Source organism: Nicotiana tomentosiformis, chromosome 2 (assembly GCF_000390325.3).
Source record: "Nicotiana tomentosiformis chromosome 2, ASM39032v3, whole genome shotgun sequence".
NCBI classification, from domain to species: Eukaryota; Viridiplantae; Streptophyta; class Magnoliopsida; order Solanales; family Solanaceae; genus Nicotiana; species Nicotiana tomentosiformis.
The window spans coordinates 28,420,051-28,492,139 of record NC_090813.1 but is presented as its reverse complement, the minus strand read 5'-3'; the positions used below and the strand labels follow the sequence as shown (position 1 = coordinate 28,492,139).

Below are 72,089 nucleotides of genomic sequence, written 5' to 3'. Positions count from 1 at the left end.
AGTTGTCACGGCTCACTGATAGTACGGCTGATAAGGAGTAGCTGGATCTGCACACGAAAAACATATGCAGAAGAGTAGCATGAATACACCACAATCGGTACCCGGTAAGTGACAAGCCTAACCTCGGTCGAGTAGTGACGATGTGAGGTCTGGGCCCTACTGGTATATATATATATATATATATATATATATATATATATATATATATATATATAATAACACAAGATAGAATGAAATACCGCAGTAAAATAAGACTAAAATCATAAAACACAACAGCTCAGTACACAGAGATAACAATAGGGGATTTCCAGAGAAACCGTCTCGTAGTCCCAACGTAAATGTGCAGAACAGGGGGATCTCCCAGAATACCATTTCGTAGTCCCAAGGTAAATATGTAGTACAGGGGGATCTCCTGGAATACTATTTCGTAGTCCCAAAGTAAATATGCAGTACATGGGGATCTCCCGGAATACCGTTCTGTAGTCCCAAAGTAAATATGCAGTACAAGGGGATCTCCTGGAATACCGTTCCATAGTCCCAAAGTAAATATGTAGCCAAACAATAGAATTCAATAGTTACTGCACAAAATTCTACAGTTCAACCTAAGTACTAGTTTAGGAAAGACGGGTAAATTCACTAAACATGCTCCACGTAGTTCAAGTAAACAGTTAAGGCAAGTAGACATGCTATTCTAGTCTAGACGGATACCACACATGCTGATGGAACTCAAATAAGAAGGAAATCATGTTATTACTTAATAGAAAAATCGGGTTTTTACACAATTAGGCCGTGTACGTACTCATCACCTCACATACACGGCACTCATATATAATAAAAAAAATAGTACAAATCCTACGAGGATTTTCCCCACACAAAGATAGACAAGTCACTTACCTCGAACCAAGCTCAATCAATCGGTAAGAATGCCTTTTCCACGAATATCCGAATCTGAATGGCTCGAGTCTAGCCAAAATAATTCGATACAGTCAACAAAAATTATAGGAATCAATTTCATAAGAAAATACTACATTTTTCTATAAAAATTCAAAATTAACTCAAATATTGCTCGGGGCCCACATCTCGGAATCAAGCAAAACTCATAAAATCCGACAACCCATTCAATTACGAGTCCAACCATACCACTTTCACTCAAATCCGACTCTGAATCGACACCGAAATCTCAAAATTTTGTTTCTATGATATTTCTAAAAAATTTCCAAATTTCCATCTCAAAATACTAATTAAATGATAAAAATAATGATATATTCGTATATATTGACCAAATCCGAGTTAGAATCACTTACCCCATTTTCTTGAAAATCTATCAAAAATCACCTCTCATCAAGCTCCAATTTGTCAAAAATGGCAAATGGGATGAAGTTCCCTGTTTTATAATTCTGCCCAAGCAGCCCTCGGTCCTGCCTCGATCCTGGCCCTCAATCATGGTCTCGATCCTGGCCCTCGATCATGGCTTCGATCATGGCCCTCGATCCTGGCCCTCGATCATTGCTTCGATCATGGCCCTCGATCCTGGCCCTCGATTATAGCCCTCGACCCTGGCCTTCAACCCTGGGCTTCGATCCTGGGCTCGATTTCTGCATTTCCAGCATAAGAAAATTCGCAGCAGCTGTTTTAATCCAACTTTTGATCCGTTAACCATCCGAAACTCACCCGAGGTCCTCGGGACTACAACCAAATATACAAACAAGTCCTAAAACATCATATAGACTTAGTCGAAGCCTCAAATCACATCAAATAATGCTAAAACTACGAATCACACCCCAATTCAAGCTTAATGAAACTTAAGAATTTCCAACTTCTACATTCGATGTCGAAACCTATCAAATCAAGTCCGATTGACCTCAAATTTTGCACAGAAGTCATAAATGACATATCGGAGCTATGAAAATTTTTGAAACTGGATTCCGACCCCGATATCAAAAAGTCAACTCCCCAATCAAACTTTCAAACTTAATTTCCTATTTTAGCCATTTCAAGCCTAAATGAGCTACAGACCTCCAAAACATAATCTGGACACGCCCCTAATCCCAAAATCACCTAACGGAGCTAAAGGAACCGACGAAATTTCATTCCGGAGTCATCTTCATACAGTTCTAACTACGGTCCAAATCCTAAGGCTTAAACCTCCATTTAGGGACTAAGTATCCCAAAACATTTCAAAAACCAAAACGAAACCTCCCAGAAAGTCACAATAATAGGAATAGATATGGGAGAAGCAGAAAATAGGGGATCGGGGCTATTACTCTCAAAAAGATCAGCCGGGTCGTTACATCCTCCCTCTTTTAAAACAATCATTCGTCCTCGAACGAGCATGGAGACATGCCTGAAGTGGTGAAAAGATGAGGATAACGGCTGCGCATATCCTGCTCAGTCTCCCAAGTCGCCTCCTCGACCGAATGAACTCTCCACTAAACCTTCACAGAAGCAATGTCCTTTGACCTCAACTTTCGAACCTGCCTGTCCAAAATAGCTATTGGTTCCTCAACATAAGATAGATCCTTGTCGAGCTGAACTGAACTGAAGTCTAACACATAAGACGGATCATCATGATACTTCCGGAGCATGGATACATGGAACACCGGATGAACTGCAGAGAGATTAGGTGGTAGGGCAAGTCTGTAAGCCATCTTTCCAACTCTCTCAAGAATCTCAAAAGGCCCAATATACCAAGGGCTCAACTTGCCCTTCTTCCCGAACCTCATAACACCTTTCATAGGCGAAACCCGGAGCAAGACCCGCTCACCAACCATGAATGCAACATCATGAACCTTCCGGTCCGTATAACTCTTCTGTCTGGACTAGGCTGTGCGAAGTCTATCCAGAATCACTTTAACCTTCTACGAGGCATCCTGAACCAAGTCTGTACCCAATAATCTAGCCTCGCCCGGCTTAAACCATTCCACTGGAGACCGACACCGCCTACCATACAGAGCCTCATACGGTGCCATCTGAATGCTGGACTGATAACTATTGTTGTAAGCCAACTCTGCAGGTGGCAAGAACTGGTCCTCTAATAACTGAATAGTGCGCTCGGGCTGCCCGTCCGTATGAGGGTGAAATATTATGCTCAACGCAACCCGAGTACTCAACTCATATTGTACAGCTCTCCAAACCCGTGATGTAAACTGCGTACCCCGGTCAGATATGATAGATACTGGTATGCCATGAAGCCTGACGATCTCACTGATGTAGATTCGAGCTAGCTACTTGGAAGAATAGGTAGTCATCATAGGAATGAAATGAGCCAACTTGGTCAGACTATCCACAATCATCCAGACTGCATCAAACCTCCACTGAGTCCATGGGAGCCCAACAACGAAATCCATAGTGATTCGCTCCCATTTCCATTCCGGAATCTCCAACTTCTGAAGCAACACGCCCGGCCGCTGATGCTCATACTTCACCTGCTGCTAATTTAGGCACCGAGAAACATACTTCACTATGTCTTTCTTCATTCTCCCCCACCAGTAGTGTTGTCTCAAGTCCTAATACATCTTTGCAGCACCCGGATTAATGGAGTACCACGAGCTATGAGCCTCCGGGAGAATCAACTCACGAAATTATCTACATTGGGCACATATATTTGTCCCTGCATCCTTAACAAGCTGTCATCACCAATAGTCACATCTCTAGCATCATCTCACCGAACCCTGTCCTGAAGGATAAGCGGATGGGGGTCATCATACTGACGCTCCCTGATACGATCATAAAGAGAAGACCGAGAGAACACAGAAGCCAATACTCGACTCGGCTCAGAAATATCCAATCTTACAAACTGGCTGGCTAAGGCCTGAACATCTAACGCCAATGGCCTCTCTGCTGCTGGTAGATATGCTAAACTCCCAAACTCTCTACCCGACGACTCAAAGCATCGGCTACCATATTGGCCTTCCCAGAGTGGTACAAAATAGTGATATCATAATCCTTAAGCAACTCCAACCACCTCCTCTGATGCAAATTAAGATCCTTCTGCTTGAACAGATGCTGCAAACTCCAATGATCGGTGTAAATTTCACAAGGAACACCGTAAAAATAATGCCGCCAAATCTTCAAGGCATGAAAAATAGCTGCTAACTCAAGGTCGTGGACATGATAGTTATTTTCGTGCACCTTCAGTTGTCTGGATGCGTAGGCAATAACCCTACCGTCCTGTATCAACATCACGTCGAGACCAATCCGCGATGCATCATAATATACAGTATAAGACCCCGAACCTATAGGCAATACCAATACTGAGGCTGTAGTCAAAGCTGTCTTGAGCTTCTGAAAGCTCTCCTCACATTCCTTTGTCCACCTCAATGGAGCACCCTTCTGGGTCAGCCTGGTCATAGGAGCTGCAATAGATGGGAAACCCTCTACAAATCGACGGTAATACCCCGTCAAACAAAGAAAACTCCGGATCTCTGTAGCTGAGGATGGTCTGGGCCAACTCTGCACTGATTCAATCTTCTTCGAATCCACCTGGATCCCCTTACTCGATACTATATGACCCAAGAATGCCACTGAGTCTAGCCAAAACTCACACTTTGAAAATTTTGCATATAACTTCTTTTCTCTTAAGGTCTGAAGCGCAGTCCTCAGGTGCTGCTCATGATCCTCCCGACTCCGGGAGTATACCAGAATGTCGTCAATAAACACAATGACGAATGAGTCAAGATAAGGCCGGAACATACTATGCATCAACTGCATAAAAGTTGCCGGGCACTGGTCAGCCTAAAAGACATAACAAGAAACTCATAGTGACCATATCTGGTCCTGAAAGCAGTCTTCGGGATATCTGGCTCCCGAATCTTCAACTGATGATATCCTAAACGTAAGTCAATCTTAGAAAACACTTTGGCATCCAATAACTAATCAAATAAGTCATCAATACGAGGCAATGGATACTTGTTCTTCATTGTGACTTTGTTCAACTGGCGGTAATCAATACACATCCACATAGAACCATCCTTCTTCTTCACAAATAAGACAAGAGCACCCCAAGGTGATACACTGGGCTGAATGAAGCCCTTATCAAGCAACTCATGTAACTGCTCCTTCAACTCAGGAGAAGCCATACGGTATGGAGGAATAGATATGGGCTGAGTGTCTGACAATAAATCAATGCCAAAATCAATATCTCTATCGGGCGGCATGCCCAGAAGATCAGCTGGAAACACATCTGGAAAGTCCCTCACTACTAGAACTGACTCAATTGTAGGGGTATCAATGCCGACATCTCTCACATTAGCTAGATACGTGTCACACCCCTTCTCACCCATTCGTTGAGCTTTAAGAAATGAAATAACTCTGCTGGGACTATACTCTAAGGTATCTCTCCACTCTAATCACAAAAATCCTACCATAGCCAGCGTCACCGTCTTAGAGTGACAATCAAGAATAGCATAATGGGGCGACAACCAGTCCATGCCCAAAATAATATCAAAGTCCACCATGCTGAGCAATAATAGATCAGCTCTGGTCTCAAAACCACTAAGAGCAATCAAACACAACCGATACGTGCGGTCCACAATACTATAATATCCCACAGGAGTAGACACATAAATAGGGGAACTCAAAGAATCCCGAGATACACCAAATACGGGGCAAAATAAGAGGACACATAGGAGTATGTAGAGCCTGGGTCAAATAATAACGACGCATCTCTATGACAGACTAGAACAATACCTGTAATGAGAGAATCTGGGCGACCTCTACCTCCCCAACCTCCACCTTGGGCTGGCTGAGCAGGTGGGGTGGCAGTTGGTCCTGTAATCATAGCCTGAGGACCCGATGAAGCACGCTGTGGCTGAGAAGTATGTGGAGGTGCACCCCTCCTAAATCTGGGGAAATCCCTCACCATATAGCGAGTGTCACCACACTCAAAACAAGCTCTGGGAGGGCGTGGCTGTTGAGGCTGGCTCGGGCCAGATCTGCTGGACTAGCCGCTAGGAACACCCCATGTAGGAGGCATACTAGATATTTGCGGTACATAATAAGGATCCTGGGGCCTGGAGGGGGCTGGGACACCACTGGAGGTTGCAAGAGTTGAATGAACATGGCAACTCACATAACCCCTACCATGGCGAGCGGCTGGGGCAAGAGCACCAAAATAGTAACCAGTCTCTCGAGACCTCTTGGCCTCTCTCTCTTCTCTGTCCCGGACAAGCATGCCCTACAATCTCCTAGAAATACTCACAACCTACTAATAAGAAATATCCATCTCCAACTCCCTGGGCATACTAATCTGAATGCTGGGGTGGAGTCCCTCAATAAACCGTCGAACCCTCTCTAGAACTGTGTCAACCAAGGCCGGTGCATGTCAGGCCAAATCACTAAAATAGACTATATACTCTGACATAATCATAGATCCCTAGCGCAGCTGCTCAAACTCCGCGCGCCATGAGTCCCTGAGTCTCTGAGGGACATACTCTCTCAAAAACATGTCTGAGAACTGAGTCCATGTAAGCGAAACTGCCTCATTCGGACTACTCAGCTCATAAGCATGCCACCACTGATAGGCTGCTCCTCTAAGATGGAATGTAGTAAAAGAAACCCCACTCATCTCTGCTACGCTCATAGTATGGAGAATACGATGACACTCCTTCAGAAAACCCTGAGCATCATCTGTAGCCAATACGTCGAAGGTAGGTGAGTGGTACTTCGTGTACCTCTCAAGTCTGAGCTGCTCCACGTCAGAAGTTGATGCCCTAACCTCGGGCTGAGCTGGAGCTACCGGCTACATTGGTACAATCTCTGGCACTTGGTCAACCTGAACCCGCTGCTCTAGAGTACCAGCGACGGGAGTCTGTGCTCCAGCCTAAGCTAGTGTGTTGAACATGCTCAGAAACTGGGCTAGAGTCTACTGGAGGGCTGGTGCAGAAACAGGTACCTCAGGTGTCTGCCCTCAAGCTGGAGCTACTAGGGGCTCCTTTGTAGCAGCTCGTGCGGGTGCTCTAGTTGCATCACGTGGACGTCCTCGGCCTCTACCCCGACCTTGTCGTCTCGCGCCTCTAGCAGGGGGCGCGGGTCCCTGGTCATCAGATCCTCTTGTACGTGTCCTCACCATCTTTAAGAGAATAGAATACAAAAGTTTAGAATTTTTGAAGTCAACAATTTTCACACGACAAAGAATCAAAGTAGTGAAATTTTCCTAACAGTTCCATAGCCTCCCGAAGATAAGTACAGACGTCTCCGTACCGATTTGTGAGACTCTAATAAACCGGCTTGTGACTCACGACACCTATGAACCTAGAGCTTTGATACCAACTTGTCACAATCCAATTTCCTCTCTGTATGACGTCGTGACGGTACCTTGTCTCTATGACTAGGTAAGCCTAACATTTTGCGGAATAAATGAAATGAAAACATAAATTTAACAACTAACTGTAGCAATAACACTATAATTGAGTACCATGATACTTGGCATGTACAATAACCAACTCCTCAATATACTACACAACATTCCCAAAACCCGAAACATCGTGAATCACAAACTACAGAAGGAAAATCTAGTGTCTCTATATATTAGAGTCTATCAAAAGAAAATACAGAAGATAATGGACATGGGGAAGAGTAGAAGGGGACTCCGAAGTTTGCGGACGCAGAAGATATACCTTGAAATCTCCAAAGCTGTCCCGGCTCACTGATAGTGCGGTTGATAAGGAGTACCTGGATTTGCACATGAAAAACATGTGCAGAAGAGTAGCATGAGTACACCACAAATTGGTACCCAGTAAGTGCCAAGCCTAACCTCGGTCGAGTAGTGACGAGGTCAAGTCAGGGCCCTAGTGGTATATATATAATAAAACAAGATAGAATGAAATACCGCAGTAAAATAAGACTGAAATTTAACAAGAATGATATCATAGAAGACAACAGCTCAATACACAGAGATAACTATGCAGTACAGGGGGATCTCCCGAAATACCGTTTCGTAGTCCCAAAGTAAATATGCAGTACGGGGGGATCTCCCGGAATACCGTTTCGTAGTCCCAAAGTAAATATGCAGTATAGGGGGATCTCCCGGAATACCGTTCTGTAGTCCCAAAGTAAATAGGCAATACAGGGGGATCTCCCGGAATACCATTCCGTAGTCCCAAAGTAAATATGCAGCCAAATAATAGAATTCAATAGTTACGGCACGAAATTCTACAGTTCAACCTAAGTACCAATTAAGGAAAGACAGGTAAATTCACTAAATATGGTGCACGTAGTTCAAGTAAATAGTTAAGACAAGTAGGCATGCTATTCTAGTCTAGACGGATACCACACATGCTTATGGAACTCACACATCCGAGTTAGAATCACTTACCCCAATATTTTTCCTTGAAAATCTATCAAAAATCGCCTCTTCTCAAGCTCTAATTTGTCAAAAATGGCAAATGGGATGAAGTCCCCTGTTTTATAATTCTGCTCAGGCAGCCCTCGGTCCTGCCTCGATCTTGGCCCTCGATTATGGCCTCAATCCTGGCCCTCGATCATGTCTTCGATCATGGCCCTCGATCATAGCTTCGATCATGGCCCTTGATCATGTCCCTCGATCCTGGCCCTCGACCCTGGCCCTCGACCCTAGCCTCGACGGAAGTAATCCTTATTTAGGGCGGGTAATATATAAAATGAAAAGGGCCAAAATGCCTTTAGACTATTAGAAATAGATCAAGCATGCCCTCCGTTTACCTTTTGGCACAAAAAAGCCCTTACCGTTAATCAATTGGAACAAAAATGCCATTGCCACCTAATAGAGCTCAACTTCAGATGAAACCAAAATTTAAAAAATATATATTAGTGCTGATATGGAACTCCAACGTGGACAGACCCTTCATTCTCTTATCATGCATATCATTTTCCGAAATTTAAACCATTGCTAGTGACTGCCATTGCCGCCGCTGAAAGCTTTGAAGGTCCACTAAATAAATTGCTGCAGATTTTTTGTTTCTTATTCAAATATCATATTCATTATCTAAACCTAAAGCAAAATCAACGAAAAATCCACCATGCCTCCACCTCTGTTCACCATGCCTCCACCTCTGTTCATCTTAATCACTCCGTCCAAAATTTACCACATTTAACTTCATCAATCACCGTAAAAAGGAAAACAACCAGCTACCTCCCATTTCTCTCGAGGGACCAAGACTACTCCCAAAAATTTCGCTTCTCCATCATTTGTTAGACCAACTCTCATCATCTCCATCATCTATAATTATTTCAAGGGAGCAGATCCAGATACCACTGCTGCCCGGCAGTATTTCTCTTTCACACTCCCTATCGGAAGTTCTCACCAGAAAAGGATGAAAGTGGAGCGACTTTTTTTGAGGTTTTCAGTTTAGGTATCTTTCATTTGCAGTCATTTTTTTTTTGTTGATTAAGGCTCGGAGTTGTAGATGACCGATGTGCAGGTGAATCGATGGTAGAGGGTTGGCATTGTAGTGGAGTTCCACCGGTGGCTTCTTTTGGATGGTTATTGGAAGATAGGTTACTGCTATATCTAAAAGATTGGTGTTAGAGTTGTTCAAGGAGGAATCAGGTGATTGAAAGGTTCTGGTTTTTGAGGTTGTCTCACGTGGTGCTCCGGAAAGACATTTTTGTTCCAATTGATTAGCGACAAAGGCTTTTTTGTGTGCCAATAGGTAAACGGAGGCATTATTGATCTATTTCTAATAGTTCAAGGTTATTTTTAGCCATTTTTCGTATATAAAATTAGGACAATTTTAATAAATAAGTTTCAAATATTACATATGAAAGAAAAAATCTCAAAAGTGATTTGAGTAATTTTTGTGGGCCTCCAATGTTTCATAGGGCCCAGTAGGCCACAGCCCATCAGGCCATCATCATCACTGGACTTTTATAAGATTTGAAAATGCAATTATGAAACGACACGACACGTGCACAAGATTTTTCAAACAGTATTTTGTCTCTTTGTCCTAACTTCCCAAACTAACAAGTAGCCTCTTCCACTCGTATTCTTGATCATTATAATTATAATAATTTGTATGAGATCCTAATTCCTCAATTACTAAATCATAGATATTTCCAACCTTGATTGATACACAAAAGTATCAGTAATAATGCTACCTAAACTAAAATTATAAATATTAGTATTATTATTATTCTTTCAATGAGGTTTAATTCCAACTCTCAACCTTGATTAAGTTGGAAAGAAATGTTCAACGAAAAGTTTATCGTAACATTTCCAACGGATTCAATTAATTTGCGTTATTTAGTTATGTTAGTAGTAGGTTGTAGCCAAGAGTTGAATCATTTTCTCCCAATATTATGGATCTTCAAAATGTGCACTCTAATAAATTAATCAACAAAGTACTTTTTTAGGAATCTGATATCCCATGTAAAGATCCTATAACAAAATGGAGGACAAATTCAACATTATAGTAAACTTACACTAGAGTATTAGTCCTGCAAAATACCTTTTTAAAAAGGAACCACAATTTAATCGGAAATGGATCAAGTGAAGGAATTTTTTAAAGTAAAAGATAATTACTTTAAGGGTGTGTTTGGTATGAAGGAAAATACTTTCCTAGAATATGTTTTCATGGAAAATGAGTGATTTTATCACTTATTTTTTCTTGTTTGGTTGGTGAGTGAAAAAAAAATTTCGAAAATATTTTATAGTGTTTGGTTAGGGAGTAGAAAATATTTTTTTAGGAAAATATTTTTTTATGTTACTTTCCTCACTCCCCTTCCCCCAAGTCCCCATGTTTCCTTGCTCTCCCCCCTCCCCACCCCCCAAATACCCAAATACCCAACTTCTATTTTCTTCAACAATTTAATTATTTTTCTAAAAATTCACACAAATTCAAAGAAACTAATGTGTTGCTTTACTTTTTTTACGCAAAACAACGTTGAAATTTATGATCCATAACTATAAAGAAAATACTATTTTTTTGGTTGAAAAAGAAAGTACTCATTCTACAACATGAGAATAAAGTAACCAGTTTATTGAAATAAATGAAAATACTTATTCTAAATCATGAAAAAAAAATACTCATTTTGTTGAAATGAAAGAAGAAAATCTTTTTTTCTACGTCACGAAAAGAAAGTACATTTTTTGTTAAAATAAAAAAAATACTTTTTTTATATCATGAAAAGAAAATACTCATTTGTTGAAATAAAAAATAAAAAAATACTATTAATAATATTTTTATTTAAGATGGAGGTGGGGGCGAGGATGGGGTGGGGCGGGGGTGGGGTGGGTAGGTGGGTTAGTGGGAAAAGTTGAAAAAGAGTTTTGAAAAATATTTTCCTTCTCTTGATAGGGAAAATATTTTCTTTCACTTGGAGGAAAATATTTTCCAAACATTTAAGCCAACAAAACATGAGAAAATTAAAAAATATTTTCCGCAAAATATTTTCCTTCGTACCTAACGCACCCTAAATCTTACAATATCAATGACGTCTTGACGTTTCATGGCTGTAAAAATATGTAAAACTACTGAGAAAAAGTCCAAAACCATACATTATCTTTGGCTTTAGACTCAAAGTCATATATATTCTTTCACATGGAGCACTAATAGTCCATTTACTTTAACAAAGTGGTGCACTTTTAGTCATAACACTGAGAAAAAATCCAAAACCATACATTATCTTTGGCTTTAGACTCAAAATCATACATATTCTTCCACATGGAACACTAATAGTCCATTTACTTTAACAAAGTGGTGCACTTTTAGTTATAACACTAAAACACATTATAATTTTTAACAGAAATCTAAGATCTCACAAAATATCTGTTCCATTCATTTTCTTGTTTACCGAAAGAAATAAAGATGACAGATTTATCTAGATAGCAAATAGTAAATATACATAGAATTTATTTATAATTTATATATTTACTATTTATTTACTATACGTAAAATATATATTTTACTAAGAAATGTTAAACACCGTTAATTTTTATTTGCAATGATTTTTATCTAGATAACCTCAAATGTTATCTAGATTTTTTATTATAGACATATATTTACTATACATTGACATAAAATAAATATATATTTATTATATTTTTTTATTTTAAGGAGAGTCAACGTATAGTAAATATACATAAAATAAAAATAAATTTTATGTATATAATAAAAAAATCTAGATAACATTTGAGGTTATCTAGATAACAATCATTGCAAATAAAAATTAACGGTGTTTAATATTTCTTAGTAAATATATATTTTACGTATAGTAAATAAATAATAAATAGATAAATAGTAAGTAAATTTTATGTATATTTATTATTTACTATCTAGATAAATCTATCATCTTTCTTTCTTTCGGTAAACAAGAAAATAAATGGAACATATATTTTGTCAGATCTTAGATTTCTGTTAAAAACTAAAATGTGTTTAGTGTTATGACTAAAAGTGCACCACTTTGTTAAAGTAAATGGACTATTAGTGTTTCATCTGAAAGAATATGTATGACTTTGAGTCTAAATCCAAAGATAATGTATGGTTTTAGGCTTTTTCTCAGTGTTATAACTAAAAGTGCACTACTTTATTAAAGTAAATGGACTATTAGTGATCCATGTGAAAGAATATGTATGATTTTAAGTCTAAAGCCAAAGATAATATATGGTTTTGAGCTTTTTCTCTAAAAATACTTGTATATAATGTTATCCCATTTGTCATGACAAGTGAAGTAAAGTATTCGCTCTTATCTAGTTGTCTGATAAGTGATGATGTAGGATGTTTGTAGATTCTATTCTATTCATTCGATTTTAAGTGTTGCTTTAGCTCAAAAAATTTATCCCAAAGCAAAAGTAATTTTAGGATTTTAAGTAAATTTGTTAGTTGTTTCCAACTATACCCTTAATATAAGGAGTAGTAGTTCTTATTACTTAATTATGAAACTTAATATGCATACAATAGCGGATTTCGTTTTATTAAATTCACTATCCATTATGGTCTTTCTTCGTACCCGTTTCGCAAGTGCTTCACGTGCCGGTCCGAAGAATCTCGATTGTAGTTCCATGAACAATCCTGTATACGATCGAAATTAATTTTGGCATTCGTACGATATCGAGACGGGCTTCGAAGATGGTACGAACGAGCTTCAAATTTCTGGTATAGGTCAAACATCGAGTTCGAAGTCATTATCAAGATCGGGTCTGAATCGAATTATAATGAGACATTGTGGACTCGAGCTTAAGGGGCAGGGTCCAACCGATACCGAGCCCGAATCATCACCTGATCCCGAATCGGCATCGGACTCAAGACCACATCGAGCTCTAAAAACAATACCGATCGACTCCAAGGCCGATTGAGCTCGAGCTCACAGACAAGACACGTTGCGAACGCACTAAGAGAGAGAATCTCGGCAAGAATTAAGGAAAAGCTGATTTATCAAGGGTTCCCCACTATGTATTTTTTTTATATCTAGAGTAGGATCTTCCACTATAAAGAACATGGTTACATTTCTATAAAGGGACAGTTTTTATGCTCACATTGTAACTAAGACACCATACACTCATATATTGAAGAATTATTTCTTTAAGCTTCATACATTGATTCATCTTGCCTGGTCCTAAAAATCATTTTCTTTCCATCTTTGTTCATTTTGCATTCTTTGCAATCTGTATTTGATATTTTTATTTATCCTTACGCTTTTATTAAGCTATACCACGTATCCTTAGAACTACGTACAAATTCAACTTTATCCAATTTTTGGGTAAACAGTTTGGCGCCCAACGTGGGGCTGAGGATAATAGTGGTTATTTGATACGAATCTTCAAACACACGCCATTTTGCGCCTGTCTTTTGAACGTATCTTTGGCTTCGGATTAGCAATGGCAAACTCAATTAATGGTTCTACCTATCGAAAACGAAGTCGGCCTTCAAGACGAAACCAACAACTTGACTCCTAGGGTCGGAAGGCCGCTATTCGATGCCATGGAAGCTCGAGTCGGAGCACCTGAAGCTCGGGTCGAAGTACCACTAGACGTTAATTCACATGTGGCCCTTGAGGCGAACCAACGTTCCGAACCTGAAAATAGCGTTCATGGCGGTACTCGATCTGCGGCTCGAGACACCCATAACATTGAGGAAAACGGAGTCAACTTGTGTATGATTTTTAAAATTCTGCAAGCCCAATAGGTAGCGATAGCTCAGTTGCAGAGCCAAACCCAGACTCCGAGCAGGCCAGCGCCCAATCCACCTCGAGAAATTGCCCACAGAACGAAGCGAGCCATAGTAAGATCAAACGAGCAAGGATCGGGGACTACTCCCAAAATTTCTAAGATACTCGAGGTGCTCACAAAGCAGATCGAAGCAAACGATAAAAAATTAGAAACATATAACTCCAGAGTCGATCAGATCCCCGGGGCACCACCAATGATAAAAGGGTTGGATTCCAAAAAAATTGTGCAAAAGCCTTTTCCCTCGAGTACAACCCTAAAGCCAATTCCGAATAAATTCTGTATGCCCGAGATTCCCAAGTATAATGGAACTACCGACCCCAACGAACACGTCACCTCTTACACTTGTGCCATCAAGGGTAACGATTTAGAGGATGACGAAATCGAATCTGTGTTGTTGAAAAAATTCGGAGAGACCCTATCGAAGGGAGCAATGATTTGGTATCACAATCTGCCACCAAATTCCATCGACTCATTTGCCATGATGGCAGATTCTTTCGTAAAGGCACACGTCGGTGCCATAAAAGTCGCAACAAGGAAATCAGAACTTTTTAAAGTAAAACAAAGGGATAATAAAATGCTGAGGGAATTCATGTCCCGATTTCAAATGGAACACATGGAGTTGCCACCTATCACAGACAATTGGGCCGTTCAAGCTTTCACTCAAGGGTTGAACAAGCAAAGTTTGATAGCATCACGTCGATTGAAACAAAATTTGGTCGAATATCCAGCTATAACTTGGGCACATGTGCACAATCGGTATCAGTCAAAAATCAGGGTTGAGGACGACCAATTAGGAGCTCCTTCCGGATCGGTACATCCAAGCAGGTCGGTTATTAAAAACCAGAGGGAAATCGACAGAGAGCCAAGGTCGAATAGAGACCAATATCAACCATACACCACAAATCGAAGGAATAATGATTCGGGACGCAATTCCGCCCGGAACAATCGAAGAAGTGATCAAGGACAGAATTCTCGGGAAATATAAGCAAAAGCAGTTTCGACAAATATGCCGATCCTATAGAGGCACCTAGATTATCGGAATACAACTTTAGCATCGATGCATCGGGCATTGTATCGGCGATCGAAAGGATCAAGGATACTAGGCATCCCAGACCAATGCAAACTGATCCCTCCCAAAGAAACCCGACGATGTGCAAATATCATGGCCACAAGACCGAGGATTGCCGACAATTAAGGGATGAGGTAGCTCGTCTATTCAATGAAAGCCACCTTCGAGAGTTCCTTAGCGATCGAGCCAAGAACCATTTCAGAGAGAGAGATGCCAACAGAAAAAACGAACAAGGGGAACCTCAACATATCATTCATATGATCATCGGTGGGATCGACACTCCACAGGAACCCATATTCAAACGCTTAAAGATACCGATCGCTATAGAAAAATGAACCTGAGATTACGTGACCGAAGATACTTTATCATTCAACAACGAAGAAGCCGAAGACATCTCTCAGCCCCACAACGACGCTCTGGTAATCTCTATCTTATAAGATAAAGTTCAAGTTAAGCGTGTTTTAGTGGATCCAGGTAGCTCTACGAATATCATCTGATCGAGGGTCGTGGAGCAACTCGGTATGCAAAATAAAGTCGTACCCGCAGCTCAGGTTTTGAACGGCTTCAACATGGCCAGTGAAACAACTAAAGGGGAGATTATTCTATCGATAAACGTGGTCGGGACCATCCGAAATACCAAGTTCCACGTAATCGAGTGTGACATGAGGTACAATGCTCTACTCGGAAGGCCTTGGATACACAATATAAGGTCAGTGCCTTCGACTTTACATCAAGTAATAAAATTCCCGACATCGGATGCTGTAAAAACAGTGTACAGAGAGCAGCATGCTGTGAGGGAAATGTTTACGGTCGATGAGGTGACGCAGATGTCAACACTACCAGCCTCAGAAAGGTCAAGCATCAAAGGTAAACAAGAAGCTAAATAGCAATCACAGCCATCGGCCTCAACCGAATCGGGGAAGCAGGAAATAGAAGAAGAGGAGGATTTTCTGATCCCTCGAACTTTTGTCATCCCTGAAGATTCTGACACCACTAAATCGATGGTCGAAGAACTGGAACAGGTTATATTGATCGAGCATTTACCCAAATGAAAGGTATACCTAGGAATGGGATTAACACCCAAACTCATAAAAACGCTAATTCAACTTCTTATCGACAACATATATTATTTCGCTTGGTCCCATTTAGATATAACGGGGATCTCACCAGATATAACGACGCATCGGCTAAGCTTGGGCCCTGAATTCAAACCAGTGAAGCAAAAGAGAAGACCCTAGTCCGAGGTAAAACACTCATTCATAAAGGATGTGGTAACTAAACTTCTCAAAATAGGATCCATTCGGGAGGTGAAGTATCCCGAATGGTTAGCCAATATAGTTGTAGTCCCTAAAAAAGGGGACAAACTTAGAATGTGTATAGAATATAAGAATTTAAAAAAAGCATGCCCCAAAGATTCTTTTCCGCTGCCCAACATCGATCGCATGATCGATGCCACGGCCGGCCACGAGGTACTTACTTTCCTCGATGCCTATTCCGTGTATAATCAAATCCAAATGAACCCGAAAGACAAGGAAAAGACTTCATTTGTCACCAAGCATTGGAACATATTGTTATAATGTGATGCCCTTCTGGCTAAAAAATGCAGGAACTACTTACCAACGCCTAATAAATAAAATGTTCGAGGAACAAATAGGTAAATCAATGGAAGTTTATATTGATGACATGCTAGTTAAGTCCCTGCGCGTAGAGGACCATTTGGCTCATTTGCAAGAAACATTCGAGATTTTGAGGAAATACAACATGAAGCTCAACCCCAAGAAGTGTGCTTTCGGGGTCAGTTCGGGAAAGTTCCTCGGCTTCATGGTATAAAATCGGGGGATCGAGATCAACCCCGATAAAATCAAGGCCATTGAAGACATCGCCATCGTAGACAGTGTAAAAGTCGTGCAGAGGCTAATGGGACAGATTGCTGCCTTAGGCCAATTCATTTCGAGGTCGTCAGATCAAAGTCACAGATTTTTCTCTCTACTAAAAAAGAAGAGCGATTTCGCTTGGACCCCGGAATGCCAACATGCATTAGAAGAGTTGAAACGATACCTGTCGAGCCCACCACTGCTTCATACTCCAAAAATAGACGAACAACTTTACTTGTACTTGGAGGTATCGGAAATCGCGGTAAGTGGTGTCCTAGTTTGAGAAGAGCAAGGTACGCAATTTCCCGTTTATTATGTAAGTCAAACCTTAGGGGCAGCAGAAACTAGATATCCACACTTAGAGAAATTAGCGCTTCCATTGATAAGCGCCTCTAGAAAGTTAAAACCGTACTTTCAATGTCACCCCATATGCGTATTAACCACTTATCCACTTCGTAATGTTTTGCACAAACCCGAACTATCGGGTCGATTGGCCAAATGGGCCGTCGAACTCAGTGGATACGATATCGGATATCAACCCCGTATGGAAATTTTTTTTGGCCGATTTCACTCCAACCCTTGTACCCGATGTCGAAAAGGAATTCTTGTTGAAATCGGCTACATCCTCAGGGGTATGGATCCTTTTCACGGACGGGGCTTCAAACGTGAAAGGGTCTGGGCTAAGCATCATTTTAAAGCCCCCTACGGGTGGCACCATCAGGCAGTCTATCAAAACTACTAGATTGACTAACAATGAGGCCGAGTATGAGGGTATGATTGCAGGTCTCGAGCTAGCTAAAAGCTTGGGAGCAGAAGTCATTGAAGCCAAATGCGACTCTTTACTGGTAGTAAATCAGGTAAACAAAACCTTCGAAGTACGAGAGGATAGAATGCAAAGGTATTTGGACAAACTGCAGGTCACTTTGCACCATTTTAAAGAATGGACTTTACAGCATGTACCACGAGAACAAAACGGTGAGGCTGATGCACTTGCAAATTTAGGATCATCGATCATGGATGACGAGATAAGCTTGGGGACTGTCGTTCAACTCTCGAGATTCGTGATCGAAGAAGGTCATGCCGAGATAAATTCTACAAACTTAACCTGGGATTGGAGGAATAAGTACATTGAATACTTGGAGAACGGAAAGTTGCCATCGAATCCTAAATATTCGAGGGCCCTACAAACCAAAGCTTCTCGATTCACATTGGCTACAAATAGAATATTATACCGAAGAACATTCGATGGACCATTGGCAGTATGCTTAGGTCCGGGAGACACCGGCTACATCCAACGTGAGATTCACGAGGGTACTTGTGGAAACCACTCCGGTGCCGATTCATTAGTCTGAAAATTAATCAGAGCAGGGTATAATTGGATCGATATGGACAAAGATGCAAAGGAGTTTGTTCGAAAATGTGATAAATGTCAAAGATTTGCACCAATGATCCATCATCCCGGTGAGCAACTTCACTCGGTTCTATCCCCATGGCCATTCATGAAATGGGGAATGGATATCGTCGGCCCTCTATCATCGGCCCCAGGTAAAGCTAAATTCATTTTATTTATGAATGACTATCTCTCTAAATGGGTTGAAGCACAGGCGTTCGAGAAAGTGGGAGAGAAAGAGGTTATAGACTTCATCTGGGATCATATCGTATGTCGATTTGGGATACCCGCCGAAATAGTGTGTGACAATGGGAAACAATTTATCAGCAGCAAAGTGACGAAATTCCTCGAAGACCACAAAATAAAAAGGATATTATCAACACCGTATCATCCTAGTGGGAACAGGTCGAATCAACAAACAAAACTATTATTCAAAACCTAAAGAAAATATTAAACGACGCTAAGGGAAACGGAGAGAAATCCTACCCGAAATTCTTTGGGCATATCGTACAATATCAAAATCTAGTACAGGGGCAACCCTGTTCTCCTTAGTATATGGCTTCGAAGCCTTGATTTCAGTCGAAGTCGGGGAACCCAGTGCCAGGTTTCCATATACAACATAAGAGTCAAATAACGAAGCTATGAATACTAGCCTCGAATTATCGGATGAAAAACGAGAAGCTGCTCTCGTCCAAATGGCCGCCCAAAAGCAACGAATCGAGAGATACTATAATCGAAGAACCAAGCTTCGCCATTTTAAACCCAGGGACTTAGTGCTAAGGAAAGTCACCCTCAGTACCTGAAATCCAAACGAAGGAAAACTGGGTCCAAACTGGGTCGTATCAGGTTCTCGAAAATATCGGAAAAGGATCCTACAAGCTCGGTGTTATAAATGGAAAACAACTATCGAGCAATTGGAATGTGCCGCACCAAAAATGATACTACTACTAAGGTATGACTCTCTCATATCTATTTATATTTCGAAACTAACCCTGGTAGGATCCCGATCGGGAGCAAGGATGGATTCTTCGAATACGAAGCCCTAGATCTGAAAGCACGCATTGCACTCTTTTTCCCTTAGACCGGTTTTATCCCAAATGGGTTTTTTGGCAAGGTTTTTAATGAGGCAATCATTGATCGTGCTAAACTTGGAAACAATCTGACAGTATCCGAGGTAGAGTTTACAATCGACCTCGAATACTGGGGGGCATTGGCCCGAGTCCTGGCGCAAAACATGAACACATGTATAATGACTTGCCAAGAAAGTTTTCTTCTTTACCAATATCTTATATCCAAGAAATATTCCTCTATATCGAGATTTATTATGCAAACAGGATTGAGGTAAATCAACGAGTCTGAGCAGCACTCACTCGACCCTTACGCATACGGGCTACATTACTTCGAGTTCGAAATCATTCACTCTACTATTAAGCCTACAGGCTACATTAATTCGAGTTAGAAATCACTCACTCGACTATTAAGCCTACGGGCTACATTTCCTCGAGTTCGAAACCACTCACTCGACTATGACATTACTTCGAGTTCGAAATCACTCACTCGACTATTTAGCCTACGGGCTACATTACTTCGAGTTCGAAATCACTCACTCGACTATTAAGCCTACGGGCTACATTACTTCGAGTTCGAAATCACTCACTCGACTATTAAGCCTATAGGATACATTACTTCGAGTTCGAAATCATTTACTCGAATATAAAGGCTACAAAGTCCGAATTCGATCAAATTGTCTTAAACCTTATGAAAACATTCAAAAGGCATGAATAAAACGAAATCTTCACAAGAAAGAAAATAAAACAGAGGCAAGACAGGAAAAGAAAAGATATTTGTATATATTTACAAGATTATTTACATGATTGTTTGCAACATCCGAAATAGAAACTAAGGGACTAAGTTTCTTGGTTATCCCCGGAGGAGGTCTCTTCTCCATCAGGCTCCTCCCTGCTCTCGGACCCGCTTTGGCTCCCATCATCATCATCGTCATCATCGGAAGGCAAAGCTTCAACATCGGCTTCGAGCTCTTTAGCCCTTTTTATCTCTTCAGTGAGGTCGAAACCTCAGGCATGGATCTCCTCGAGGGTCTCCCTCTGAGATCGACACTTGGCAAGCTCAGCAACCCAGTGTGCTCGAGTGTTGGTGGTCTCGGCTGCCTCTCTTGCTTGTATCTGAGCAGCTTCAGCATCGGCCCGATAAATGGCCACGATTGCATCCGCATCGGCCTTTGCCTTTTTGGCGTCAGATTCGGCCTTAGCAAGTTCAGAGGCCAACGGAGCCTCGAGCTCCTCTATTCTTCTTACTTGAACAGAGCTTTTTTCCTTCATACTTTGAAGTTGGCTCTCAACCGATGACAATTGAGCTCGAGCAGCCTCTTTCTCTGCAGTGAAGCGATCCATACCTTCTTTCCACTTCAAGGACTCTGCTTGTATCACATCAACCTCCTCACAGAGTTTTCCGATCATTTTAATTTTTTGCTGCAGCTGCGATACCGAAATATTAGACGTTGTTCCGGTATCAAGCCCATAGGCTTTTAAAAGTATCATTACCTGCTCAGACAGATCGGTCTGATCTCGGTGAGCCTTGGCCAACTCAGTTTGTAGATCTTTGATTTCCTCTCCCCTTTGCCCTAAGAGGAGCTTAAAAGAGTTCTTCTCATCCGTGACTCATTGAAGATCGGTCTCGAACCGATGCATCTCAGCTTGAGACCGAGAACATGCCCCTCGATGAACCGCCACAACCTGCGAAGAAAGAAAGCAAAGTTAGGAAAGAATTTCAAAACATAAGTAATATCAACAAAGAGAGTTAAGAGCTTACCCAATTCAGAGCTAGCTGCACTTCACAGAGAAATCCCGACACATCGCTAGGGCCAGCAGCGTCCTCGACCCCCATAAGCAGATCACGGAAAGGGTCCTCCCCTTCATGAGACCGGCTCATCTCGAGGGCCCCCAAAGTTTAGGCTTCCCGTATAGCCCCTTTAGAAAAGGCAGGGGGAGTGGGTGAATCTACGATTACTATTGCCCCAGGTGGCTCGCTCAGGACGTTCTCCTCAGTTTAGAGAGCTTCAAGACCGGCCCCTTCCGAGGTACCCACCGTTTGTTGACTTCGGTAGGAAGCATCCTCGACCTCTAATAACTCGGGGAATTTTCCTAAACCTCCCTCCGATCTCTCCTCAGTCCGAGGCAAAGCCTTATGAATTATCATCGATTCAGCCGCCTTTGGGATACCAGTGCTTCTCTTCATTCGGGCCGCCAGCGTGGACCCGTCATTTTCTTTTTATTCTTCATCTTCATCCCCTAGACGCAGAACTGATTCTACAGTCAAAGGAATGATATTCTTCAGCTTACGAGCCGTCCTCTTCTTCGATTTTGGATCTTTGGGAACGAAGGCCCTTTTTCTCTTATGTTCCTTCATCGGCTTTGGAACAGAGACCAATGCCTCTTCCTCGACGGATGGGGCCCTTAAAACCGCATCCTTGCCCACACCTACATACGGGAAAATTTATTAAAGTATATGGGAAGCATCTCACTACCGAAAAATACGAGGAAGGGGCTTACCATGATATTTCGCTTCCCATCGCCCCTTAGATAAGTCACGCCATGAGCACTCGGTGTATGTGGAGGTCGAAACCAGATCCCGTACCCAGCTCTTGAGATCGGGAACTGCGCCGGGCATCCAGGGAACCGTTGCATCTCACAAAGGGGGATATTGGTAAGAAAAGGAAAAGAAAATTAATAAGAGATAGCAGCAGAATTACACTTACACTTCATGTTCCACACTTCGGGGAAAGGCATTTTCTCGATCGAAATTAGGTCCGAAGTCCTTACTCGAGCAAACCTACCCATCCAACCTCGATCCTTGTCCTCATCTATGCTCGAGAATAGGGCCTTGGTAGCCCGATGCTGAAGTTTTATTAACCCTCCTCGAAAAAGGCAAGGACGGTACAGTCGGATGAGATGATCGAGGGTGAAAGACATCCCCTCGATTTTGTTCACGAAGTATCGGATCAGAATAACAATCCGCCAAAAAGAAGGATAGATCTGGCCTAGAGTTATTAGATATTTACGACAAAACTCGACGATAACAGGGTCGAGGGGACCTAACATAAAAGGGTAAGTGTACACACTTAAAAACCCTTTCACGTGAGTAGTAATATCCTCTTCGAGAAACGGTACTACCACTTCTTTGTTCCCCCAGTTACAATCCTTTTTTACCTGCTCGATATACCCCCTGGTTGCCAAACAAATATATCTCGATACGGGCTCACATCGGCCGGGGAACGGCGAACTTTTATCGAGTTTGAAATCAGATGTAAGAACACACGCCGCCGGAACACACTCCTGAGGCCGTGGATCCACCAGTATTTTGTCGGCGGCAGATTGGGAAGAAGAAGCTTTTTCTTTTTGGGGAATGGTTTTTGATGTCTTCGCCATTGTTGGATTTAAAGAAGGTAACAAAGATTTGGTGGTTTAGAAGAAGAATTTTGCAAAAAAGAATCACAAATCTACGAATTAACTCAGAAGAAACGAAAAGGAACTTAGAAAATTTGGAAGATTGAAGATGTAAAAGTGATAATTGGTAAAACAAAGGGCTATTTATAGATTAAAGCAATGGCGGTTCAATATCAGCGGTGGTCGACCAACGTCTGACACACATTAAATGCCTTGGTAAGCTAAACCGACGGAATAACTCTCATATACATCATGGTCGAACTCGATGCAAACATCAGTACATGTCCGATCGAGCCATCGGAAAATCGTATAGTTTCTTACCACATCCTTCCCGATAAATGAGAGGACTATCTGTATACGGTCGAAATTGATTTTGACCTTCGTACGATATCGAGACGGGCTTCGAAGATGGTACGAACGAGCTTCAAATTTCTGGTATAGGTCAAACATCGAGTTCGAAGTCATTATCAAGATTGAGTCCGAATCGAATTATGATGAGACGTTGTGGACTCGAGCTTAAGGGGCAGGGGCTAACCGATATCGAGCCCGAATAATCACCTGATCCCGAATCGGCATCGGACTCAAGACCACATCGAGCTCTAAAAATAATACCGATCGACTCCAAGGTCGTTTGAGCTCGAGCTCACAGACAAGAGCCGTTGCAAACGCACTAAGAGAGAGAATCTCGGCAGGAATTAAGGAAAAGCTGATTTATCATGGGTTCCCCACTATGTATTTTTTATTATATCTAGAGTAGGATCTTCCACTATAAAGAGCATGGTTACATTTCTATAAAGGGACAGGTTTTATGCTCATATTGTAACTAAGACACCATACACTCCTATATTGAAGAATTATTCCTTTAAGCTTCATATATTGATTCATCTTACTTGGTCCTAAAAATCATCTTCTTTTCATCTTTGTTCATTTTGCATTCTTTGCAATCCGTATTTGATAATTCTATTTATCCTTACGATTTGTATTAAGCTATACTACATATTCTTAGAACTACGTACAAATTCAACTTTATCCATTTTCGGGTAAACAAATCCTAAGCAGGATCCAAAGACGTTTAAATACAGTTCCAATCTGGTGTCAAGTTTGACTGCATCAATGTCACGACACAAAATCCAACTAGTCGTGATGGAACCTAACACATCCCGTTAGGTAAGCCAATTTTCAACTAACCAATTTCAATAATAATTATTAAAGCAATTTAAGTGAATAAAGATCCTGATCTTATACAATCCCCAAGAACTGGTAGTACAAATCATGAGCTTCTAAGAATAGAGTGTACAAAGCGAAAATGAAATAAATACATAGTCTATTTGAATAATACATAAACAGAGCTTTTATAAATCTAAGGCTACCCTAAACAAGAGGCAGCTACAACAGGAACGCGGGTATATCTTCAGATCCCGCAACCATCGAGCACAGTAACAACAGCAGCCAACATCTGTACGAAATGTGCAGAAGTGTAGTATGCAGAAGTGTAGTATCAGTACAACCGACCCCATGTACTGAGTGAGTAACAAACCTAGCCGTAGGTTGAAAGTAGTGTGAGCTTCTACCAAGTTCGGGTCCAAAACCACTAGTCCACAACAGTTCATAATAACATAAAGCAAATAGTACCAGATGAAACACAAAGATAAATATGCTCAGCTGAAACATGATTTCAAAAATAATAGTTCTTCCTTTCAAATACATCAGTGAAAACCCAAATCGTTTGCCGAAGTTGCCAAAAATATGAATAATTTGAGAACAGTAATTCTTTAAAAAATCATTTCAATAATAAATAAAATATCTCATTTTCTTTCCCGGATAACCAGTGTAAAACAAATTCATCACTATGCCCATCTATCAGCATGTGTGAAAAAAAAATTCATGAATAGTGTGATACCATACAACATGAGGAAAACACATCTCTATGCATATATATCATGTGTGCATGTCAATGCAATGTATCTCAGAGATTGCACTCATGTACTCACAGTCTTAGAGTACTCAATCTCATTGTCTCGCATTCTCTCTTACTGTGCTCAGCACACTCAATCACTCAGCCCTATACAATACCTGTTGCAGCGTGCAGCCCGATCCCTATTTATAGTCGACTGCGCTCACTGGGGGTGTACAGACTCATGAGGGACTCCTACAGCCCAAGCGCTATAAGCACGAATAACTCACGTGCTATAATATCCTATCTGGATCCGCACGGATAACTCACGTGCTATAATATCCTATCTGGATCCGCACGGATAACTCACGTGCTATAATAATATCTGGATCCGCACGGCCAACTCATGTGCTACAATAATATCTGGATCTGAACGGCCAACTCACGTGCTATAATAATATCTAGATCCGCACGGCCAACTCACGTGAAATAGTATAATATATAGATCTGCACGGCCAACTCACGTGCAATAGTATAATATATATAAAGCTAACATGGCATGCTGCGACGTGCAGTCTGATCCCAAAAATATCCTCACAATCAGGCCTTCGGCCTCCCTCAGTCACCAATCTCTCCAGTCTCTCTTTCATGGGCTCACAATGTCATGAGAATAGCCCAAAAATGATGATATGATGTATCAATAAATAACAACAGAGTCTGAGATATGATATACAATGAAATGATTATGACTGAGTATAAATTTTCATTTTAAAATAAATATTTCACAATAATATGACCTCTGTGGGTCCCAATAATACTGGCACATAGCCTCAACATGATTTTTAATATGCTTTTCAGCTCAATTTCTTTAACTCATAAAATCGCATGGAAAATGCCAAGATCATTTAACTATAAAATTCCATAGAAACAATTATGTCACAATTTCTATAGTGCACGCCCGTCACCTAGCATGTGCGTTACCTCCCAACAATTCACAAAATACATATATTCAGGGTTCATACCCTCAACTCCAAGATTAGAAGAGTTACTTACCTCGAACAAGCCGAATCCAATGTCGAGCAAGCTAAACAATGCTCCAGAAATTCCATTCTGCGTGTATCAACTTCCAAATGGCTCGAATCTAGTCACAATTAATTTGATTCAGCCCACAAAATTAATAGGAATTAATTCCATATCAAAATACTAATATTTCCACAAAATCCGAAATTATGCTCCAAAAATCACCCGTGGGGCCCACGCCTCGAAATCTGACGAAACTCACAAAATACAACAACCCATCCAATTACAAGTTCAACCATACTAATTTCACTCAAATCCGACTCCAAATCGGTATTCAAACTTGAAAAATTAGTTTTGTGACATTATAGAAATTTCCTTCTATTTCTCTTAAAGATTCAATAATTTTACACCAAAAATGAAGATTATTTCATGGAATATAATCACAAAGGAGTTAAGAATACTTGCCCCAAGTTGTGTGAAAAATTTTCTCTCCAAAATCGCCCAACCCGAGCTCCAAAATGTGAAAATGGGTGAAAATGTTGAACCCTCGAATTTAAGATTCTGCCCCAGCGATTTTCGCGTCTGCAGACAATATTTGCGCACCTGCGCATCCGCTTGTGCGAGCAAAACGTCACATGTGCGGACTTCAGTTGCCTGCCCAATTTATGCATCTGCGAGGAAACCATCGTATTTGCGAGGCCGCATCTGCGGGAAGATGCACGCAATCTTCCGCATCTGCGCTCACGCAGGTGCAGAATTTCCCTTGCACCTGCGACCAATGCCTCACAGTAGCTGCCCACATCTCCGCTTGCCAGGCTCGCTTCTGCCAGCTCTCACCTGCGACGGAATTTTCGCAGGTGCGATTGCATCAGATGGCAGAAACTTCAGTTTTTTCTCCTAAGTCGGAATTGATCCGTTAGCCATCCGAAACTCGCCCGAGCCCCTCGGGACCCTGTCCGAACATACCAACAAGTCCCATAAAATAACACGGACCTACTCGAGGCCTCAAATCACACCTAACAACATCGAAACGATGAATTACGCCTCAATTCAAAATCAACAAACTTTGAACTTTCACATTCTACATCTTGTGCCGAAACACATCAAATCAATCCGGAATGACTTCAAATTTTGCACACAAGTCACATTTCACATTACGGACCTATTCTAATTTCCAGAATCAGATTCTGACCCCGATATCAAAAAGTCAAACCCCCGGTCAAACTTTTCAAAAATTCAACTTTCGGCATTTCAAGCCTAATTCCACTATGGACCTCCAAATAATTTTCCGGACACGCTCCCAAGTCCAAAATCACAATACGGAGCTATTGGAAGCATCAGAATTAAATTCTGAGGTCGTTTACACATAAGTCGACATTCGGTCACTATTTTAACTTAGGCTTTAAACCTTGGAACTAAGTGTTCCAATTCATTCCAAAACCTCACCGGATCCGAACTAATTGCCCGGCAAGTCACACAACAACTGTAAAGCCCAATTTGAGAAGTAAATGGGGAAACAAGGTTGTAATACTCAAAATGACCGGCCGGGTCATTACATTCTCCCCCACTTACATACGTTCGTCCTCGAACGTGCCAAGAGTTATTTCCAAGCCATCAAATCATTGTTCCATCTTACCACACACGTACCCGGGGTGATCTCACGTCACCCTATCCCACATAAGACTTGACTACACAATGCAACTGAAAATCATTAATTTAACCTTAGCCTATAAACCTTGGAGTTTAATTTCCAACCTTTAAAATATCTATCAAGACACAAATCTTACATTTACACACTGTATACGTCCGAACAAGTTGCATCGAGCTATCACTATAACCACGGATATAATCAACCAACATATTACACAACTCGCATGCTCGTAGCACCATTCCTGATCACAGTGACTACTACAAAACCAACCAGATACTAGTATTAAACCCATATCGAACCAAACCTCATCCCAAAACCTTCGTACACTGTTGATAATAAAAGAAACATGCGAAATTTCATGACCACTTACCAGATCAACAAGTCACGGAGCCCTCTCGCCCTAACCAGAACCATAATCCCTTTTCTGAGCCGACTTTCAATATTATACTCTTGAATATACCAAAATCAAACTTCATAGTACCCATTCTAGGTCCAATGACCTTATATTACTAAACACAACTGTTCCATGGACATGCCTCACCAATATAACTCAGAGCCATAACCCGTGCCATCCGTGCACCAACACGCAACAATTTAAATGTACACAGTCATGGAAAATGACTCAAATGAGAGAACTGGCCCGCCAGATTAACAAGTACCTCCATAACGAAATGCTGAAAATTCATCATACACCGTAGAACCATCACCCGATTCTAACACAAGGTTCATACCTTAACATAACTCTGCTGCAATGCGTGACCCCATCCAAACGCTGGTCCATAATATATACCTCGAGCCACCCCGCTCAAAATCAATAACCACAGAGAGGCAAAGGACAAAAATGCAACACAAAACTTGAAAGAACATAACCATTACGCTATCGATCATGCAATAGACCAAGTACTCATCACACTCAAATTCCGCTATAAAACTCAAATAGAACCGCATCATCTGTGCACATAACTAATGAATCATAACTCCTCGTAGCATAAAGGAGTAACTCACCGATCATTTGAGAACACGAATAAGTTCAACATCAACTGAATGACACATCCCTCAACAATAGCAGTATGGAGCCAATCATTCCGGCTCAATGTAGAATACGCATCTTAATTGGGCCTACCAATGGACCTCCAAATCAACTCTGGTCGCCCACAATTAGACAAATAGCCCTCCGAAAATTCACTATGACTGATTCATAATGCATCTTATCATCTAGCTAGCTCTGGCCACAACTTCATAGTCTACAACCATGAAACAATCTGCTCCTGAGAACTCCCAATCTTCAAGACTGAACTGTCACCTTGTACATATAAATCCTAATCCCGCACAACACACCACATCTATTATGACATCATGTGACAAGCACAAGAATCCTATTATCAACTTTGAGTCACCAATAATTTACGTACCCTTTTTGTTAGAAACCTTTCTCTTGTTTCTTTCGAGAAGGAAATCATAATACACAACACATTCTCCACACCGGTAGAAACCATCAAGAATACTTTGGAATCCATTTGCACATAATCAAGCCCTTAGAACTAATTCCTCTAACTCGACCAAGCCATGTAGGTCACCAAACCCAAGAATATTGCCACCAAAACATCTGTAGAGTCTCACCTCATCATAATTACCCCTATAAATACCACTACCGAAACACCCACTCTGAAAATACCTTATTTGAGTCTAAGACCGTTTCATTCACCTTCCTAATACTGCAATATAAAATCTATAATGATATACAAAAATTCCACAGATCTCGACACCATCCAACTTAAATCTCAGATTTTAGCCATAAACAAATCCGCCAAAAATTCTCAATTGTTACATATTAAATCTCGAATCCATTAGAACTTTCTCGAGAGTCACCCCATTACACCGCCCAAATGGAACAAAAGACATGTGCCCCATTAGCACAACAACTCTCCAAGAAGTAACTCTACTTTAATAACACCTATCAAATTCATACTCCGTGCGCACTACATCATTCACAAATAACAACTCACTCATCCCACGATTTTCATATACTCATAAGTGCAATATAACCCATATCCAGCAATTTCCTTATTAGAGTCATTCTCGCACTCCACCTCTACAAGTCATCACTGATTCCCAAGTAAACCTCAGACCAAAACAAAATTTTGACACATAGCCATGAATTAAATTGCCGATAGCAGACTCCCCCACTTGGCTCAAAGCCATAAATCAAAACATTCGATAACTCCCAATAACCATACTCTCTTACTTCCATAATGCTGCAGTCAGTTCAATGGAAATTCTTCTCAAGCTCATGCAACATCAACCATAAAAATATCCCAAATCGTCCGCTAAGCTCGCAATCATTCTCTTGACACTCAGTCAACTTTCTCAGCCAGATTCAAATTCAACTCTCCACACATACGCCCCATTGGCAGAAAAGAAACCCTCCACTAACATTACAAGGAACACACCTATGTAGATTACTCTCCAAGAGACAACCCACCTCCCTAGCCTCAAATTGGCATCTTGTTATGTATTTTCGCAGCCACAATTTCTACGCAATAACTAAGTCTTTCCAAGTCCAAACTTATTAACAAGACACGAGAATTTAGTCTGTCCCAAAATTTAATAATATAAAAGATCCTTCAAAATATTCGTACTCGAGACTGTACGTCACATCAAAATAAAAATCAAGCACCCAATGGCCTTTCCTTTACATTTCATAAAAACGCTTCTCGTCACATTTAAATAGTCATAACACATCCCGTAGTTACATTGTACTCATCACAAGGACATTCCACTACTCATCGAGCCACAACTTCCACTCATAGGGATATTACCGAACATATGAGCCCAAATGTACAGGTTACAACTGAAGCTACCAAGCCTAAGTTGCGGTCTAAATCTTGCCTCAAGTCCTCTAGCCTGGCCCATCACCAAAATACAGAATACACATCTTGAACCTCGTTCATAAAATCACAAGCCGGCGATGCACAGCTAATACCGAGCGCTCATGTGTGCATACGAATACCTAGAAGGAATTCAAAGAGTTTATGTCTCAAGCTGAATCAATCTCGCACGATAAGGAAAGAAAAATGGGAAGTATATATCCTAAATGCCATGTAGCCTCTCGAAGATAAGTATGGACGTCATCATACCGATCCGCAAGACTCTACTAGACACTTGCTCATGACTTGTAAAACCTATGAACCTAGAGCTCTGATACCACCTTGTCACGACCCAAATTCCAACTAGTCGTGATGGTACCTAACTCATCCCGTTAGGTAAGCCAATTTTCAACTAACCAATTTTAATAATAATTATTAAAGCAATTTAAGTGAATAAAGATCCTGATCTTATACAATCCCCAAGAACTGGTAGTACAAATCATGAGCTTCTAAGAATAGAGTGTACAAAACGGAAATGAAATAAATACATAGTCTGTTTGAATAATACATAAACAGAGCTTTTATAAATCTAAGGCTACCCTGAACAAGAGGCAGCTACAAGAGGAACACAGGTACATCTTCAGATCCCGCAACCATCGAGCACAGCAATAACAACATCCAACATCTGCACGAAATGTGCAGAAGTGTAGTATCAGTACAACCGACCCCATGTACTGAGTAAATAACAAACCTAGTCGTAGGTTGAAAGTAGTGACGAGCTTCTACCAAGGTCTGGTCCAAAACCACTATTCCACAACAGTTCATAACAACATAAAGCAAATAGTACCAGATGAAACACAGAGATAAAAATGCCCAGCTGAAGTATGATTTCAAAAATAATAGTTCTTCCTTTCAAATACATCAGTGAAAACCCAAATCGTTTGCCAAAGGTGCCAAAAATATGAATAATTTGAGAACGGTAATTCTTCAAAAAAATCATTTCAATAATAAATAAAATATCTTATTTTCTTTCCCAGACAACCAGTGTAAAACAAATGCATCACTATGCCTATCTGTCAACATGTGTGAAAAGAATTCATGAATATTATGATACCGTACAACATGAGGAAAACACATCTCTATGAATATATATCATGTGTGCATGTCAATGCAATGTATCTCAGAGATTGCACGCATGTACTCACAGTCTCAGAGTACTCAATCCCATTGTCTCGCATTCTCTCTCACTGTGCTCAGCACACTCAATCACTCAGCGCTATACAATACCTGCTGCGGCGTGCAGCCCGATCCCTGTTTATAGTCGACTGCGCTCACTGGGGTGTACAGACTCATGAGGGGCCCCTACAGCCCAAGCGCTATAAGCACGGACAACTCACGTGCTATAATATCCTATCTGGATCCGCACGGATAACTCACGTGCTATAATAATATCTGGATCCGCACGGCCAACTCACGTGCTACAATAATATCTGGATCCGCACGGCCAACTCACGTGCTATAATAATATCTGGATCCGCACGGCCAACTCACATGAAATAGTATAATATATAGATCTGCACGGCCAACTCACGTGCAATAGTATAATATATATAAAGCCAACATGGCCTGCTGCGGCATGCAGTCCGATCCAAAAAATATCCTTACAATCAGGCCCTCGGCCTCCCTCAGTCGCCAATCTCTCCAGTCTCACTTTCATGGGCTCACAATGTCATGAGAATAGCCCAAAAATGATGATATGATGTATCAATAAATAATAACAGAGACTGAGATATGATATACAATGAAATGAATATGACTAAGTATAAATTTTCATTTTAAAATAAATATTTCACAACAATATGACCTCTGTTGGTCTCAATAATACTGGCACATAGCCTCAACATGATTTTTAATATGCTTTTCAGCTCAATTTCTTTAACTCATAAAATCGCATGGAAAATGCCAAGATCATTTAACTACAAAATTTCACAGAAACAATTATGTCATAATTTCTATAGTGCATGCCCACACGCCCGTCACCTAGCATGTGCATCACCTCCTAACAATTCACGAAATACATATATTCAGGGTTCATACCCTCAACTCCAAGATTAGAAGAGTTACTTACCTCGAACAAGCCGAATCCAATGTCGAGCAAGCTAAACAGTGCTCCCGAAATTTTATTCTGCGCGTATCAACTTCCAAATGGCTCAAATCTAGTCACAATTAATTTGATTCAGCCCACAAAATTTATAGGAATTAATTCCATATCAAAATACTAATATTTCTACAAAATCCGAAATTACGCCCCAAAAATCACCTGTGGGGCCCACGTCTCGAAATCCGACGAAACTCACAAAATACGACAACGCATCCAATTACAAGTTCAACCATACTAATTTCACTCAAATCCAACTTCAAATCAGTATTCAAACTTGAAAATTTCGTTTTGTGACATTATAGAAATTTCCTTCTATTTCTCTTGAAGATTCAATAATCTTACACCAAAAATGAAGATTAATTCATGGAATATAATCACAAGGGAGTTAAGAACACTTACCCCAAATTGTGTGGAAAATTTTCTCTCCACAATCGCCCATTCGGAGTTCCAAAATGCGAAAATGGGTGAAAATGTTGAACCCTCGAATTTAAGGTTCTGCTCCAGCGATTTTTGCGTGTGCGGACAATATTTGCGCACCTGCGCATCTGCTTGTGCGAGCAAAATGTCGCATGTGCGGACTTCAGTTGCTTGCCCAGTTTGCGCATATGCGAGGAAACCATCGCATTTGCGAGGCTGCATCTGCGGGAAAGACATCGCAGATGCGAAACTCCTCAGCTTCCAGCCATCTCACTTATGCGCGCAATCTTCTGCATCTGCGCTCACGCAGGTGTAGAATTTCCCTCGCACCTGCGGCCAATGCCTCACAGTCCCTGCCCGCATCTGCGCTTTCCAGGCTCGCTTCTGCGAGCTCGCACATGCGATGGAATTTCCGCAGGTGCGATTGCATCATATGGCACAAACTTCAGTTTTTTCTCCTAAGTCCGAATTGATCCGTTAGCCATCCGAAACTCGTCCGAGCCTCTCGGGACCCTATCCGAACATACCAACAAGTCCCATAAAATAACACGGACCTACTCGAGGCTTCAAATCACACCTAACAATATCGAAACGATGAATTACGCCTCAATTCAAAATTAACGAACTTTGAACTTTCAAATTCTACATCTTGTGCCGAAACACATCAAATCAATCCGGAATGACTTCAAATTTTGCACACAATTCACATTTCACATTACTGACCTATTTCAATTTCCAGAATCGAATTTTGACCCCGATATCAAAAAGTCAAACCCCCGGTCAAACTTTTCAAAAATTCAACTTTCGGCATTTCAAGCCTAATTCTACTACGAACCTCCAAATAATTTTTCGGACACGCTTCTAAGTCCAAAATTACTATACTGAGCTATTGAAATTATCATAATTAAATTCTGAGGTCGTTTACACATAAGTCGACATCCGGTCACTATTTTAACTTAAGCTTTAAACCTTGGAACTAAGTGTTCCAATTCATTCCAAAACCTTACTGGACCCGAACCAATTGCTCCGGCAAGTCACACAATAACTGTAAAGCCTAATTTGAGCAGTAAATGGAGAAACGGAGTTGTAATACTCAAAATGACCGGCCGGATCGTTACATTCAAGCTCTAAAACCATATTAGACCATCATGAAAAAGAAAGAAAAAAAAAAAGAAGCAAAATTAGCTAAAAACAGCCTGCTTCCAGCTTGAAGTTTTTGAAATCCAAATAATATTTTCTATATAAAAAGAACCCGGAAAGCCATCAGGCTTTTGAAGATAGAAGAGACCTTTTTGGGTTAGCATGCGCCCGGCCTAAAAAACTAGTGGAAAAAGCTCTTTTCGGAAATGCCCATTTTGAGCTCACTCACGCGGATGTTCCCATGGGAGAAGCCGATTCACTAGTTTAAGAAAGTAAATGTCAGGTCAATCGCATGACTCATCCTGTTAGTCGAGCATATTTAACGTTACCGTGATACTATGCTGTACCTGCACTGACGTGACTTGCAAACAACGCTGACACTATATAGCCATATTGCAACGCGGAAATAAATCTCTCTACCTGCTGCCAACAGTTTTTCTTTGGTCTGAACGGGTCGATCCTCCCATCCCGTTTGTTTTAGCAACTTATCCAGAGGATAGTCGGCGAAACTATATGAATTGAATGTGACTTCAACTTTTGCAATCGTATCCTCCCTCTGGCAAATAAGGTGGACTGGGCAAGATAGAAAAGACAGAAAAACACAAATTTAATAGGGATAACTTAGTAAATTGTATTTTGTATTCATTATTTTTCTTAATACACCTAAAAAGAGCTATAGCGACACTTAAAATGGAAGGGAAGTAATGCATTAAAGACTATTCTGACTTCGTGGTCATTCATTTCAAAAGACACGTGTACAATCTACCAGCAAGTTATAAATTATTAGTCACTGTTGAGTGGGGAAGATAATGGGGGATTGCCTTTGGAAAGATTTGATTTAAGCTCATACCTGCACGCAAAAGCTTCAACACTCAATTAACAGTAAACATATTAAGCATTTTTTTGCGGCTTATTAATTACTATTTAGAGAGTTAACAAAGTTTTTCTTTGATAATATTTCAACAAATATCTTTATAATAAATATTTTAAATAATTTATTACTATAACGTAAAGTATTTTTACATAATTTTTAAATATGTAAACTTTGTTTTATAAAATTTGAAAATTTTATATCCAAATTTACATTAACAATTAATTTGAACAGAGGAAGTATTACATACCTTGCAAACCCAAAAAAGAAGAAACAAGAGAAAACCTAATAGATAAGTTCAAGCCTTTGGTATTTAGTTAGGAAAAGTCAATAAAATAACGGAGACATTATAGAAAGATTTCATTTTATCCCATTCATTTCTTGCAAACAAATTCTCATAGCCGACCTTAATTTATTTAGGATTGAGACATAATTATTATTTTATTTTGTTTGACTTGGAAAGTACTTCATTTCAACCATTAGGAGTTCTACAAAATATAGTACATATTGATGAAGGAAACTAAAAATAATGGGTATTAGATATGCTCCATATGAGCTAGTATACAAGTCTATTTAATTATGGAACATGTAAATTGTACTGATCTCCTCATTTTAATCATTTTGATCTTAAATACTTTGAATTTACATGTTACAAAATTATATCACCACAACCATGATTTTCTTTTAATGAACCTAAAGTTCATGAAAGAAAAATAAAATCGTGAGTGGAATAGTAGACAAAGTCCGGGGCGGAGCTAGCCTTTCGGTTACGGGTCGGCCGAAATCAGTAGCTCTAGTCTAAACTTTGTATTTGTATTTAATATTTATTGAATATATTTAAATTATTAATTAAAAACTCAGTAAATTAAAAAAACTAGAATTTCAAACCCATAATTTTCAAATTATGACTTCACCCCTCACGAATTGTTGGTAATTATCTTTATACAATGACAAAACTGCTTGCATATGATAGATCTTGATCTTCCCCATTGGACTTCGAAAGCTCATATAATTGTGATGCATAGATAGATAACTAGTGTCAATTGAAAAGAATGGAATCCTGAGTGGACCCTACTAACAATGAAATTTAAACAGTGTTATCTAATAATGGTGCTTATAACAGTTAGATATAAGGCTAGGATACGTTATAATTGCTTCCTGACAAAGTTTTAGTGCCTACAAAACTAACAAAATTATAAATGTAGCTAACTAGCTTTTCCTGACTACATGATTAATTTTAGTCATGGAAAAGGAGTTATTGAAAAGTTCATAAATGCATGTGGAAATATATGTTAATCTAACCATGGTTAGGATCTTAAATTAGTTAATTAAATTGTAACCATTAATCTAACCATGGTTAGGATCTTAAATTAGTTAATTAAATTGTAACCATTAATTTTAACTATGATATGCATCTCCTATCCAAATAACAACTTGGGAAAATAGAAATAAGAGAAAATGGAGAGGAGCCTCATTGTGAAATAGGGGTGGGCATAATAACGACTGAATCGAAAAAATCGATTGAACCGTAAACTTCGATTTATTCAGTTTCGATTTTTGACTTATTCGGTCGGTTTGCGATTTATATTTTTTTATAATTTCGGTGTTCGGTTCGGTGATCGGTTTTGCAACTTTGATTTTCGATTAAATCAAAAATCCAAAATTTTCTAATATGGGTCCTAGCCTCTGGGCTCCTCGTAAGTTGTCTGGCCCAACTTTTTCACATATTTAAATTATAAATTTGAAATCCAAACTCAAATAAAGTCCAACATTCTAAAAATTATCCCTTTGCGTAGCCGATGTTGCTGTGGTATAATGACATTCATCTTTGTTTGTCATGTCTCTTTCAGTTTTTAGAAGAAAAAGCTATTGCTGAAATGGAAGAAAATAATATTCCTACTATATAATTTATTTTGCCTAATATTTGTTTATGTTTCATGGGAAGTGTGAGATTTAAAGTAGAAAACCTTTTATATAATAGATACTAATCCTCTTCTAATTTGAACTTGCTTAGATTATACTTCTAGATGATTGTCTACGATGAGATAGTTATATTGTAAGTAATATTGGTCAAATAAATTTATATTTCATACATCAACTAAATGATTTGGCTAATCATATTATAAGTATCGCGTTTTCAAGTTTTAGTTGCACTAAATATGAAATTAGTCATATTTTTTAGTAAAAGAAGTCCGATATAAAAGCTCAATATGATAAGACCAAACCGACCGAATTGAATCGAAAATAGACCGAACCGAATTAGCAAAAGCCAAAGAAACCGAAATAATTTTGGTTCGGTTATTGGTGCACCAAATAGAAAATGAAAATCGAACAAACCGAACCGAACTTCATGAAAACCGAACTGAACCGGCCGACACCCACCCCTATTGTTAAGGCTATATATGGATGGGATTTAGATTAAAGTTGTATTTGATAATGGGCCATCTTTCCTTATTTTGGATCAGACTTGAACATTAGGTTGATCCATTTTCTTGAAATTCATTTTTATCAATCAGCATTTCACACGGAGCTACTACAAGATGAGCTGTAACTAAGGACCCGTTTGGTCATAGATTTTGCCAAAATAAATTTGGATTTTATTTGGCAAACACATATTTGGCCATAGATTTTACCTACATTTTGGCAAAATCTCAAATCCCAAATCCCAAAACCAGCTCAATAGCTGGTTTTGGGCAAAAATATCACTATTATATTTTTTAAAAATTGCCCCCAACTTTTGTATTTTATAAAAGAGCCCACCGTTTATTATTTTAGAATAATATTGCTTCGTCTTCTCGGTCACCTGATAGTGTATCATGTAATTCATTATAAAAATGATAATTTTGTATCAAATTTATTTATGTTCAACACTATGGTTTGCGATAATATAATGAATGTTATTGATAATGTCACGACCCAAAATCCCACCACAGGCGTCGTGATGGCACCTAGTCTCTAAGACTAGGTAAGCCGATTTCTATTACATTTTGAAGCTATTTTTTTAAAATCTAACAACGGAAATAATTACAATACACAACCTCCTAAGAGTGGTAGTACTGAGTCACGAACTCTAACTGTATATATGGAATGATCACGATGACCGATTATACAATACTGTTTGATTATAAATTAACAGTACAATAAAATGAAAAGACTCCAAGGGACTGCGACGGCCAAGCAACTCTACCTTGAATCCTTATGATCGCGCTTTAACTCTGATGAAGTCCGATATTTTCAGTACCTGACTCTGCACAAAAATATGCAGAAGTGTAGAGTGAGCACACCACATCGGTGCCCAGTAAGTATCAAGACTAACCTCAATGGAGTAGAGACGAGGCACAGTCAAGACACTCACTAGTCTAATAACCTGTGAAATATGATATTCAAAATAATAGAAAACAAATAATAATAATAATAATAATAATAATAATAATAATAATAATAATAATAATAATAATAATAATAATAATAATAATAATAATAATAATAATAATAATAATAATAATAATAATAATAATAATAATAATAATAATAATAATAAATGTCTTTCACATAGTTCTTCCAGATAACTCTCTTTCAAATATAATTTTCTCAAATAATTATTTTTCAAATATAATTCTTTTAATAAATCTTTTCAAATACAATTTTCTCAAATAAATATCTTTTAAAATACAATTCATTTATATAATACTTCCTAAATAAAAATCCTTCCAAATAAATATTTTGAATATAATTCTTTCAATTAAAAAGTCACCATGTGACACCTCATTTCAAAATCATCAAAATACGGGACTCAACCCATTTTCATATTTTTCGCAAATACGGGTCTCAACCCATTTTCATATTTCTACGGCACATCGTGCCCATAATTAAATCATCATATTTGCATGGCATCCCGTGCCCTCATTTCATATCTCAACTGCACGGACAATTCACGTGCCAATATCCCCATTTCATATCACAATTCACGGCACCTCGTGTCCACATTTAATTTCATAAACCGCCTAGCAATAACCACAGGTTCCCAAGTTCAACATAAATCAGATTATTATCAATTTACTAACAACAAGACAAGTTGCACAAGGTGTAAAAATAAACACAAGAAAATCACAACATCACATGAAAATTGACAACACCACAATCCCACGTCATCATATATCGTCCCTGACAATAGCCACCCTTATCGCTCATATTGCCACCCTTATCGCTCCTATAGCCACCCTTATCGCTCCGCCCAGACAATATCTGTCACGACCCTAAATTCCCTCCGTAGGATGTCGTGATGGCACCTAGTCTCTAAGACTAGGTAAGCCTATCAATGCGGATAAAACAACCAGTGATATGCACAACAGACAACAAGAATACCATTAATATCACTCAATAATTAATAAACACAATTACACCCAATTAAATCAAGCCCTTCAATAAATGTCTTTCACATAGTTCTTCCAGATAACTCTCTTTCAAATATAATTTTCTCAAATAATTATTTTTCAAATATAATTCTTTCAATAAATCTTTTCAAATACAATTTTCTCAAATAAATATCTTTTAAAATACAATTCATTTATATAATACTTCCTAAATAAAAATCCTTCCAAATAAATATTTTGAATATAATTCTTTCAATTAAAAAGTCACCATGTGACACCTCATTTCAAAATCATCAAAATACGGGACTCAACCCATTTTCATATTTTTCGCAAATACGGGTCTCAACCCATTTTCATATTTCTACGGCACATCGTGCCCATAATTAAATCATCATATTTGCCTGGCATCCCGTGCCCTCATTTCATATCTCAACTGCACGGACAATTCACGTGCCAATATCCCCATTTCATATCACAATTCACGGCACCTCGTGTCCACATTTAATTTCATAAACCGCCTAGCAATAACCACAGGTTCCCAAGTTCAACATAAATCAGATTATTATCAATTTACTAACAACAAGACAAGTTGCACAAGGTGTAAAAATAAACACAAGAAAATCACAACATCACATGAAAATTGACAACACCACAATCCCACGTCATCATATATCGTCCCTGACAATAGCCACCCTTATCGCTCATATTGCCACCCTTATCGCTCCTATAGCCACCCTTATCGCTCCGCCCAGACAATATCTGTCACGACCCTAAATTTCCTCCGTAGGATGTCGTGATGGCACCTAGTCTCTAAGACTAGGTAAGCCTATCAATGCGGAATAATAATAAATATCTGAAATAAATAAACTATAATTCAAACAATTTCAACTCCCAAAATCCGGTAGAAATAAGTCACAAACTTTTAAGAATTTATTCTTCATGTCTCTATATGTCAAGGTCTAAATAAAATATAAGAAAGCAACATAAAATGATAGAAGGGGACTCCGGAGTCTGCGGACGCTGGCAGATATACCTCGAAGTTTCCGTGCGCAAGTAACTCATTGACGTCTAGGCTGGTAAAATGTACCTGGATCTGCACAAAAAGATATACAGAAGCGTAGTATGAGTGCACCACAGCGGTACCCAGTAAGTGCCAAGCCTAACCTCGGTAGAGTAGTGACGAGGTCAGGTGAGGCCCTACTGGAATATAATAATGGCATGGTAAAATATTTATTAATGTAGTAAAATAAAATGACATTGAAAATGAATCAAATAGTATGTCACATTTAATGACATCAAATAATTACAAATAATATCTCGTGGAATCAAAATAGAATTTTCGTCAACTTTATGAAAATCACAACAATTAATCGAAAGCAACTATGGCCATAAATCAATATCAACAAGGGCACTCCCGAGGTATCGCCTCGTAGTCCCAAATCATAAATAAATTCACAATATCTCATTTTCTTATATCACCGTGGGAGCCATCACAATTTATTTAAAGAAAATATTTTTTCCGAAATAGCATCCCGCGTTTTAGACACCCTTATCACACCGCATGACTTCTAGTAGTTCCCCTACTAGCCACGCGTATCAAGCCACCCTTATCTCACCGCATGCGTTTCAACACCCAGACCTTATACCACCGCATGCGTATCAATATCACAATATATCACAATTTGCACCTCAAATGCTCAAATAATTTAACTTGCCAAAATAATTCAACAACAATATTTTTCCACAATAAAGAACTCACGGCTCATGCCAAAATAAATCATCAATAATAGTTTTCCACAATAAAGAGCGCACGGCTCCCTCACAATGAGTATAAAAATATTCAGGAGTAAATAATTTAGGAAAATAATATTTCAAAATCTTTACTACGTTGCTTCACTATCAAGTTTAAAAATGTCAAATACTTCATATTAATAATATTTCATTTAAAGAAAATCAACCTTCAAATAATGCACAGAATAAAAGAAACCAAGTTTCAACAAAACAGGTAAAACAATTAGTAAGAAAAGATCAAACAAATTTGAAGTATATATCTCAGATCAATGATGAAGAATATAACAAGATAAAATAATTTAATAAATGCGCAACAGTGATCTACACAATTTTAAAATATAATCTTTCGCAATTTAGCCTGTGTACACACTCGTCACCTCGTGCACACGACTTTCAACATATTTCAATAATCACATCAATACCAATCCTAGGGGAAATTTCTCCCACACAAGGTTAGACAAGTCACTTACCTCGACTTGCTCCAATTTAATCAAGTATTATGCTTTTTTCTCGATTTTCTGACTCCGATCGACTCGTATCTAGTCATAATTAATTCGATACAGTCAACAAAAATTATAGTAATCAATTTTATAAGAAAATATTATATTTTCATTAAAATCCGAAATTAACTCAAAATTTGCCCGTGGGGCCCACATCTCGGAATCCGGCGAAACTTATAAAATCCGACAACCCATTCAATTACGAGTCCACCCATACCAATTTTACCAAAATCCGATAACAACTCGACCTCCAAATCTTAAATTTTCGTTTTTGGAAGATTTTGCAAAAATCTTGATTTTTCTTCCATAAATTCACGGATTCATGATGTAAATGAGTATGGAATCATGAAATATAATCAATATAGGATAAGGAATACTTACCCCAATGTTTTCCCGTGAAAATCACCCAAAAATCGCCCAAGAACCGTGCTCCAAAAATCCAAAACGAAATGAATGAAATGACCATTTTTTGTGCTTAAGTTTCTGCCAATCCATCACTAAAAGTCCACTTTTCGTCACTAAAAGTCCACCAGAAATAGCTCTACCAGTCTTACTTCAATTGATCACAACTTTATGTACAAATGTCCAAATGATAAATGGTTTAACTTTATAAAAACTAGAATCCACCGACTACAACATTCATGTTTTGTAATTTTTCTGATTCCTTATTCATTGCGAGATATAAGCTCCCAAAGTCGGCTGCATGCATCAGAATTTCTGGCGAAATTTCTGGCGAAACTGCTCTACCAGCCTTCATTCAATCTGTCATAACATTCTGTACAAATGTCCAAATAATACATAGTTTAACTTTCTGGAACCTATAAGCAAACGACTACAACTTTCATGTTTTTCACATTTTTTGATTCCTTATGAATTTCGAGATATAAGCTCCCAAAGTTGGCTCCACGCACAAAATTTCTGCAACAGAAATTTCTGCAACAGAAATTTCCAGCACTCTTTGTCCGAAATCCATTCCGTTTACCTTCCGAAATCCACCCGAGACCCTCGAGACCTTAACCAGTTATTCCAACATGTCCCAAAATACCATACGAACTTAGTCGAGGCTTCAAACTATATCAAACAACATCAAAATGACAAATCGCACCTCAAATCAAAATCAATGAACTTTGAACTTTCAAATTCTATATCCTGTGTCGAAACACATCAAATCAATTCGGAATGACTTCAAATTTTGCACACAAGTCATAAATGACATAACTGAACTATGAAAATTTTCAGAATCGGATTTTGACCCCGATATCAAAAAGTCAACCCCTCGGTCAAACTTCCCAAAAATTCAACTTTCGGCATTTCAAGCCTAATTCCACTACGGACTTCCAAATAAAATTCCGATCACTCTCCTAAGTCCAAAATCACCATACAGAGCTGTTGGAATCATTAAAATTCTATTCCGGGGTCGTTTGTACATAATTTGATATCCGGTTACTATTTGAACTTAAACTTTTAATTTTTCATCAAAACTCCATATCTCGGGCTAGGGACCTCGAAATTTGATTCCGGGCATACGCCTAAGTCCCAAATTACGATACGGACCTACCAAAACTATCAAAATACTGATCCGAGTCCGTTTGCTCAAAATGTTGACCAAAGTCAACTCAGATGAGTTTTAAAACTCTAATTCACATTTTAATTCATTTTTCACCTAAAAACTTGCCGAAAATTTTTTACGGACTGCACACGCAAGTCGAGTAATGATAAATAGTACTTAGATTACATAATTAATTATTAAATTTAAAGATGACATTTTGGGTCATCAGAATATCAATAGCCAACAAACACAACAATGAAATGCCACCCTTATAACCACATAATATCAACGGTGAAATGCCACCCTTATCTCCCCAAAATAATAATTCACACAACACAATAATTTATACGGAAAATTATCACAACAACATAACAAAAACCAATTCATATCATAATTTGCCCAATGGCCACAACCAAATTTCAAAGCTACAACCAAGTCAATTAATTTCAGAGCAAATAGCCAAATACTCCACACAATATGTACAACACCCAAAAATAATCAATAGAGATAGAAATTACTCAACATAAAGCAAAGTCTTCATAAAAGATCAAATTTTCAATAATTATATAAACACCTCTTCTTAAGCTCATTTAATTAATTATTTGCAGAGGAAAAAATCCAAAATGAAATTAAATTCCAATAATTATCAAGCCAGCAAATTCACGAAATTTCATAAATAATCAAATAACAATAACATCACATTGTCATATAATAACAGAGTCAACAATAAGGGTTTAGGCACGAACAGTAGATAATTAAATATATGCCAATAATTATCCAATTTACTACCCAATATGCTCAAGACTTTAACGCAACAAAATTTGCACATATAAACCAAGTACGTACTCGTCACCTCGCATACATGGTTTTCAATTACCCAAGTTGCACATAAGACTCAATGCCTAACGGGAATTTCTCCCACTCGAGGTTAAGCAAGACACTTACCTTTTGAAGTTAGGCCGATATTTCAAAATAGCCTTCTTGCTTGAATTGACCTTCGGGCCGTTCAAATCTATCCAAATTAATTATATAACTTCATTAAAATTCATCGGAAATAATTTCGGATAATAATACGTCGACTTAAAAATTTATTCCAAAACATCAACAAAAGTCAACGCGGGACCCGCCTCTCGAAACCCGACATAATTTTCATGAAATCCGAACACCCATTCCGATACGAGTTCAACCATACCAATTTTATTGAATTCCAATAACAAATCGACCTCCAAATCTTAAATTTTCGTTTTTGGAAGATTTTACAAAAATCTTGATTTTACTTCCACTAAATCCGAATTAAATGATGGATTCAAAGACATAATCATGAAAATTAATCAAAATTGGATAAGAATCACTTACCCCAAACACCCACGCAAGAATCTCTCCAAAAATCACCTTCTACCAAGCTCCCAATTTGATTTTGAGTTATGAACTCAAACCCCCGTTTTTGGGACTTTTAATTCTGCCAAGATACACCTTCTTCGCGTTCGCGACCATTCCTTCACGTTCGTGAAGGCCAAAAATCCAGCTGCCTCCAATCCTTCTTCGCGTTCGCGTGACAAGCGTCGCATTCACAAAGGCCAACTGCTTCTGCCCCATCATTTCCTCTTCGCGTTCGCGAAGTCCTCGTCGCATTCGCGATGACCAGCTGACTAACTCCTTCGCGTTCGCGTTCGCGAAGGCCAAACGACCCCAGGCCCTTATCTTCCTTTTCTTCTTCGCGTTCGCGTTGCCTGGGCTGCATTCGCGAAGGCTTGCCCTGCTCCTTCTTCGCGTTCGCGTTCACAGCTTCGCGTTCGCGAAGGACAAATCATCAGCCCCTCAAACTTCTCTTCGCGAACGCGGGACTCCCTTCGCGTTCACGAAGAAGGAAACCAGACTTCAGCAACAGCAGTCCAAATAGCTCCACTTTGGTCCGAAACCATTCCGAAATACACCCGAGCCCCTCGGGACCCCCGTCCAATCATACCAACCAGTCCCCTAACATTACATGGACTCATTCGAGGTTTCAAATCACATCAAATTACGTCGAAAATACAAATCACACTACAAATCGAACTTATAAACTTCAAAAAGTTCCAACTTCTAAAACTCGCGACGAAACCTAACAAACCAACCCATAATAACGTCAAATTTTGTAGGCAAGTCCCAAATAACATAACAGAGTTGTTTCAACTCTCAGAATCGCATTTCGACCCCGATATCAAAAAGTCAACCCCGTGGTCAAACTTCCCAAAAATTCGACTTTCGCCATTTCAAGCCTAAATTGGCTACAGACCTCAGATTCACAGTCCGGACACGTTCCTAAGTCCAAAATCACCCAACGGAGCTAACGGAACCGACGGAACTCTATTCTGGAGTCGTCTTCACATAGTTCTGACTACGATAAAAATTCTAAGGCTTAAGCTTCCATCTGAGGGACTAAATGTCCCAAATCACTCCGAATCATTCGTAATTCAAACTCGACCACACACGCGGGTTATAATACATATTATGAGGCTGCTCGAAACCTTAAGTCACTGAACGGGGCGTAAATTCTAAAAATGACAAGTCGGGCCGTTACATTCTCCACCTCTTAAACAAACGTTCGTATTCGAACGTGCTAAGAATCTTTCCGAGGACTTTAAATTATTGAGTATATTCTTACACAGATACTTGTGAGTGATTTTACATTCCCGCAATTTAACACGGGCCCGACAATACCATCTCAATTGAGATTATTTCTTTTATCCATACTTGAAAACTTTAAGACCATTCTCTTACGCTCCAATATTTTCAAAAATGCCCGATTTCTCACAAAAACGCACAGTATTAGTCTCAACTGCTATAGAAACTCGTGCCTATGCACATATCAATAGTGTTGAAGTAATTCAAAACTTTCTCTGGGGTGTTACATTATTTCCCGCTTAGGATCATTCACCCTCAAACACATAACATAATTTATCTCTTCCCTTGCAAATCTCAATCTCCCAAATTTTACTAACTCCCAAATTTTTCAGAAATTTCGGCAGAGTCTCTCCTGTAATTGGGCCTATCCATCTGCCAGAGTAACACCCAAACAACTCCTAACAACATAACCACAACCCAACAAAATATCACAGGGTATATATCAATAACATTAATCTCAGCATTGCCTGATCGTAATGATATTAGGACATGAAGCACATCATATGTATGCTCATCACCACATCTCTGGTCTTAAAAGTTGTTCATAATTAATTCCAACATTATCAATTAATCTCATATTAACCATCACCTCATTTCGATTTTTCACAATACTGGCAACAGAACGTGAGGCATGAAGACCTCATGATTACTTACTCGGATTAATGAGTCACATTTAACGCCACCTGGGCACTCACCTCATAGGCTATAACTCAATATTTACAGCATAAAAATAGATGAATATGAACAGAAAATATACAAGCATTATCAAATAAGCTTAACAGGCATGACTCCCTATTAATATTATTGCACAAATTAAATTTCACAAGGGAGAATCTTAAACTCATAAATATTTCACCACAAGTACCCCGTCCTTATATAACTTCCATCACGGCTTGCAGCCCAGTTTAAATATTTCACATCATATAAAAATGCGAGGATCTCGTCCTCAAATACTAATCACCAGTATTTTGCACATTGTGCCCACTGAAATTTCAACTTTCCTTTCTTTCTTCTTTTCAATATATTTCATAAATAATTTTCACGACATATTATGAACCCTCCTACCGGTAAGGCGTATAATTCATAAAAATTGGAATCAATATTCCTAAGCACATTAAACCCAATGTAATGAATATTAAAAATTACTTTTGGACTTATAGCCCTCAATGGTGTACAAAAATAAAATAACAGACACGGGCTCACATCTTTAAATCTCCCAACAGGGATACACATATAAGTGGGTCACAAATTTATGAAGCTCGCCCATGAGTGGAGCATAATAGGAGGATTCACCTCAATATTCAGAACCGAATCAAATTAAGGAAAATATCCTTTTATAAAAAAAATCAGGATTGTACCTGTAACGACACCATCTGGTGTATTGGCCTCAGCCAAATCATAATGATCAAATCAACGGGTCAGGCCTCCACATCTTAGGCGCCCACTACCCGTTTGTCCTCCACCTCTAGCTGACTGTGCATGTGGAGAATCAACTGGAATAAAGCTTGTAGCTGGAGTGTTCTGATGAAATCCACCCCTCCCAAGTCTGGGATAATCTCTCATGATATGCCTAGTATCACCACACTCATAACAACCCTTCATAGGTCGCGGCTGATCGTATTGAGTTTGTGCCAGATAACTGGAATAACCACTGTAAGAATCTCGTGTCGGTGGTGCACTGTAAACTGGAACACTCCGAGTAATCTGATGTGCGGACTGAGCTGACCGGCTGCTCGAGCCTCCGCTATAATGGGTTCTAGCTGAAGAGTAAAATCTACTGAACCCTCCAGATCTTCGAGACCTTTTGGCATCCTTAGACCCCCTTTCCTCGCCTAAAACACCCTCAATCTTCCTTGCAATCTCCACTACTTGCTGAAATAAAGCATCAGTTTGTAATTCTCGAGCCATGCATATTTTGATATCATAATCAAGCCCCTCAATGAATCTGCGGACCCATTCTCTGATTGTAGGAACCAAGATAGATGCATGACGGGCTAACTCACTGAACCTGATAGCATATTCTGACACTGTCATAGTGCCCTGACGCAACCGTTCAAACTCTGCGCGCTACGCATCTCTGAGAGTCTAGGGAATAAACTCTTTCAAGAATATTTCTGAAAATTGAGCCCAAGTTGGTGGTGTGGCATCGGCTGGTCTACCTTCTTCATAGATTTGCCACCACCGATACGCTGCGCCTGACAGTTGAAATGTAGTAAAGAAAACTCCGCTCACTTCCACAATACCCATGGTACGGAGAATACAGTGACAATTTTCCAGAAATCCTTGGGCATCCTCTGTAGTTGTACCACTGAAAGTTGGTGGATCATATTTCTTAAACCTTTCAAGACTCTTTTGTTCTTCTTCTGATGCCTCGGGCCTGACCTCAGGCCGAACCGAAATAACAAATTGTACCGGTAGTACACCCGAAACCTGACCAACGTGAACTTGCTGCTCTGGAGTTATGGTAGGAGTCTGAGCTATTCCCCCAATCTGCAAAATATTTGGTGCAACATAGATCAATCCTGCCTGAGTTAATGTACCAAACATACTCAGGAACTGTGCTAAGGTCTCCTGAAGTCCGGGGGTAACAACAGGCGCTTCTGGTACCTGTCCCCCAACTGGAGCTACTAGTGGCTCCTCAAGTGTTGTTCTGACAGGTGCTCTAGTCGCAGTACGTGCCCTTCCTCGACCTCTACCTCGGCCTCTACCTCGGCCCCGGCCTCTACCTCGGCCTCGGCCTCTTGCAGCCCTAGCAGTATGTGCGGATGCCTGCTCATCTAACCCAGTAGCACGTGCCCTCACTATCTGTGAAAGAATGGAGATACAAAGGTTCAAATTCCAAATTCAACAAATTCCGCACGACAGGAATGAAAGAAATGGATATTTCCTAACAGTTCTGTAGCCTCTCGAAGATAAATACAGACGTCTCCGTACCGATCTACAAGACTCTACTAGACTTGTTTGTTACTCGTAGAACCTATGAACCTAGAGCTCTGATACCAACTTGTCACGACCCAAAATCCCACAACAGGCGTCGTGATGGCACCTAATCTCTAAGACTAGGTAAGCCGATTTCTATAACATTTTGAAGCCATTTTTTTTAATTCTAACAGCGGAAATAATTACAATACACAACCTCCCAAGACTGGTAGTACTGAGTCACGAACTCTAACTGAATACATGAAATGATCACGAGGACCGATTATACAATACTATTTAATTACAAATTAATAGTACAATGAAATGAAAAGACTCCAAGGGACTGCGACGACCAAGCAGCTCTACCTTAAATCCTTATGATCGGTTTAACTCTAATCAAGTCTGATAGCTTCAGTACCTGGCTCTGCACACAAATGTACAGAAGTGTAGAGTGAGCATACCACAGCGGTGCCTAGTAAGTATCAAGACTAACCTCAATAGAGTAGAGACGAGGCACAGTCAAGACACTCACTAGTCTAATAACCTGTGAAATATGATATTCAAAATAATAGAAAACAAATAATAATAATAATAATAATAAAGGCAGGATAAAACAACCAGTGATATGCACAACAGACAACAAGAATACCATTAATATCACTCAACAATTAATAAACACAATTACACCCAATTAAATCAAGCCCTTCAATAAATGTCTTTCACATAGTTCTTCCAGATAACTCTCTTTCAAATATAATTTTCTCAAATAATTATTTTTCAAATATAATTCTTTCAATAAATCTTTTCAAATACAATTTTCTCAAATAAATATCTTTTAAAATACAATTCATTTATATAATACTTCCTAAATAAAAATCCTTCCAAATAAATATTTTGAATATAATTCTTTCAATTAAAAAGTCACCATGTGACACCTCATTTCAAAATCATCAAAATACGGGTCTCAACCATTTTCATATTTTTCGTAAATACGGGTCTCAACCCATTTTTATATTTCTACGGTACCTCGTGCCCATAATTAAATCATCATATTTGCCCGGCACCCCGTGCCCTCATTTTATATCTCAACTACACGGACAATTCACATGCCAATATCCCCATTTTATATCACAATTCACGGCACTTCGTGCCCACATTTCATTTCATAAATCGCCTGGCAATAACCACAGGCTCCCAAGTTCAACATAAATCAGATTATTATCAATTTACTAACAACAAGACAAGTTGCACAAGGTATAAAAATAAACACAAGAAAATCACAACATCACATGAAAATTGACAACACCACAACCCCACATCATCATATATCGTCCATAACAATAGCCACCCTTATCGCTCCTATAGCCACCCTTATCGCTCCGCCCAAACAATATCAATAGCCACCCTTATCGCTCCTATAGCCACCCTTATCGCTCCGTCCAGACAATATCAATAGCCAACAAACACAACAGTGAAATGCCACCCTTATCTCCCCAAAATAAAAACTTACACAACACAATAATTTACACGGGAAATTATCACAACAACATAACAAAAATTAATTCATATCACAATTTGCCCAATGGCCACAACCAAATTTCAAAGCTACGACCAAGTTAATTAATTTCACAGCAAATAGCCAAATGCTCCACACAATGTGTACAACACCCAAAAATAATCAATAAAGATAGAAATTACTCAACATAAAGCAAAGTCTTCATAAAAGATCAAATTTTCAATAATTATATAAACACCTCTTCTTAAGCTCATTTAATTAATTATTTGCAGAGGAAAAAATCTAAAATAAAATTAAATTCCAATAATTATCAAGCGAGCAAATTCACAAAATTTCATAAATAATCAAATAACAATCACATCACATTGTCATATAATAACAGAGTCAACAACAAGGATTTAGGCACGACAAGTAGATGATTAAATATATGCCAATAATTATCCAAACACCCATTCCGATACGAGTTCAACCATACCAATTTTATCGAATTCCAATAACATATCGACCTCCAAATCTTAAATTTTAGTTTTTGGAAGATTTTACAAAAATCTTGATTTTTCTTTCATTAAATCTGAATTAAATGATGGATTCAAAGACATAATCATGGAAATTAATCAAAACTGGATAAGAATCACTTACCCCAAACAGCCACGCAAGAATCTCTCCAAAAATCGCCTTCTACCAAGCTCCCAATTTGATTTTGAGTTATGAACTCAAACCCCCATTTTGGGACTTTTAATTCTTCCCAGATACACCTTCTTCGCGTTCGCGACCATTCCTTCGCGTTCGCGAAGGCCAAAAATCCAGCTGCCTCCAATCCTTCTTCGCGTTCGCGAAGGCCAAAAATCCAGCTGCCTCCAATCCTTCTTCGCGTTCGCGTGACAAGCGTTACGTTCGCGAAAGCCAACTGCTTCTGCCCCATCATTTCCTCTTCGCGTTCACGATGACCAGCTGACCAACTCCTTCGCGTTCGCATTCCAAGCTTCGCGTTGCGAAGGCCAAACGCGAGGCCCCTATCTTCCTTTTCTTCTTCGCGTTCGCGTTGCCTGGGCCGCGTTTGCGAAGTCTTGCCCTGCTCCTTCTTCGCGTTTGCGTTCGCGAAGGACAAATCATCAGCCCCTCAAATTCCTCTTCGCGAACGCGGGACTCCTTTCGCGTTCGCGAAGAAGGAAACCAGACTTCAGCAACAGCAGTCCAAACAGCTCCAATTTGGTCTGAAGCCACTCCGAAACACACCCGAGCCCCTCGGGACCCCCGTCCAATCATACCAACCAGTCCCCTAACATAACATGGACTTTTTGAGGTTTCAAATCACATCAAATTACGCCGAAAATACAAATCGCACCACAAATCGAACTTTTGAACTTCAAAAAGTTCCAACTTCTAAAACTCGTGCCGAAACCTATCAAACCAATCCAGAATGATGTCAAATTTTGCAAGCAAGTCCCAAATAACATAACATAGCTGTTCCAACTCTCGGAATCGCATTTCGACCCCGATATCAAAAAGTCAATCCCCCGGTCAAACTTCCCAAAAATTTGACTTTCGCCATTTCAAGCCAAAATTGGCTACAGACCTCAAATTCACAGTCCAGACACGTTCCTAAGTCCAAAATCACCCAACGGAGCTAACGAAACCGACAGAACTCTATTCTGGAGTCGTCTTCACATAGTTTCGACTACGGTAAAAATTCTAAGGCTTAAGCTTCCATCTCAGGGGCTAAATGTCCCAAATCACTCCGAATCATCCGTAATTCAAACTTGACCACACACGCGGGTCATAATACATATTGCGAGGCTGCTCGAAACCTTAAGTCACTGAACAGGACGTAAATTCTAAAAATGACAAGGCGGGTCGTTACAGATAATGGTACTGTTGGGTATTTATGATAGTTTTTAGAACTTGTGGGTATAAGTCATGTTTCATATTTTTTTTCAAAATAAATTTGGGAAATATGTTTTGAAAACTGATGTCCAAACACATTTTCATCTTCAAACCAAACTTCACCCAAATCATATTTTTCAGAAAAAATTTGGGAATCTATGGCCAAACGCTAGCTAAGAGCTTGTTTGGCCAAGTTCCTGGCAGGCAAAAAGTAGTTTTTTGGTTTTAAAAAAGTACTTTTTTAGAAATTTGAACTATTTGGCGAAGATCGAGAAGAGTTTTTGGGCAACAATAGAAGCAGTTTTTCTGCTTTTGAGAAGAAGCTACAAATTCTAGTTTCTTCCAAAAAGTAGGAGTAGAAAATTAATATTTTCAAGATAAAAATATCCTTATCATAAATTTATATTTTTCAGATTATCCCTGATTAATTTAAGCTTGTCCTTTCTATTTTTATTTCTACCATCTTTTTCTTGTATTTTTATTTTCAATGAATTCCTTTAAAAATACAAGACACGTCTTCTACTATTATGGAGGCGTCGAGTAATAAAAGTAGAAATGGAATTTTGAGAAATGTTAAAATATATGAGTGACTTTATTTATTTTTTCATAGTGGATTTTCGGTAAATAGTAATTTATGGAATAGGTTTTTAACTTATGTTGAATGGTGTATTTTTATTATTTAAATTATGCAAAAAATAAGTATCTTATACCATATAATCAATACTATTGATTTGGTATAACTATAAAAATTATTGGTTAAAAAATTTAATGTATATGATTTTGCTTTTATATTTTATATTTTAATTAAATAAAAGCTAAAAATTACATTAAATTCTTTAATAGTAAATATTTAAATTTATTTTTCTCTCTTAAATAATTATAAACCGAACCTTCATACTATCTTTTTATAATTTGACACTCAAAAGTACTTTCTAGAAATATTGGCCAAATACAATCCGCTTATCAAATAATACAAAAAGCACTTATCAAATGAATTGGCCAAACACAAAGTATTATTCTCCAAAAGTACTTTTTCAAAAAGTACTTATGAGAAAATATTTTTTAAAATAAGTATTTTTTGGCAGCTTGAACAAACGGGCTCTAAAACATCTTGAATTGGTTCACTTTTAGAAATGTTAAATGTGGTTAAAAGCAAAAAAGAAACATGGATCAATTGTATGCAATAAATTTAACTAATTACATTCTAAAAGAAATTATTAAATAATAACTACTTTATTTTTATGGATAATATATTCAACAATTTCACCGTTTATTTCTATGGTTATGATTTTTCGTATTCCCATATATGCATTAACATTCAATTTATTTATTCTATTTCTTTAATTATGAATTTTAAAGTGTTAAATTTCTTTATATTTGAAGTTTCCTTAGATTTTTATCATGGTAAAAATGTGGTCATTGTTCTCCAATGGAGGATCACTTTATATTTGCCACTATAGTGAACCAACTAAAAAGATCTTGAAAATTCAAAGGAGGATCAGCTCTCAAGCTACTAGGGTAACAATGTGAAAAACAATTATGTGGAGTGCAGTACTAGTGAGCAAAAGGATTGGTACGGTTTTGTGGAGAAGTTATACTTAAGTTGTTAGAAAGCTCTTATGCACAATTATATACAAACTAGTCAATTTACCAGCATTTCTCACGGTCTATAAAAAAAATATAAATGAAAATTTATTGTTAAATTTCTTATAATTAAAAAAATAATCTTGGTTGTTCAATTTTCTCTTTTCTATTTTTCGGCCGTAACATTATCAACTGTAATGTAATTGCATTTCTAAGGTTGATTACTTCTTTCTAAAATCTTTCAGACTTGCTTTCTCTATTTATCTTCTAGACTTACTTTCTCTAATTTTATACACATTAAAGCATACACTTTATTCCTTTGCAAGAACTTCATCGGGCTAGTTTGAAGATTTAAATTAAGGGATTAAATCTCTTTTATCGATGAAAATAAAATTGAATAATTAATTATTAAGGTAATATACTTTAATAAATGTTAACTACTAGCATTGATACGTTGTGCTATTTGCCATATTTTGATGATATCCTACATCATGCCACAAAATGATATCATCCCTATTAAACAATTTGATTTTGAAAATAAAAGATATATATGAAAGAAATTTTGTATATACTGAAACTTAAAATTCAACCCAACAAATAATTCTTCTATGTATTGATAAAAATTCAACACAAGGTTTAGTGTTCTATTTTTATAATATCTTTGCAATATCCTTCATTTTCATTTTTTTTTCTCTACTTTTGTATTTGGAGTATTTTTGAATTTTCAAAATAACGCAATAAAGGAAAAAGAGAGAAAATGTAATCCTTAAAACACTAAACGAATATTGAGAAAATATCATTTTTGCGATATTTAATCAATGTTCACCTCAACATTTAATTTTTGTTGTTGTATTTCTAAATATTTTTGTGATATATTAATTCGAAGAACGCAAAATATATGTTCTGTACCAAACAATCAAGGCAAAAATACACATAAACAAATTATTTCTCAAAAATGAAAAACAACGGAGAAGAAGCTGAGAGTAGGAGGAAGATAAGTCATTAATTCTAACTCCGCTCTATAGAATCTATCTGATGATATATTTTCATATTTTGCAGGAGAAATAATAAAATGTACAATACACTCTCAGTTATAAATAAAAGTATCTATACACCAGTAGGAATCTATTGACCCAATCACATTGTCACGACCCAAAATTTCCACCTTCGGGACAGTGATGGCGCTTAACATTTCACTTGCTAGGCAAGCCAACTTTAGAATAATTTTAACCATTTTTAACAATTTATTTTAATTAAATAATAAAGAAACCTTTAACCGGAATGATATATGAATTTAAATGTGCAAACCAAAAATAATACGATTTCTAAAACCATCCCAGAACTGGAGTCATAAGTACACGAGATTCTAGAATAATACAAACAAGGGTCTGAATAAAATAAAGTTGTCTGAAAGAAAGCATACAACTAAGATAAAGTAGGAGGGGACTTCATAGTTGCGAATGCCGTGCAACTACACCTCAAGTCTCCTCTGATAGCTGAATCCGAGCAATTCTACAGTATGCCGCTGGGACCAACTCCGAAATCTGCTCAAGAAGTGCAGAGTGTAGTATGAGTACAACCGACCCAATGTACTCTGTAAGTACCGAACCTAACCTCGACGAAGTAGTGACGAGGCTAAGGCAAGTCACTTACGTTAACATGTACGCAATAATAATAATAACAACAGGAAAAGAAGTAAGACTGGCAAATCATATCAATAATTGAAGTCAATTCAGCAGTCATAATCCTTCAATAAATTTTTGTTGCGGCGTGCAACCCGCTCCAACAATATAAACTTAACATAAAATCCGTTGCGGTGTGCAACCAGATCCAACAATATAATCTTTCAATTAAATTCCATTGCGGTATGCAACTCGCTCCAACAATATAAACTTTCAATAAATCCGTTGCGGCATGCAACCCGCTCCAACAATATAAACTTAAAATAAATATGTTGCGGCGTGCAACCCGCTTCAATAATATAAACTTAAAATAAATCTGTTGCGGCATGTAACCTGCTCCAATAATATAATTTAACAATTCTTAAATGTAAATATTCCAATAAATATCACATTAAATAAGAAATTATTAGGCAACAAGGCATACAATGATTATAATTTATTTGGGAAACAAGTAATGACAAGTAGCAATTAATTGTGGAAATCAGGGAGAAAATAGGTAATTTAATATTTAATGTGATAAATGTTAAGTAGCAATTAAGACACATAACTCAAATAAATATGTAGCAATTATAGCATGAATTCAAGACATAATATTGGGCAATGAATATGAGAGAAATAATTAATATAATAATTAATTTATTATTTAAAATAATTTATGATTATTAGATAAATATGCAAACAATCAACTTGACGACGTATAGGCACTCGTCACCTCGCTTATACGTCATTACACATGAAATTCACTTAACAAATAATTCAAGGGTTCTACTCCCTCAAGTCAAGGTTAACCACGACACTTACCTCGCCTCGCAACCAAATTCAAGATTTCAATAAACCTTTGCCTCGCGAATTGGTGTCCGAAAGCTTCAAATCTAGTCATAAATAATTCAATACACTCAACACGAATCGTAGGAATTAATTCCATATGAAATTACAGATTTTTTGGATTAAAATCCAAAATTCATCTAAAAAAATCAACAGTGGAACCCACGTCTCAAATCTCGAATTAACTCACGAAATCCGAACACCCATTCCGAGACGAGTTCAACCATACAAAAATTATCAAATTCCGACATCGGATTGTCTTTCAAATCCTAAATTTTCGTTTTTGAAAAATTTTACAAAAATCCCAATTTCTTCCATCTAAATCCGAAATAAATGATGAATATTGACATAGATTTATGAAATACAATCACTTGCGGATAGAGAACACTTATCCACGTCGAATTCGTGAAAAACCCCTTTGAAATCACCCAAATTCGAGACTCAAAACTCAAAAATGAGTAAAAATGGCAAGCTTTCGATTTTAAGCATTCTGCCTAGGCAAGTCGCATGTGTGAAGTGCGACTTTGTCTCATATTTCTAGGCAAATAAAAACTGCTACCAGCCTTTAGTAAATCGATCATAACTTTCCCTACAAATGTCCAAATGATAAATGGTTTGCTTTTCTGGAAACTAGAATCAAAGGGATACAATTTTCATGTTTTGAATATCTCCAGATTCCTTATAGATTACGAGATATAAGTTTCCAAAATCAACTCTGTGCATCAAAAATTTGCACACTGTTGTAGCCAAAACTGCAGTACTAGCCTTCAGTAAATCGATCATAACCTTTTCTAAAAATATCCAAATGATGAATGGTTTACCTTTATAGAAACTAGAATCAAAGAGCTACAACTTTCGTGTTTTGATAATCGCCAGATTCCTTATAGATTACGATATATAAGCTTCCAAAGTAAGCTCTGTGCATCAGAAATTCACACACTGCTTGTCACGACCCAATTTCACCTATAGGTCGTGATGGCGCCCAACACTACAGTTAGGCAAGCCAACTAATAAATCAAATATATATTGATTAAACTTTTAATCCAAGAAAATCATAAAATACCAAATTCTATCAATGCGTGTGCCAAGACCCAGTGTCACAAGTGCATGAGCATCTAGTAGATTATACAAAACTCCAAATACTGTCTGAAATGAAATAGACAGAATGTAAATATAAGAAGAGACATTAATAGCTGCAGAACGACTCAGAAAGGCAGCTCATCACTATGCCTCGGGATAGCGTGGATATGTGATGATAGGTCCTCCACTAGTACCTATCTCAGATCCTGCACAAAAAGTACAGCAAGTGTAGTATGAGTACGTAAACAACGTGTACTCAGTAAGTATCAAGCCTAATCTCGAAGTGGTAGAGACGAGATGGTCGACTTTGACACTCACTATGGGTCAATAATAGTAATTGAAATAAACTAGAATATTTAAATCAGCATGATTCACAAAATATAACAATAATTTATTTAACCAACAGAAATAATTAAATTCTTTCAAAATGCAACAATTCTCAATATATATATATATATATATATATATATATATATATATATATATATATATATATATATATATATATAATCCATCAATTTCAATAAAAAAAATCTAATTTATCAAATAGCTTTACAAGCTGCAAATCAATTTCAATGAATTTTCAATTTATCAAATAGCTTTACAAGCTGCAAATTTCAATTCAATTTCAATAAATTTTCAATTTATCAAATAGCTTTACAAGCTGCAAATTTTAATTCAATTTCAATAAATTTTCAATTTATCAAATAACTTTACAAGCTGCAATCAATGAATTTTCAATTTATCAAATAGCTTTACAAGCTGCAATAGACCGTCAAAGTATCGTGTAATTATTATTATTATTAAGCACGATTTCTGCCGAGGACGTACGGCCCGATCCAAAGTGTCGTGTACACTGCCGAGGGACATGCGGCATGATCCATAGATGCATCTATCCTGCCGAGGCGTTCGGCCCGCTCCACAAAAAAGGAAGACATTTTCTTATGTACCTCCGGAAGGAGAGTATATTTATTAAGAGATAAATTTGGGAGGAAGAATAATTTCTTTTAACAATTAATTAATTTAAATAGAAAATCAAGCTTATAAGGTTTCTATCCTTTAATATCTTTATCTGAAAATTCACAATGTATTCATATATATATATATATATATATATATATATAATTAATATTAATTAAACAAAGAATATAATTTACACAAGTAATTCATGCTTTGAGTCCTAAACTACCCGGACTTTAGCATTAATAGTAGCTATGCACGGACTCTCGTCACCTCGTGCGTACGTAGCCCCCACAATTAGCAATAATTATTTAATTTAAATCACATATGAGGTAATTTCCCCCTCACAAGATTAGACAAGAGACTTACCTCGTCTTGCTCTAATTTAATCCACTATAAGGTCTTTTCCACGATAATCTAACTCTGTCTGGCTCGAATCTAGCCAAAATAATTTGATACAATTACTAAAAATTATAGGAATCAATTCTATAAGAAAACACTACATTTTTAATAAAAATCCCGAAATTAATTAAAAATTCGTCTGTGGGGCCCACATCTCGAAATCCGGCAAAAATTATAAAATCCGACAACCCATTCAGTTATGAGTCCAACCATATAAATTTCACCAAATTCCGACATCAACTCGACCCTCAAATCTTCAATTAAAGTCTTTGAAGATTTTTACCATTTTCAACCCAATCTATACCCATTTGAACTCAACAATCTTTCCATAAACCTTATTGATATGTATAAATGATACTATTATACTCAAGAATCATACTCTTAATCACCCATCTTTACCAAAACTTGAAATTGAAGACTAGGGGTTAGAACCTTACCTCTTGGGCGAAGATCTTGTGATATTTCCTTGTTGGATTTCAAAGCTTGAACAAGATCTTGATGAACAAAGTACTTGAGCTTCTTCCTCTCTCTAGAACACTCTCCCTTCTCTCTAAAAATATCAGATTTTTGCTCCAAAATGAGCTTCAAGGCTCATTTATCGAAGTTGGGTCACGTTATAACAATAGAAGAATGGATACTCCAAAAATTCCGGACCAGGCTACAGACCTGGCCTCGCCAGGCTAAAGCCTGGTCTTAGCGCGCGACAGGCCTGGCCTCGCTAGGCTAAAGCCTGGTCTTAGCGCGCGACAGGCCTGGCCTCGCTAGGCTAAAGCCTGGTTAAGCTTGGCTTTTGGCTGGCCTCGCCAGGCTAAAGCCTGGTCTTACACCTGGACTTGCAAGCTCTGTAGCGAGCTACATGACAGCCTTTGGGTATTTGATCATAACTTCTTGTAGGAATGTCTGAATGACGAACGGTTAAAAGCGTTAGAAACTAGACTCGAAGATATTTCATTTGATAGGTAGATCATCACATAACGCTATATATATATATATATATATATATATATATATATATATATATATATATATATAGAAACTAGACTCGAAGATATTTCATTTGATAGGTAGATCATCACATAACGCTATATATATATATATATATATATATATATATATATATATATATATATATATATATATGTAGATATTCTCGTTCAAAGTTGGGTCTTGTGCGATCTCACTTGAAACTTTAGTCTTATGAAATTTTCAACTTCTACATTCGATGCCGAAACCTATCGAATCAAGGCCGATTGACCTCAAATTTTACACACAAGTCATAAATGACATAACGGAGCTAAGAAAATTTTCGAAACTGGATTCCGACTCCGGTATCAAAAAATCAACTCCTCGGTCAAACTTTCAAACTTAAATTCTTATTTTTAGCTATTTCAAGCCTAATTTAACTACAGACTTCCAAATGAAATTCCGAACATGCTCTTAAGTCCTAAATCACCATACGGAACTGTTGGAATCATCAAAATTCTATTCCGGGGTCGTTTTCACATAATTAGATATCTGGTCACTATTTGAACTTAAATATTTTAATTTTTTATCAAAATTCCATATCTCGGTTTAGGGACCTCGGAATTTGATTGCGGGTATACGCCCAAGTCCCAAATCACGATACGGACCTACCGAAACTGCCAAAATACTGATCCGAATCTGTTTGCTCAAAATGTTGACCAAAGTCAAACTTGGCCTTTTAAAGCCAACTTAAGGAACCAAGTGTTCTGATTTCAACTCAAACACTTCCAAATCCCGAACCAACCATCCCCACAAGTCATAAATCTTTAAAGAACATACTGAAAGTTTTATTTAGGGGAACGGGGTTCTAAAAGTTAAAACGACCGGTTGGGTCGTTACACTGCTGTAGTCGAAAACTGCAGTAAAAACAAAATGGCCTAAAAATGGTCCGAAACCACTCCAAAACTCACCCGAGCCCCTCGGAACCTCGTCTGAATATTCCAACAAGTTTCAAAACATAATACGGACTTACTCGAGGTTTCAGATCACGTCAAATAATGTCGAAATTACAATTCATACCTCGATTCAGACTTATGAGTTTCAAACTTTTCAATTTACAAAACTCGTGCCGAAACGTGTTAAATAAATTCGGAATGACTTCAAATTTGGCATACAAGTCATAAATGACATAATAGAGCTATTTTAATTTTCAGAATCGAATTTCGACCCCGATATCAATAAAGTCAACTCCCGGTCAAACTTTTCAAAAATCTTTTATTTTCTAACTTTCGCCAAAATGCGCCGAATTATCCTACGGACATCCAAATCCAAATATGCGCCTAAGTTTGAAATCACCATATAAAGCTATTGGAATCATCAAAATTCTATTCCGGAGTCGTTTGCTCAAAAGTCAAATCTCCGGTCAAACTTTAGAAATTCAAGCTTTATAAAATTAAACTTTTTATTTTTTTTCAAAAACTAATAAAAATGTGCCTACACACCTCAGAATAACTTCAACTTTAGTACACAAGTCACAAATATTTGTACAAAGCTGATCGAACTCTCGAAATCCAAATCGGGACTCGGTATCAACAAAAATCCAATTATGGCCAATTTAGGAATTATTTAAATCTTTAAATTTCTAGTTTTCGTCAAATGGCGATAATTCGAGCTATGGGCTTCCGAATTTGATTCCAGGCATACGCTCAAGTTCCAAATCACGATACGGACCCATCGGGACTGTCAAAATACTGATTCGGGTTTGTTTGCTTAAAATATTGACCGAAGTCAACTTAAGTGAGTTTTAAAGCATTATTTTACATTTTTATCAATTTTTCACATAAAGACTTTTCAGAAAAATATACGGATTGCGCACGCAAGTCGAGGAAATGCTGAATGGTACTATTCAAAGTCTCAGAACATAGAATTAAATATTAAATATAAAGATGACATTTCAGGTCATCACACATATATTCCTCCCGTTCAAATTGTAGATTGAAAATAGGAATTTAACTACGCAAAGCATCTTTGTAATCAAAATGGCATACATATATGTAAGTTGTCACAAAAAATGATCTCATACATATACACATCACATAGATAGTGAGCACAACTTTTGTGAGAAGAAACCGAGAGAAAATAATAGATGCCTATAGATTTTCTATTGCTTTTCCGGTACCGCACTCTTTGAAATAGTCCTTGCAATAATATCCTTAAAATCCTCATATCAAACATATATATAAGTTCCAACCATTTGCCACAAAAAAATATGGTTTATTTAACACAAAATATTAAAAAGTTTTTTTTTTAAGAAGGCACAACCCATTCCCTAGGATGTGTCCAAGTATTGCTCTCAACAGAAACGTTGCAAGGTTAGACAAATATAAGGTTTGAGGGATAGTAAAAGTAGCAAAGCAAGAACGGTCAATATTAAAGTAAGAATTACCTTGGATTGGTTAAGACTTAAGAGGATCCACAGGCTATCGATGTTGCTTGGAGAAACCAAAGATATGAACCTTGTCACTCCCTTTTTTTCCAAAGTGCTGCGGGGTGTTCTTTCTTTTATATAAAGCTTTGATGATACTCTGTACAATATAATGAGAAGTGAGAAATTCTAATCGATTGATTACAATAAGTTGTTACAACAGTACGTCTTTTCAAGAACAACTATTAAAAAACTGATAACAATTGCTGATTGACCGTTGTTTTATCTCGGACTTTCAAAAACGATTTGATTCTCCAGTAAATGACCCAAGAAACGTTTCAAGCAACAGTTGTTTCTTGTGTACAACAGTTTTTTTATTTATGGAATGTGAAAGAAGAAGGTAAAAATACCAAAAAAGGGAGATAAAAGATAAATACAATTGCTGGACATAGAAGGATGCCACATCACCTTCTCAACGCCCAGCTTTATTAATATATATAGATTTCATGGAATAAATTGATCTTTGTATAAATATTTAACTACTAGTCCTATAATTTGACATTCGAAAATGTTCCATAGCCGGTCATAAGTGATTAAGTAATTGTGATATTATACTACACATCAAGTATGTTACTGTTATCATAATATTCAATTTTGTATCATTTGAATATTTTTGTTATAATATACATTTGACTTTGTGTGTTTTTACATATTAAGTATGGTTGTCGTCAGTCAGTGTTAGCTACTGAATATTAAGGTCGAATATACCAAGTTGATACCTTGAAGAAATACAATCACCGAGAATACAACTAAAAGATAAGAAAAAACAACTTTGACATTTTTGTTTACACGTAAAACGGTGTAATTAAATTGATACGTGGTTTCTACACAAATGAATTAATTTGATCCTGAAATAATAAAATAATTGAAGAATTATGCAGTACTTAGCCTTGAGATGAAAACGAAATAACAGAAATATCAGTTCCGGGAACAGGGTTTCGGGGCACAACAACAATGAAATCAAAAGCAAGAAGATAAGATTGTATTAAACTTTGAATAGAATGTAGCATAAGTTTGTCAGAAAATTCGTGTCCCTTACAATGATAACTGAGCTCACTATTTATAGCTACGTCTAAGGAAGGAGGTCCTAGGACCGTGCCCCTCTTAATGTCAATTATGAGGGTCATTGATGAAGATGTAACGGTGAACATAAATGCCAAATTCCCTGTAACGGGTAATCGTTCTTAATGCCACAGAATATTCTCTATTAAATACTATCAGGCAAAGAATATTTATCACATCTTTATGAGAGTTATTCTTTCTGGTGACAAATGGAACAGCTGCCTTCGGTCTTAGCCATACCCCCTGTCTTGGGTTTCACGTGTCCCTCTTTTGGGTGGCCACGTGTCAAAGCATATTTTACCATATATAGATAGTCCCCCTGCTTTTTGGTGACACAACTTTGCGTTACCGGGAAGTTAGTAGAAACACTCTTTTGGCGGGAATTACTATAACTCCTTCTGAAGGCTTCTGACGGTTGATTAGACGCACGTCTCTCCGCATTTAATGCCCCGAACATACGTCATCCCACGATTTAATACAACTGCCATTTATCGAGGTAATCATGGCCATGAATTTAGCCGCCAAAACTTTTACTTATACGCATCAACCTTCTCTCATATACTTCCATAATTTTACAAGCTTACTTTATTCGACTTGCATCCTGCTCTTCATCTAATTCTCTTCAAGCAAAAGCCTTTTCCTTCTTTCATACAATGGCTTCTTCCTCAAAGCGTATCAGTTTTTCAAAGAACAAGAATAAGGCCGAGAATTCTGCTCCTCCAACAGTGGGCTCCATCATCCCTAGAAGTCTTATTACCACAAAAGATTTCGAAGATAAATTTCCTACTACTAACACTCGTACATGGACAGTCAGTAAGTATCCTTCTTCCATCCGTCCTTCTAGCATTTCTGCTGTGAAGGAAGACTGTCGTTGTCACTCTTTGGATATTGTTGCTCCTGATCTATCGAAGCGAGTGACCCTATCCAAGGAGGGTTTTACATATTTTTATATGTATCCATTACTTTGGATGTGTTCTCTTTGAGTGGAGAGCTTGACTCCGCTATTGCGGAGTTTTGCCTTTGCTACCAATTGTGTTTGGCACAAGTAAGTCCTTCTGTGTGGAGAACGGTTGCTTGCCTTCGGCGCTTGTGCCAGGAGACGGGAGAAGAGCTAACCTTAGCTCATATGATGAATCTCTATTCTCCCAAGATCTTTTGCGGGGGAATGATAAACCTCTGCAAGCATGGCCACCATGCTCTGTTATCTAACATGGATGACGACAATGACCATGGATAGATGAAACAGTTCGTTGCAATTACCACCAATGATATTATTCCGGCAATGGCTTCATCTTTTTCGGCCACATGGAATCGGACTCGTAAGCTCTTTGTTTAATATTTCTTTTATTAAATATTCTTCTATACCAGATTGATCCTCTATCCTTTGTCTGTTTCAGCAACCCGATGGATCTCACCGGTGGTTGAAGGTTTGGACTAATGGGTCCAAAAGATCTTGGATGTTACGACGCCTGAAACTCGCTTGTGAAAAGAATTGGCCCCTAAATACGGGTGAAAGGCCGAAAATCATGGTAATTCAAACTCATTGTGTTTCAATTTTTCATGTGAAGAACTTGATTGATCCCTTCTACCTTGTCTATGAAATCAGGTCTACCCGTGAGCTCTGTTAATGTCCCCGAGGAGGACATCTTAGTTGACCCTGTTGATGCGGTGATGCTGCTTAAAGAAGCACTTACTCGAACAGGTATCTCAGAGCCTGCTTCGGGTACAAGTGTATCATTACGGAGTCCCCGGACGAAGGACAAACAACTAAAAAGAAGACGCTCCTCCGCGGCTGGGGAAAAGAATAAGAGGGTGGAGACCGCTGCCCTCGAGTCATCTCCGATAATGATGATGTCTTGCCCTCCTTTCGGGCCGGTCGTAGACACCATGATAGTCGACGATGATGAAGAAGCTAGTGATGACGGAGCTTCTCTACATAGAAGACGACGATCCTTATCATCTTAACAGGATGCTCGACCTGTTGAGATAGTTACACCAATCGAGGACGATGTTTCGACACTTTGGGGAGAGTTCGATTTGGTAGATAATGCCAACTTCGGTCTTCGTGCCCCAATTGTTGTGCCCGATGCTGCGGGGCTGAGTACCGGGTCCCTGTCGTCTTTGGTTGGCGTGCATCCAACAACCAGCACTTCATTTGATGCAGCTGCTTCTCACTCTTCAACCCCATCAGCTTTATCTCCACCTTTGCCAACATCAGCAACTGCTACATCATTTTCATATGTATCTATTCTTCCACCAGTAGCTTCCACATCACCTCCACCGGCCACACTTGATCATGAAGGAAGTGTTCCTCTTCCCTAGTCCCCAGCTCATGGGAATTTGGGGCCAAATTACGTTGCCCCCTCCGGAGATCCGCAAGGGAGGAGGAATATTACTCTTTCGGTATCCACTGGATGCAACTTGCTATCCCGGCCGGTGAAGCTTGCTAATTACCTGAAGTCTTTGGCTTCAGAGAAGGATTGGGAAAAGGTTCAGGCTCTCTCGGGAGAGTGCTCGTTGAACAACGTCATGCACAACGCCGCATCGGTATATTCTTTACTTCTTTTGTTATTTCTACTATTTTTGCATAAATACATCCTGAGTTTGTTTTTTCACTTTGTAGGCTAACTTTCTTGCTTCTGAGGGCCTTCAAAGGTTTATTAGGGAAAAAGGAGGAACTTACCTTAAAGCGGGATCAACTTTTGGTTGAACGGGACCAAGCCGTTATTCGCCTCTCGGAATTGGAAACTAAGGTTATCGAGGTTGTTGTGTTGGAAACTCGTTTGCAGCAAAGTGAGCATTAAGTGGAGATCCTTAGACAAGATATTTCCCCGTTGAGGGTCCAATTTGAAGAGGCCAGGGCCAAATGGGCTGAAGTCCATAATGCTATACTTGCTGCATCCGATCGTGACGTTGCCTCTCTGAAAAATTGAACAACTTAGAGGCAGCCTTGAATTCCAATGCTGAAGAGCTTACTGTTGTAGGGATGAAATATGCCCAGTTGGAGGAGAAGCACAAGAGGACCATTGAGCATTATAAGATTTTCAGCTCTACTGTCCGCGAGCTCGATGTTAGCCTCAAGTCCATTAGATGCGCCCGGGAAAACCTTTCTGCCGAGGTCACCCAACTCAAAGAAGAACTCAAGCGCTGAGTAATAAAATTTCTCTTCGGGTTGTCACGCTCGCGAGGTTGAATCCGGCGAGGAGCTTTATAGCTGGAATAATGCTTCCGGTGAGTTTAGATTACTCTAATACTCTTCATTGTATGATATTAGCTGAACTTCCTATATCCACTAGAACACGTTTAATCTTAAAATCTACCACATTTAAAGAAATTACTAGTGCATCGTTGTGTGGTAGCAGCAATCCGTCCGCGTCCTCCTCAGTAAAAGTGATATCGTCTTCCCGGAGCCTTTTGCTATGGGTTATTGATACTTTCGTCTTCTTTTCTGCCGAAAAGGTGACCCTGCTGATCTCGTTCCCTCCGAAGATCATGTTGATCATTTGGCTTGGGGGATCTTCGCCTTCTTTCGAGGGTTCCAAATTGTCCCGGTTACGACTATAATTGTTCTTAGCTCGGTCACTCAAAAATTCTCTGAGGTGACCATTCTTCAATAACGTTGCCACTTCTTCCCTGAGGTGTCGATAATCCCCTGTCCAGTGGCCATTCATCCCGTGGTATTCGCACTATAAGTTGGGATCCCTCTGGCTGGGATCAGATCTCATTAGTTTCGGGAACCGTGCTTCTTTGATGTTTCTCATGGCTGACACCAACTCCACTATACTGGGGTTGAAGTTGTATTCCGACAACTTGGGGTAAGAAGGATCCCGTGACCCTGACGCTTCTTTATCCTGTAGTGATCTATTGTTCCAACCGCGATCAGTCCTTCTGTCAACAGTGAACCTGTCCGCTGTCCAGAAGCTTCTGCTGCAACCTTCGGTCCATTCGTAGGGCAAAAATTGGCCCCTCAAAGTCTGTCTGTCCATGTCGTAATCATTTTTTGATTTTTCTCTGTTCTTCTCCCGTCCTTTGGTCGATGATGGAAAACCAACATGATCATCTTTGATCCTTATCTTTGACTCGTACCGGTTGTGGACATCGGCCCAAGTCGTTGCTTGAAACTCAAACAGGCTTTCTTTCAGTTTCCAGGAAGCGTCTGAACTTCTTGGATTCAATCCCTTGGTGAATGCTTCAGCCGCACATTCATTTGGGACAGCTGGGAGCAACATTCTCTCCTTCTGAAATCGGGTAACGAATTCTCGTAGTAGCTCGGACTCTCCTTGCGCAATCTTGAATATGTCGGCCTTTCGGGACTGTACTTTTCTGGCCCCGACATGAGCCTTGATGAAAGAGTCCACGAGCATCTCAAAGGAGTCTATGGAATGCTCGGGTAATAGTGAATACCACATCAAGGTTCCCCTCGTGAGAGTTTCTCCAAATTTCTTTAACAAAATAGATTCAATTTTGTGAGGAGCTAAATCATTTCCCTTCACCGCCGCTGTGTAGGTGGTAATGTATTCCTGAGGGTCTGAAGTTCCATCATACTTTGGCACATCGGGCATTTTGAACCGCTTCGGGATTAATTCTCTGGTGCCGCACTTGGCTTGTATGGCAATTGAGTATACTTTTTTGAGTCCAGATATTTCAGCACTGGCGGCGCGTCCGGGATTTGGTCCATGCGTGCATTCACTTCCCTCATAAACCGTAAAAGTTCATTCTTGAAAAGATCGTTCTCGTTATTTAGGCCGGATCCGCTCCCCCCAGCCCCATCGGAGCTAGCTTCGCCCCTAGGAGTGTTATTGTCGACCCTCTGCGTTGTTTGATTCGTGAGAGCACAAAGAGGAATCGAATCTCGTTTATTCGTATTATTCGAAGCCTCCGACAACGCCTACTTCAACTCCGTCATAACCTTATCATGTCGCGTGAGGTGGTCTAGAATGATCGATTGCTACTCTTGCAAGACCCTTACCGCGTCAACGACAAGTTCCTCCTCAACATCATCAGAAGTTGTCCACCGAACATGTTGAGGATATTGCCTGTCATGCACCGGTGTGGCGCCATTCCCCTCATTATGGGTATCACTGATTGAGTCTTCAAAATGAGGCTGATCCCCTCGAATCTCGGGATTGTACGTGTTGTTAACAGCGTTATCTGTCATTTCTTATGATTTTTCTAAGACAAAATAATCAAAACACGTTAGTAAAAAAGGCAAGGATCAATTTAATCGCACAGCTGTCTAAGCCCCACGGTGGGCACCAAACTATTTACTCGTAAAATGGTATAGTTAAATTTATATGTGATTTCTAGACAAGTGAATTAATTTGATCCTGAAATAATAAAATAGTTGAAGAATTTTGCAATACTTAGCCTTGAGATGGAGACAAAATAACATAAACAGCAGTTCCGGGAACAGGATTTCGAGGCACAACAACAATGAAATCAAAAGCAAGAAGATAAGATTGTATTAAACTTTGAATAGAATGTAGCATAAGTTTGTCAGAAAATTCGTGTCCCTTCCAATGATAACTGAGCTCACTATTTATAGCTATGTCTAGGGAAGGAGGTCCTAGGATCGTGCCCCTCTTTAATGTCAATTATGAGGGTCATTGATGAAGATGCAATGGTGAACATAAATGCCAAATTCCCTGTAACGGGTAATCGTTCTTAATGCCACAGAATATTCTCTATTAAATGCTACCAGACGAAGAGTATTTATCACATCTTTATGAGCGTTATTCTTTCTGGTGACAAACGGAACAGCTGCCTTCGGTCTTAGCCATACCCCTATCTTGGGTTCCACGTGTCCCTCTTTTGAGTGGCCACGTGTCAAAGCATATTTTACCCTATACAATTTTCTAAAGAGAAATTATTATGTCGAGGAAGAAGCAAACCCGAGAATAAAGAAGATAAAGAATACCAAATTTATAGAAGTCCAAATCATTTCCTATAAAAAAAGAGACTAGCCAAATATAGAAGATATATAGTTTCCTTCTACATGAAGAAAAATTCAATTATGGTAAATATATTGCCCTTTCCTTCAAGAAATAGGAAAATCAAATATAGTTAGAAAATGAGGACAACACCTAATAATTCTCCCCCTTGGCCTGAATTTTCTGACAAAATAACCTTGATCCACCTTCTTCATATAACCTTCAATAGGTTGCATCTCTAAATCTCCACTGTAAAGTCTGTCTCAACGAGAGTAGCACTCCGGTCAAATTTCTTAGACAAAAATTATGATTATCGTCAAATAGGTTGCGGCTAGAACTAAACCCACCAAGATGAACTTGTCTTGAACCTCGTTCTGATACCACTTGTTATGACCACAAAAAATCAGGTGTTATGCAGAAGCTAGTAAGCAAACCTTGAACGACGATAAATCAGACAACAGAAATTTCGTATTTTCTTCCACCAGAAAAAGAAAAATAACTTCAATCTTTCATTTGTAAGCCCAAGTCCTTTTTTTAAACTAAAATCTTAATCTTTACTCTATATTACTTACTGTAACCACAAGTTTTTAATACTCAAAAGTATCATTATCATCATATGTATCCTCCATCGTGTGAATATGTTAATCAAGTTTCACAATTTTTTATACTTCCAAATGATGAAGATTCAATGTTCTTCATCAAGTATGTTTTCAAAAACTTCAAAAGCCCATGTGAAGAGATAACTTAAGGGAAAACTACACAGTATAGTTGCTCTAAAAATAATAACTGACAAAATATATATTTTTATATATATTAATGTATAATGTACAAAAAAAATACGTATGTTATCTAGAATCAATATATATTTCTTGTAAATTGACTAACAGATATACGTATGTTATCTAGAATCAATATATATTTCTTGTAAATTGACTAACAGATATAATTATTTTTTGCCGACCGTCTAAATATATAACTTGCCCTAACTAAATTATACTCATACTTTGGATCCTTTACTCTTAATTGCATGTCTTCTTTGTGTATAATTTGAGTTCTTTTAGGTCTTCGTGTGAATCTCTTGGCATGGGCCTTTGAAGCTTTTGGAAATATGATGGAGCCCATTGGATCTTCATCATTTGGCTTAGTAGTAAAAAGATGGTGAAAAGAAGAAAAAAAACCTATAACTATGCTTTATCCAAAATACAAGATTTTTAACAAACTATACGCGCCTCAATTCCAAATAATTTGGGGCCGGTATATGAATACTCACTAATTACCGGAGCAACAGGGAACGTCTAGACGGCGTTTTTCTTCCTAGGCTGCAGTAAGTAGATCGAGAGGTCGTTCCGCCCCTTGTCCCCGAATATGAGGAATTCTCAATTGTTCAATACTTTACTTCAAATAAAATAGAGCGATTAAAATAAATAAATAAATAAATAAATAAAAATATGCAGAAATTTACATCATGATGTGCAGGATGATAGTAACATGTAAAAGCCACATTTATTTATCACCAAATAATGGATTAATACATGGAGACATTAACCATATGGCTCCAATTTATTTTCTTAATTAATGCGGGTAAATATTTTTCCCTCAACCAACCCGGGGAGTTTGTACGACAAAGTCCAACACATTAACCCAAAGACGAACTCGATCACATCTAAAATCTTGTGTCACAAATCTCCCATTCAGTACAGTTTGAACATTAGTTAGTGTTGGTTCTTCCTTTTGAATTGTTTCCCTTGCTAACTTGGCTGGTACCCCAAGAAGTTCTGGCCATGTCTCCTTTTTCACTCCTATAATTTACATATAATGAGAGACAAAGAGAGAAATATTTCTATGAAAAGAACAATTATATACATAAAATAAAGAGCAGTTCAGTGCACGAAGCATCCCGCATTCATGCAGGATCCGGAAAAGCGCCGACACTGCAAGGGGTGTGATGAGGCAGTCTATCATGATGTAATCATCAGTGGCTGATTCCACGACTCGTACCCGTAACCTATAGGTTTTACGGAGATAATTTACCGTTGCTCCAATAATATCCTTTCCACAATTATATATAAACTTCATAAAAAAAAGAAGCTAGGCAAAATAATATTGGAAGAAGCAGGAGACAAAAGAGTGAAAACCAAACCTGGGCAACCATCGGACTGAGACATGAGAGGTTGAAAGACTGTTCAAAGAATAATGTAAATAAGTTATCCTTTTTATCAATAAATAGAAATACATGTGAAGAAACAAAAATAAAAATAAGAGTAGCTAGGAAAAGAACTAACGAGATGCAAGAAGCAAGAAAGCAACCACGTGAGCTAACTTCTCCATAGTCTTTTGTCTAATTATTTTTCTAATTGCTTTGAAGAATTGAGATTAAGGAAACCAAGTTGTGATGTGTATGATAATTCATTTGGATTTATAGGGATATTTATAGTAGAGTTTTTGCCTCAATTACATGAGCTACTTGTTCTTCGAAGCAACCATAGTATACTAATTTAATTTTAAAGATAAACTTGATGAGTTGTCGATCGATGACCCGCTCTTAATTTTCTTTTTGTTGACTTTTGGTATTAATTCGCGCAGTTATAGTAAATTTATAAATGATGTTTTGGGAATTTAATTAATTGATATAGAATAAATAAAAGTTTTATTTAAAAGCATATGATTATTAATTCTATAAGTTTATTATCACAAATATAATATTTTATCTTTGAAGACAGCTCGATCAACTCGCAGCGGTTGTAATCTCTTCAATCGCCTATGTTAAGATGTCGTTGATACACTGCTTAAATAAGTTTTAGCATTTGAGGTTTATTTAACGTAAATTACAAGGAACGGTCCAAAAGGTAAGCCACACTTTTGGAATGTCGACCAAATTGCTATTTTAATTTGGAGGTTTAGAAATTTTAACCAAGCATAGATCTATGCAGTTAGGACACATTGGTGAGAGAATTTGTTCC

The 72,089-nt window shown here is 38.3% G+C and overlaps 3 protein-coding genes across 3 annotated transcripts; all 3 read right to left on the bottom strand.

The window, feature by feature from the left end:
• Positions 1-66,456: 66,456 nt before the first annotated feature.
• LOC138904527 (uncharacterized) lies at positions 66,457-66,870 on the bottom strand. Its single transcript, XM_070193034.1, has one exon. It carries the CDS (start codon positions 66,868-66,870, stop codon positions 66,457-66,459), a length of 414 nt encoding a protein of 137 aa, XP_070049135.1.
• Positions 66,871-66,885: 15 nt separating this feature from the next.
• Positions 66,886-67,761, bottom strand: LOC138904526 (uncharacterized). The gene has a single exon (XM_070193033.1). It carries the CDS (start codon positions 67,759-67,761, stop codon positions 66,886-66,888), a length of 876 nt encoding a protein of 291 aa, XP_070049134.1.
• Positions 67,762-70,613: 2,852 nt separating this feature from the next.
• LOC104095480 (trypsin inhibitor 1-like) lies at positions 70,614-71,565 on the bottom strand. Its single transcript, XM_009601623.4, has 3 exons — positions 71,412-71,565; positions 71,270-71,308; positions 70,614-70,928 (listed from the first exon to the last, which is right to left on the bottom strand). Exons 1-3 carry the CDS (start codon positions 71,455-71,457, stop codon positions 70,726-70,728), a joined length of 288 nt encoding a protein of 95 aa, XP_009599918.1. The 5' UTR covers positions 71,458-71,565; the 3' UTR covers positions 70,614-70,725.
• Between the last annotated feature and the right edge of the window lie 524 nt (positions 71,566-72,089).

Coding starts and splice junctions, on each gene's coding strand:
- LOC104095480 (XM_009601623.4), bottom strand. CDS start 71,457: ATGGAGAAGTTAGCTCACGTGGTTGCTTTCTTGCTTCTTGCATCTC. Junction 71,309..71,411: donor TTTCTTGCTTCTTGCATCTC/GTTAGTTCTTTT, acceptor TTCTTTGAACAG/TCTTTCAACCTCTCATGTCT. Junction 70,929..71,269: donor TCAGTCCGATGGTTGCCCAG/GTTTGGTTTTCA, acceptor TGTAAATTATAG/GAGTGAAAAAGGAGACATGG.
- LOC138904527 (XM_070193034.1), bottom strand. CDS start 66,870: ATGAATGGCCACTGGACAGGGGATTATCGACACCTCAGGGAAGAAGTG.
- LOC138904526 (XM_070193033.1), bottom strand. CDS start 67,761: ATGCCCGATGTGCCAAAGTATGATGGAACTTCAGACCCTCAGGAATAC.